General features: G+C 34.3%; 1 protein-coding gene across 1 annotated transcript; it reads right to left on the bottom strand.

Annotated features, from left to right (window-relative positions):
• Window positions 1-23,391: 23,391 nt before the first annotated feature.
• On the bottom strand, window positions 23,392-56,273 carry LOC111044929 (centrosomal and chromosomal factor). The gene is made up of 2 exons (XM_022330197.2): window positions 55,529-56,273; window positions 23,392-26,347 (listed from the first exon to the last, which is right to left on the bottom strand). The coding sequence occupies exon 1, from the start codon at window positions 56,093-56,095 to the stop codon at window positions 55,538-55,540; it is 558 nt and encodes a 185-aa protein (XP_022185889.2). The 5' UTR covers window positions 56,096-56,273; the 3' UTR covers window positions 23,392-26,347; window positions 55,529-55,537.
• Window positions 56,274-72,089: the final 15,816 nt, after the last annotated feature.

Genomic DNA, 72,089 nt, shown 5'->3' with positions numbered 1-72,089 from the left:
GCACTGTCAGCAAACGAGCTGTAAAGTCTAGAAAATGGCCTTCAACAACCAGGTCAGCGATCCCTAGTTTGCGATCCCAAGTTTCTTACCATATTCCAAACGGCATTCTCATTATTTTATGGCTGGAAATGTGGATGCTGTCTTTCTGAATTGAGAAGATCCATTTCCAAAACTCTTCTCGGAAGCTATCAAGCCTTGTTCTACCAACAGCAATAAATGTCAGACATGGCTATCTGGCTGATAAATCGTCAGAATACTAATAAATTCAGTGAATCAGCAAATGTTTAGCATGAAATATTAATATCAATGGGGAGACCCATTAAATATTGTTCCGGAAATTTTGATTGAAGGGGCATACACAATATCCTAATCTGTTCCTATTTACTGAATACAGACAAATTCAGTGAATCAGCAAATGAATCGGCAAATGTTTAGCATGAAATATTAATATCAATGGGTAGACCCATTAAAGATGGGTCCCGGAAATATTGATTGAATTGGGATACACAATAAATAGTCCTATGTACTGAATACAGACGAATTCAGTGAATCAGCAAATTAATCGGCAAATGATTAGCTTGAAATATTAATATCAATGGGGAGTCCCATTATAGATTGTCCCGTAAATATTGATAGAATGGGGATTCACAATAAAGTCCCATTTATATTATAGATTGTCCCAGAAATATTTATAGAATAGGGAGTCCGGGCTTACAAGTTGTTCATAACTGAAGAAAACTTCTATACATAAAATATGGGGAATCACCTGAATTATTAATTGTCAGTAATAGTAATTTGACCAGAACTAGACGTGTCCTACAGGAAATAGAAAAGAGCAAGCGCCCCTGGTGTCAGGCTGATGAAGCTCCTCTTCAGGAGTTAAAAATGCATTCCTCAAGACTCCAAAAAAAGTAAGTGTTTTATCGAATATTTACTAGTAACACAGTGTCAGAACTTCAACAAAGCTATTTAATGGAAAGGGTAATAATAAATGTGATTAAACTTTCATCAGCCCTATTCAAATAAAACTGTATTCTTTTAATTATAATGTAGTAATTCCTCAATTTCAATTCTTATTCAACGAAGTGTAATTAATATAATCATAATTCAAATCTAGAAATCAAAATTGGGATAAATTTTTTTTTTTGTCTTAACAGAATTATTCCACTCAAGTAGGCTACTATAGTAATTCTATGTAATTGAACTCTCAATCAGCCCTATTGTAATAAAGAGTATTTATAGATCTATAACTTAAATCCTGAATTCAAAGTCAGGATACAGTCAATACTTTTTTGTCTTCACAGAATTATTCCACTTAAGTACGTTGTTGTATAGTCTATATGTCTATAAAGTAAGTTATTCAGCTCGATTTTCACAACACATTTTAGTTCAGCTTACATTTTTTCTAACAGGTCAGCATAAAAGACCTCCACTGTGATAAATTATGTTTTTCTTCTTTCTCACTACATTAATTCCCAATGAAACACTAGAATATTATCTAAAAATATCACGGATTTCATGATAGACAATATTCTAGTATTCCATCATGGGTAAATATCACTACATCTCACCAAAATCAGTATCTGACTTCAAATTCTCTTGAAATATATCAATTTGAACCTATAAGTTGGATTCAGAGATGTCCATGTATTCTTCTTGAGAATGACTTTTATTCTACTTGACAGTTGATGTTCTCTTTGATGAGCACCGCTGTACTTTTTCCAAGAATATTCTTTAGATTTTACTCTCGATCTATTTCTATTGGGATGACTTTGTGAGAATTTACAATAAGCTTTCACTCAAATTCTATTGGAAATTTTGTTAACGACTTGGCTGTGGACTAGACACCAGCTATTCCTATTGTAATGGCTACATGAAAATCTACAATGAGCATTCACTCAAATTCTTTTGAAAATGTTGTTAATGACCTGGCTCATGAAAATCTACAACAAGCTTTCATTCGAATTCTAGCCGTGGAACTAATTTGGCAGAAAGTCACTGAACTTTCAAACGCTGAGAGAGTTCCGAATTCAATACACAAAGTCCTGGAAAAGCAGTAATGAATTGGAAATAGTGTGAGACAAAGATCTGGTGTGGCACTATGACGGAATGACAGCAAGACAATGAAAAAGGTGAGCCCTCGAATCTGGGAAACGTATTTACAGACCAATACAAGTTCCTGAACAATATTGAGTCGTATTTCACCAGGAAACAAGTTCACAATAAGAGACGGCTGATGTATGATAAGAGGTGACGGAGAAAGAGAAGGTGGTGTGTGAGGGAGAGAAGAGAAAGAGGAGATGACGGAGAGGGAATGTGTGTGAGGAAGAAAGGTCGAATGGAAGGACAATAGATGAGGGGCAAGGCTCTCAGAAACTACGGTGCGGCTTTACCTTTGAAAAGTTCAAAACATGAGCTGACTTGCATAGAGGGTGAACATGCTGTTCAGACAGTCTTCGGAGCGGAAAATCCTTTTCTATTTCTATGGAGAGGACTCACCCCACACCATACAACTCAACAATGTGCAATTTATTATTAGCATGTCCCAATAGCAGGAACAATGTGACCAGCCCTTCACAAAACTGAGAAGAGAAAGCTGCATGACGAACTAGGAGGCACCTTCTAAAATCAGCGTCTTTTTGTCTATGTGACGACTTGATGCCTTCCAAAAATCTTTGACCATTTCGTCTTTTTGTCTCTGATACTGTCATTGTTCTATGCCAGACTCATTTCTTAGTATGAGAACACTTGTCGGCATATCACTCCTTTGATCATTGCCTGATCAATGCCAGAGAAAAGTTCTTTACAACTTCAAATTCTATTCAATACAGGATAACTCTATGGAAAGATGGGAGAATAGGATCCCGAGAACACTCAGAGACTTATCAGTTGTATTCTCAAGGTAGAAGAATTATGTTAGTGTTTAGTGTTAGAGGATAGAATATGGTATCCTGAGAACACTTACACATTGTTCAAGTTGTATTCTCAAGGTATTAAGAATTTAAAAGAATTCAAATTCAAATTTATTTATTCTTAATGATAATTACAAAGTTTAAAACTTAATAGTTATATATGCAGTAGGTATTATAATTAGTAATCATATAATATATAAGGAGGATCCCTGCAATGTAGAAAAACCTGTGCGCAGAGGCCGAGTGTTGAAGATTTTTACATAATTTTTTAGCAAAAAGATTCTTAGACTGGAGATATACTCGAAGATTTCCATAGTATAACAATGTAAAACTTAAATATTTGATATCATAATGTGGTAGTACGAAAGAAGATATGAGGTTGTGCATAAGAAGAAGACTTGATAGCATGAAGATACAATTATTGAATTGTTTAGTTAGTGTTAGAGGATAGAATAGAATATCAAATACCCCAGGTATTATGAATTTGAAAGAATTATTCAGTGTTTGTGCAAGTGTTAAGTGTTAGAGGATAGAATATGGAATCCTGAGAACACTTATACATTGTTCAAGTTGTATTCTCAAGGTATTATGAATTCAAAGAATTGTTTAGTTAGTGTTAGAGGATAGAATAGAATATCAAATACCCCAGGTATTATGAATTTGAAAGAATTATTCAGTGTTTGTGTACGTGTTTAGTGTTAGAGGATAGAATATGAGATCCTGAGAACACTTATACATTGTTCAAGTTGTATTCTCAAGGTATTAAGAATTTAAAAGAATTGTTTAGTTAGTGTAAGAGGATAGAATAGAATATCAAATACCAAATACCCTAAGCCCAAAGACAACTTCTAGCTGAAAGTTCGAGAGATCAGGAGAAAAGTAGATTTTTAAAGCGAAGAGAATGATAAGTAAGTAATGAGTAATGACATTCATTCAATCAACTCGTGTGAGTACTAAAAATTAATTCAAAGAGCTAAAATTGTTAATTTCAATCAATTACATCCAAGTATATTATGAAGGGAGTTTCAGAACAGAGCATCTCACTATTATGATCCTTGAAAGTGGATGATCTTGAAAACTCCAATTTTCTTCAGGTTCGGGCAGAGAAATTTTATACGATATAATTGACCGAGCGAAGTGAGGTCTAAGATTCAAGTCGACGGTTTGGCATTTCTCTTAATGTTTAAATGTTTCTATGTTTTTATGTTGCGCATTTACGGCGAAACGCGGTAATAGATTTTCCTGAAATTTGACAGGTATGTTCCTTTTTTAATTGCGCGTCGACGTATATACAAGGTTTTTGGAAGTTTAGCATTTCAAGGATAATATGAAAGGAAAAAGGAGCCTCTTTCATACGCCAATATTACCGTAAAAATCAGACTATAGAATTATTAATCATAAATCAGCTGACAAGTGATTACACAGATGTGTGGAGAAGCCAGTCTATTGCTGTATTTCCATAAGGTCTATAGTTTCAATCAGGTACTTGTGGATGAGAATACTTCGTGAGGTCTACTGTTCACAGAACTACTAGTGAATTTATAAGTTTCTTTTATTCTATGGTCAGGTTATACAGGTTGAGTTAAATTTTATTCAGTTACATGCAGTTATTGAATATTCAATTTCTTAAGAGTTTGCTAAACTTATAAAATTTGTTAGCAGAATAGCATAATTCTATCCAGATCTGAATAGGCCTACACCTACCCTATTTTGGAATAAGAATGCAATGTGAGCCAAATATAATTGTGCATTGAATTTCTATTTGCACAATTCAATAGAATATATTCTATCGATAAAAATCATCTACTGACAATAGCTGTAAAGCAATACTTTACACGAACTCATGAATAGAAAAACAGTTGAACAGCCTTTTATATGAATCAACATTGAATGAATGGGGAATTCGCGTTTCCCATGAGTGACTGGCATTAAAAATGGTATCATTGTTTGAAAGCAGAACGTGAGCACTACGCATCATCATTAATAATATAATACAAAATGGAAATTTTATTCGCTGCCTCATGTTGTTTTATTCATACGGAAATAAAACTGCGGCAAACAATGAAATGCAATTAACGCTGGTGTGCTGAATGAGCAACTGAGCAGAGTCGGTATTTCTATAGAACATAGAAAGAGACAGTAAATCGATGAGAGTTATAATGGGTTAGAGAGAAAGAGTAGAAGAAGAGAGACAATGGAAGAGGTAGAATAAAATCGTCGAGTTTATTATTAGACTAGCAGGTAACCCGTGCTGCGCAAGGGTCTGATTAAAAACGTGACAAACTGAAAACTTGGCTTGAAGAATTTAAAATAGGCCTATAGCCATCCTCGGTTAATTAAGATTCTATATGCAAAATTTCAAGTTAATCAGTCCAGTAGTTCAGACGTGATGATATGTCTTCCTGTATTTTCTATCCCCTACGTGTATAAGCCAATATTCTTTCCTTTATTATTGACCGAGCGAAGTGAGGTCTAAGATTCAAGTCGACGACGGTTTGGCATTTCTCTTAATGTTTAAATGTTTTTATGTTTATATGTTGCACATTTACGGCGAAACGCGGTAATAGATTTTCATGAAATTTGACAGGTATGTTCCTTTTTTAATTACGCGTCGACGTATATACAAGGCTTTTGGAAATTTTGCATTTCAAGGATAATAAGGATAATTTGCAATACAAGGAGAAAGGAGTCTCTTTCATACGCCAATATAAGAGTAAAAATCAGACTATAGAATTATTCATCATAAATCAGCTGACAAGTGATTACACAGATGTGTGGAGAAGCCAATCTATTGCTGTATTTCCATAAGGTCTATAGTTTCAATCCGGTACTTGTGGATGAGAATACTGCGTGAGGTCTACTGTTCACAGAACTACTATAATTATAGACTAGCAGGTAACCCGTGCTCCGCAAGGGTCTATTTTAAAACTTGACGTAATGAAATCTTGAAGAATTGAAAATAGGCCTATAACCATCCTCGGTTAATTAAGAATCTATATGCAAAATTTCAAGTTCATCAGTCCAGTAGCTCAGACGTGATGATGCGTCAAACATAATTTTCCTATCCCGTAAGTGTATTCGCCAATTCTTTCCTATATTTTATTATAGACTTGTAGGTAACTCGTCCTCCACAAAGGTCTGATTAAAAACTTGAAAAACTGAAAACTTGACCGTCTGAAAACTTGAAGAATTTAAAATAGACCCACAACCATCCTAGGAAATATATAGCCTATGCAAAATTTCAAGTTAACCAGTTAAGTATTTCAGACGTGATGACGCGAATTTCCTATCCCGTACGTATATAAACCAGTTCTTTACTTTATTATAGTTGTAACATCTTAAATCTGGGTAGATGAAAAGCCCTAACAGAAATAGTAATAGGTCTAAAAATAAAGTAATTGGCTAATATCGCCAAGCAGATAATAATCAAGATAAGATAGCATCAGCTTGTTCTGGCTAAATGGTACAAGAACTTAAAAAGGATTTGAAGAAAGTTTACTACTCATAAATATATTATTTATAAAATATTTGAAGATTGAGGTTATGTAGAAGTATTCACGGGTCGGTGACCTAGAGATCGATCAAACCGAAGAACGTAGAATCTGACCAAAACCCCTTGGCAGAGCTTTATTGCATTCGGATGGTGTGCAATGTGAAAAAACACCCGTCCACGTGGCTAATTATTAGTTAGCATGGAATTAATATTAATATATATAATATTAACTAGCATGCAAAGAGCATAAATAAAAAACCAAATAAAAATAATTTAATGTATTCAGGAAATAAGAGTTACCAGGCGCATGAATACCTAATAAAATTTGCATGCACCAATAGTAAAACGGCAGTTAATAGGCGGCAACTGTAGGCCAGTTTAAAAATATTTATATATTTATATAAATGTACTAGTTTTGTGTAAAAATTTGTGTAATCTATGTTATCAATATGGCTCGAATGCAAAGAAATTATTAATCATATAATCTAAGCAATATTTTGGCATTTTTTGTAAGATCTATTTGAATTTAATGGCGGAGGATTGAGATATTTAAATTTTATGCTAATTTGAAAGTCGGAAAGAGGATCTGAAAAACTTGAGAAGGAAGAACCAGCACTCGCCAGCCAAATGCCACCATAAGAGGACCCCAAATATTTTAGAGCGTATTACCTTACTAATGATTTTGTAAAAGTTAAAGTTAAAGTAAATTATTAAATTTCTTAAAAGACTTCGTGATGCTATTGTGAAGCAGAAGTCATTTTTCATTTTTAATTAAATTTATAACCCCTTGGAGGAGACGATTCCGGCTACCATATTCCCGGACCACATGGAGTTGGATCGACATCGGCGGCCTACAAGAAGATTTTCGACACGTGAGTGATTAAATTTGAATTTAGTGATGGGCGCCCTAGTGCTTCGAAATAATCTGATGATCAAAGCTAGCTCGCCGAAAGGGTTATTATAAATTGAGAAATTAATAAGAGTAATACTTGCGCAAGTAAAAATTAGTATTAAAGGTATTTAATTGAAAGAAAAATATAGATCAATATTTTAGAAATTTCTATTTAATCAAAGAAGTACGAAATCTAGGCTATCAAACGTATGCATACAATATTTAATTTTTGCAATACAATTTGCGATAATTTATCATAGTTCTAATTCACTAGATGAATGGCTCTACCTATTCCGTCAGGTGCCGAATCTTACACCCTGAGATAAAAATATATATTCGATACAAATAAATCTACTAAATACTAGAGATTTTAATATATAGATATATTTGGATTATTAGTGGCTAATTTATCAAGCTGATCTTAGAGCACATATTTATGATTGAATTATCCAAGCAGACAAGTATTAGCAAGTACATGTCACAGCTACATGCCAAGAATGCATATGATTTCAAGATAAAGGCACATGGTAATGATTCGTGCCATAAATCTAGAATATAAAGTTAGCCTGTGATATTTTATTGATTTCAAATATTGTTCTATTTTTATATTATATTTTTTATCGCTCTATATATATTTTTTGCCTCGACTGATCTTTGCATTATTTATGTAATATATGTGTAAAATTTCATGGTGTGCAATTTATTTTATATTCCTCATCTCTATAGTATAAGTATCATTTATATATATATATTATTATTATTGAATTACAAGAGTTATTGGAGAAGCCCATATCTAGGCCTATCAAGATTTTTTAAGCCTGAATACTATTAGAAAACCACGCCCTAATTATATTAAATCTCATGCTTTACCGACTGATGCCAAGCAGGAGGCTAATCGTTATTTTAATATAAAGAATAACGTGACAGAAAGACATGCCGTACCAACGTGGGACTGATGATGAGAGCCAAGCTCATTGAATAATTATTGAAATTAGGTCAATAACCATATTGAAAATTATAGATAACTTATACGAGTTGTGAGGAAAACTGGCGAAGGGAAATTTGTATTACTTTTTGGGGAATCAATAGCTTTAAATAAAGAGAAATTATATGTTTTAAAGAAAATTTTATATTATCATTATTGTAGAAAATATATTTTATAGAGAGAGCTATTATATTTTATAGGCCTAAACTGCTAGTCAGAAATCAATGAATAGTATTATTATATTATAAGAGCTTAAGTAATAAATAGGTTACCTGGCTTGTAATGTCCATAGGCCTATCCTCATTTGTGTCCTTATTAATGCCTTGTTGGCCAAAACTTTCACTTTTTTAACAAACACTTGACACTTAATCCATTTTTAAAATATGAGTCTCTTTTCGTCCACGCAAAGTAAGGTAGCAGACACACTGCAGACGGCGATAGTAGCGGAGATCGACGCTGAGGGGGGCGCGATGGAGTCCAACGCCCAGATATCTTCAATCACCGCCAAGAATCCTGTGAACAGTAATAAACCGTTAAATGTCTCCCAAGAAGCAATAAGAAGGGTTCTAGTAGAGGGGATGATCAAGTCATTTTCTAATAGTTTAGAAAAAACAATGACCATGGTAATGAAGGACTTGAAGGCGGAAATGAAGGAAATGCGGGAATCATTGAAGGATATATCGGTAAGAACGGGTAAGGAGACTGCGGAAAGAATAGATAACCTACCAGCACAAAACACTTCACAAATTCATGAAATAGCTACAAACAGGAACAATAGTCAACTTATTTCCATAAATAAACAACAGAATAGTAAATCTACACAAATAGCTCACCTAAATTCTGATATAAATCAAAACAAAGTACAACTTAATTCATTGGAGACAGCCGTTGGAGAACAGCAATTATTTTCATCTGAATTAAATGCCGAAGTAGTAGATAATGAAACAGAAGCTTCTAGTCATTGGAAACAGGCCCAAGAGAAGTTGGTACAACTTGAAAATCAAATACATCAATTTCCGCACGAGAATATAGAGCCTACTCCCATAGCAACGTTTGATTCACTACACAGTTTCAATGAATTAGGCCGTTTTGACAATACAGACCGCTATCTCCAACCTAAAGAATTTATAGATCAGATAAAACTAGTTCAATCATTAACACCCACCTCTTGGAATTTTTGGCGTCTTCGTTTGACTAGTTTATTGATTGGCGAACCCCTGATGTTCTTTCGGAGTAGAGCCCATGAATTTACATCATTGGATGAGTTTGTAGCTGTCTTCCTGGAACAGTATTGGAGCAGAAGTAAACAGTTGAACGTGCTAGCGGACATTATATCATGCGATTTCAACCCTAACTTAGACGGTGCATGTACCACTTTCGTCACTGCCATACAGTTTAAAAATTCTCAATTGAGCGAGCCCATTAATGAATCGGCATTAGCAAGTATTATTTTAAAGAAGCTACCGTATCAAGTTAGAATGGCACTCGCCACACAACCCATTACTGATTGCAAACAGCTGATAAATCATTTATATGGCATACAGTCTGTGATGGCAATGTCAAACCACCGTTCAGACCAAAGATACACACGGAATCAACACAACTCAAAAAGTAATCAGTATACTAGCCAAAACTATGAACCAGTATCATATGATCACTCTCGATCTACTCCTCAATTTAAACGCTGCTATGATCATAATCAAAATAATTGGAATAGTAGAAGCTTTCAAAATTGTCAAACAAATCATTATCCACAGCAAACCTATAAAAGAAATTATTATTATGGCCGTGATCGATTTAACACAAATAATGATTACACTCAGAATAATTATAATAGAAATTACAAACCGCCACCTCATCAAATAAGTACAAACTACACATTAGAGCATGCAACAGGATTGAATCAACAAAAAACCCGGAACCCAGCACCCAACGACCCGCCACCAGATATACAGAAAACTACAGCTAATAAACCAGGACTATATGATACCCCCGATATAACAAGCACAAGCTCAAATGAAACAAACCAAGAAAAGCAGGATATTTCAACGTCATACACCACATTCAGAAATGATTTACCGAAAATATTATTAGAAGAACAAAAGCCAATTCCAGATAAACCACCACCAAAACCCAGCCGCAAACATCAACCCATATTAAATATCCTGTTCCCTGCCGACGATCCATCACCGCAGGAAGAGCAGCCCGCATATCCAGAGACCGCCACCATGTGTCTGCACGTCACACCCGCGCATCAAGAGTCCGCCACCGCACCCGCGCATCATTCGACCCCACCAAGGCACCCCAATGAACCCAGGATAGAGGACCAAGAGGATGACACCAGGGAGGACGGACTACCGGATAAGAGGAGCGACCACCGCAAGGCCCGGAGACGGAAGCGCCCGAGGACACCGGACGGCCGACATCAGGATGGAGAGGACGGCATGCGGGAGAAGAAGAAGATGCATCGCAAGGCCCGGAGGCGGAAGAAACGGAGGAACCGCGCGCGCCGATGGAGGCCGCATGCACGCTTCAAGAGGCCAAGGAGGACATCGAACCAACACCGAGGAGAACAGGAACAGAGCATGCATCCGCGGCACATTCGTTTTAAGGAAGATGATCAACGATGTGACCGGAATAATACGCCAAAGGAATATGACAGAAACGGAACTGATAGAAATACTATTATGGATTTATGCCGGGAAAATAATGGAGTGGACTACTTATGAGCTATGAATAAGGAAGGTGGTTAAGAAGAGTGAAAGAAATAAGGAATAATGTCAATAAAATGGAAGTACCTGGCTATATGTTGAGAGATTATATTGTTAAAAAGTTGATAAATGTTTGGATATGGTGTGTAATGTTTGTAATAATGGCTGTGATATTAATAAAATACTGTGTTGTAGATATGAGGGAAAATATTGTATTGTTGGTATTGAAAGAATCTAGTATTGATAATTGGAAATTTAATATTATAAAAATGTTTATTGTCTTGAGCCTACTAATTTATAATGAACCGAGATCAAGAATATTAAATGATAATGAAAGGAAGGATGAGTTAAGAGTACAGATTGATTGGAAAAAGAATGGATTAAAAGGAATTATCATAAATGAAGCTTGGAATTATTTAAAAGAATACACGAGATACCAGGGCTTTAAATTCATGAAGATAAATTATCAATTAGGACAGCCTCACCAACGGATAGCAGATAACCTTACCAGCCTACAACATCTACAAACAGAATGCAAGAAGATGCAAGTAAACCACAACAATTCTACATGAAATATCATCAAATTTGAAATAAATATGATAAGAAATCAAGGAAAACATTATTATCAAACCGATTACTAACCTTCCTTATTAATTTTAATCTTGGCATAGGACCGCGTGGCAACAATCCAATGTTTAATTCCTTCCAGCCGTTAGAAGCCTGCAATAAGGAAAAGAACAATTTTTAAATATGTAATTAAATTATATACATCAGATAAAAAAGGACACAAGCGGGGATAATAAAATTAAAATTTGTTAATTACCTTTTTAAGAGAAAAAATTGAGCAGTTAGGTTAGTTATGAAAGTCGATAGCAAATTCTGCTGTAACATGTAACACTATGAATTGTAGAACAGCGAACAGCTGACCAAAGCCACCCAAATCAAATGAATGTAATATCTGTTGAACATATGTTTATAAAAAGAAGTACTGTACCCAAAGAGTTATTTATTATTGTTATTTATTATATTTATTAATGTCGATATATTTATTATATGTTTTTATATTTATTACTTTTAATTATGCCACGTTTGTTACCTGAAAAGATTAAAGTGAATACCAGTTACCAAAACCAAAGAGCCATTAGCAAAAGAAAGTATTGTACCTGATGTATAGAAAATTATTTATATTAAGACCTAAGAAATACTATAAGATATAAGCCCAGAAGTTTATGAATCGAAATTATTGTCTAAAAGGAATCATTTATGAGAATTATGAAATGTGTGTAGTTAAGTTGGCAGCCCTGCAAGCGGCGAATTCAAAAATTACTGTGTTGTAAATGGTGTCAGGAGAGTGCGTTTAGAAGTTTATATTTATGATATTTTTATGTGTGTTGAGGAGGAGAATTTGTTATTGTTTTTGATAAAGGTATAAAGGAGATGCAGCAAATATGACTGCGAAATGTGATAGAAGTAGGAGAGTATAATTTATAATAAAGTATAGTGTATATCAATGTATTGAAGGGTGGGTTTTCATTAAAAACATTGTGATTCTCAAATATTTTGAATTCAAACCCAGGGGCGTGTGTAACATCTTAAATCTGGGTAGATGAAAAGCCCTAACAGAAATAGTAATAGGTCTAAAATAAAGTAATTGGCTAATATCGCCAAGCAGATAATAATCAAGATAAGATAGCATCAGCTTGTTCTGGCTAAATGGTACAAGAACTTAAAAAGGATTTGAAGGAAGTTTACTACTCATAAATATATTATTTATAAAATATTGAAGATTGAGGTTATGTAGATGTATTCACGGATCGGTGACCTAGAGATCGATCAAACCGAAGAACGTAGAATCTGACCAAAACCCCTTGGCAGAGCTTTATTGCATTCGGATGGTGTGCAATGTGAAAAAACACCCGTCCACGTGGCTAATTATTAGTTAGCATGGAATTAATATTAATATATATAATATTAACTAGCATGCAAAGAGCATAAATAAAAAACCAAATAAAAATAATTTAATGTATTCAGGAATAAGAGTTACCAGGCGCATGAATACCTAATAAAATTTGCATGCACCAATAGTAAAACGGCAGTTAATAGGCGGCAACTGTAGGCCAATTCAAAAATATTTATATATATTTATATAAATGTACTAGTTTTGTGTAAAAATTTGTGTAATCTATGTTATCAATATGGCTCGAATGCAAAGAAATTATTAATCATATAATCTAAGCAATATTTTGGCATTTTTTGTAAGATCTATTTGAATTTAATGGCGGAGGATTGAGATATTTAAATTTTATGCTAATTTGAAAGTCGGAAAGAGGATCTGTAAAACTTGAGAAGGAAGAACCAGCACTCGCCAGCCAGATGCCACCATAAGAGGACCCCAAATATTTTAGAGCGTATTACCTTACTAATGATTTTGTAAAAGTTAAAGTTAAAGTAATTATTAAATTTCTTAAAAGACTTCGTGATGCTATTGTGAAGCAGAAGTCATTTTTCATTTTTAATTAAATTATAACCCCTTGGAGGAGACGATTCCGGCTACCATATTCCCGGACCACATGGAGTTGGATCGACATCGGCGGCTTACAAGAAGATTTTCGACACGTGAGTGATTAAATTTGAATTTAGTGATGGGCGCCCTAGTGCTTCGAAATAATCTGATGATCAAAGCTAGCTCGCCGAAAGGGTTATTATAAATTGAGAAATTAATAAGAGTAATACTTGCGCAAGTAAAAATTAGTATTAAAGGTATTTAATTGAAAGAAAAATATAGATCAATATTTTAGAAATTTCTATTTAATCAAAGAAGTACGAAATCTAGGCTATCAAACGTATGCATACAATATTTAATTTTTTGCAATACAATTTGCGATAATTTATCATAGTTCTAATTCACTAGATGAATGGCTCTACCTATTCCGTCAGGTGCCGAATCTTGCACCCTGAGATAAAAATATATATTCGATACAAATAAATCTACTAAATACTAGAGATTTTAATATATAGATATATTTGGATTATTAGTGGCTAATTTATCAAGCTGATCTTAGAGCACATATTTTTGATTGAATTATCCAAGCCGACAAGTATTAGCAAGTACATGTCACAGCTACATGCCAAAGAATGCATATGATTTCAAGATAAAGGCACATGGTAATGATTCGTGCCATAAATCTAGAATATAAAGTTAGCCTGTGATATTTTATTGATTTCAAATATTGTTCTATTTTTATATTATATTTTTTATCGCTCTATATATATTTTTTGCCTCGACTGATCTTTGCATTATTTGTGTAATATATGTGTAAATTTCATGGTGTGCAATTTATTTTATATTCCTCATCTCTATAGTATAAGTATCATTTATATATATATATTTATTATTATTGAATTACAAGAGTTATTGGAGAAGCCCATATCTAGGCCTATCAAGATTTTTTAAGCCTGAATACTATTAGAAAACCACGCCCTAATTATATTAAATCTCATGCTTTACCGACTGATGCCAAGCAGGAGGCTAATCGTTATTTTAATATAAAGAATAACGTGACATAGTATAGATGATTGATATAACGTAGAATAATAATGTAATCCTTAATAGCATATGCGAGGTGGAATGGAATTAATGAAATGTAAAGTAAAATGGTGAACGGTGGAAAAGATAGGATTTTTCTCGTCAAATTGAAAAACTCTATAACTGATGATTGGAAATTATTAGTATCGAATTTAAAAGTTTGAAACAGTTTTTGAATACAGAGGGATAGGATTTCTATTGCCAAATTGAGAAACTTCATAACTGATGATTGGAAATTATTAGTATCAAATTTAAAGGTTTTTAAATACAGAAGGATAGGATGTCTATGGCCAAACTGAAAAACTCTATCAGGAATGATTGGAAATTGTATGTATAAAATTCTTAATTTGCTATGTTTTTGTGAAAAGGAATCAATACATTTCATTTCAAAAAGTTTGAAACAGTAGAATCAGGAACGTGATTAAGTGTATGAAGCAACAACATTACAACAAGAAACATGGAAATGATGTAAAGTAATGACCCAAGAAATTATTAATTATTTGTATGTGATGCATTCACATTAAATGGTAAAATTAGCCTTATAAAAATTTAAGGGCGAAATTAAAATCGTAGACATATCCGTTTCCTTAGAGAAAGGTGTTATTGCAATATTGCCTAAAATGCCAATGCAATGATAAGGGTGACTGAATCTAATTCATAAATGGTTATGGTATATAAATTTGTATCAGAATTGATAATGAATTTGAGAATCGAAACTCGTAACTCAACGAAAAAGTTATTTGGCAAATTGAAAAATAATTGTTGGAAAATTGATTTCAAACGATAAGAGTATTGGAACACGCTTTGAAAGGTCGTCACGTTGGCAATACGAGCGACCTCGTGTGGCTTGAATCGATAGAAGTAATCATATTCTATTATTCCTTTCAATTTTTTTTCTCGTTTTAATTGTTAGAGCTGATGCCAAACACATACAGCACTCCCCCGTGAAATCGTTAATAATAGACTTCGTACCCCGCAACTTGTTATTCTGATTACTGCCTCAACATTATTTCAAACATGGTCCTCACGGAGTAGCCTATCCAAAACATGGCCTATCGAAATGAACAAGGGGATCCTATGCTATTGCAGTAGGGTAGGAACATAACTTTTTGTTTCCTAACATCGTATTCATGTTAGGCTTCTTAAAATTCCAATAATGAATTGAAGAGAACTCTATTGAAATTTATTGAAGTGTATGTGTAGTTGACATATAGTCAAGAATGTGAAAAATTGTTGAATTTAGTATTCTCTATAACCATAGAGAAAAAAATAGCATAAATAGATATCCCATGGTGTAGGGCGTTTATGTCGCAACTTTTACTGTTATCTCAAGCCGATTACTGGCGATTATTGTCGATTTATAATGTTTTGTTGGGGTGAGAGTGTATGAACGGCACAATATGAGAGACTACCAGTGTCACACAGCTTCACGGGAAAGAACTACGTGAACTATCGGCTTGAGATAACAGTAAAAGCTGCGACATAAACGCCCTGTACCATGGGATATCTATTTATGCTATTTTTCTCTATGCTATAACTTAGTTGATTCTTTCCATGAAGTCATACATTTAATATGGAATAAAAATGATTAATTACTGACACAACGCAAAATGAATTCATGTTCATCATGCTTTCCATGTAATATATGATTTCATGTACAGTATGGAGTAGGCCTAAAGTATTAAATTTGGAGACAAGAAGCATTTGGCCCAGCAGCGGTTGATAAACTAGATGGCTATCAATTATTGCTGCAGCTACAACACAGGTCGACAATAAACCGATCATAATCACGATTATTATTAATTCATATGTGTCATATCCATATGTGAAGTTTGTTGTGTATGATCTTTAAAACATGCAATAATTATCAGAATCGATGGAAATAGCTGAGATATTGCAATTATTCAAATGCTAATGAATAAATAATTATTAATTTGAGTTTTCAGTTTACTACATAACTAGAAACTGATATTGGTGTGACCGATACTTATAGTCCAGAATCTGAAATTGCTTGAATAAATAAAAAGTTTTGCCAATACTGCATCAAGTCGTTTTTCATGCAATATGATGGATATCTACCTCATCATCACCTTCACAATATCACAGAAAGTTGATTTATTTTCAGCATTTTTTGTGGATGACAACATTTTCTGACTCGTTGAATGACTCCATAATAATTACCATTGATTCATTATTATTTCAACCTTGGAAATTCAAAATTTTTAAATCATTATTCCTGGACCGAAAATCAAGTGACGAAGCAGTGTGTGATTACATAACCTTAACTTTTGGACAACATTAACATTTTATCAAAATTTTTGGAGAGAAATAGTACAGGCTCAGCCTAGATTTTCCTCCAATGTCATAATTGTATTATGATTATAGTATTTTATACAATAAACAAAAGCAAATGTGAGATAAATATAAAGTAGATTAAATTATGACTGTTTAGAAGACTTACTTTCTTTTGAATTGATCTCTGATTATTGTTATCAATCAGAGATCTATTCAAAAGAAAGTAAGTCTTCTATACAGTCATAATTTAATCTACTTTATATTTATTCTACATTTGTTTTTGTTTATTGTATAAAATACTATTTATTATTGTTATTACTATATATTATTGTTATAAATCAGAGAACAGTCCAGTAATTTGTGATATTCATGAACCACCTCTCATTTCTTATACAAAAACCGACTGGAACGCAAATAATTCCCCAGTCGGTTTTCAAAAGCGATCTAATCAGCGGTTTCCATCCCACGTTCCATTCCATCTCCACACAATAGATTCCTCCCATCCATTTCCAAACTCTACTCATTATTCATTCCATAGTTTTTCAACCAGTTTTCTATTATTAGTTTCCACGGATTTGAAATGGTTGAGGTTTGAAACACGCATGCGTGAAAGATATCTCTGAAAAGGGTTGCTTGCTTTGTGTCGGAGTAATCAGCAGAGCCCGGAGACTAGGGGTCTATAATTTTCTACGATGAGGATACACTCAAACTCCGCCCCAGTGACTATAGACGGAGATAAAATATATATCTTCTCTAGTGGAGGAGGCCTTACCTATTATGCGCTCTCTCTCACACTTGCTCAATATCCTATCTCTCTTGCGGTTAGCGCTACGGGTGCTGTTATTATAATCATTAATACCATCGCTGTAGTATTACACCCGAGAGGCTCTCGGATAGTGGACAGAATAGTCTACGTGCAGAGAAACAACGTAGCGACACGCCTCTCCCTTTCTCAGTCGACAGATGTCAGAGAGAGACGAGGAAAACCATCCAACGTAATGGGAAAACACTAAAAAATATCTCTCTGAATAATGATGTATCCACGAAGATAGAAAAAATCTGTTTTCAACGAATTTCGCGCCATTACGATTGGACCCGCCGCTAAATTACCTGCTGTCTATTATTTATAATGGCTGAGGGGTTGATCTGTCTCGCTGTTGAAAATGCAATTAAAATAAATTTCAAACAATTCTGTGGCTCTCCATCTAATAATAATTATAACCCTGTAATTATTAACGTTGTGGTACAAATGACCTCGAGAGTGATTTATCGTACCTTGCAAGTTATTAAGGAATGCGAATAGCTGTGCTAAAAACGATAATTGACTATTATGGTTTGGTTCCGCAGTGAAAAAGTGTTCTAGTGTTGAGAATGATATCCATAAAGTCATTTTAGTTTGACAATTTCAATGTCGGTTCAATTCATTAACTTCAAGTACACCGTACTTCGTACTTGATATTTCTAAAGCTATTCTCTATTTTCCCGTTATTCAGTTAAACTCCAAGCAGGAACATGATATATCAGAGAAGTTTGTAATATGCTGATCTTTATAATATATTTATTGAAAATTCAAACAATCCTAGTGCTATCGAATACTCTGAAGTATGGCACATCTGCAAAGCTAAGGATAATCCCAAGAACTCTTTTGTCACAGATCAAAATCTATGTTTATCCAGTCTTGCTATTATGAATTTATGATCTACATCAACTTAAAAATACTAGGAGTTCTGTGAACAGTAGACCTCGCGCTCAGTAAGTTACATTGACCTGTTGTTATGTTTTCTCAAAAATTAATAAAAAATTAATAAATAATTTATCATTTAAAACGTCTAAAAAAAATCCTAAATATACATAGAGCTTTCTGTCCTATATCGTACCGTGACGTGTCGTCCCGGAATGTGAGTGTGAGCGCTGTTATCAGGTCTGGCTGCAACTGTCTACAACGTTGATGGAAAGATACATTTTCAAGATGTTCGATGTTTTTGAACGGGTAGTATCATAGTCAACTGTCTACTAACGTTGATGGAAAGATACATTTTCAAGATGTTCGATGTTTTTGAACGGGTAGTATTATAGTCCACTAGACAGGTGATTTATGATGAATAATTCTATAGACTGATTTTTACTCCGATATTGGCGTATGAAGGAGGCTCCTTTTTCCTTTCATATTATCCTTGAAATGCCAAATTTCCAAAAACCTTGTATATACGTCGACGCGCAATTTAAAAAGGAACATACCTGTCAAATTTCATGGAAATCTATTTCCGCGTTTCGCTGTAGATGCGCAACATATAAACATTAAGAGAAATGCCAAACTGCCGACTTGAATCTTAGACCTCACTTCGCTCGGTCAATGAGGTAAGTATTTGCAATCTCTCATGATTTGTTCATTCTTTTTGCTGTACATCCTATAGTAAACATGGGGTGTGCATAATTTTTATAGTACACATTTTCAAGCATTTAGTATATCTTGAGGACTCTCAAAAGAAAAGTAATGAATACCACCTCTTGAATTCATACTAGAGTAGTAATGTATATGCTATTTATAGACATAAAACGTCAGTGGTACAGTTATCATTCATTTTTCCATAGGAGTTCTTGTGAAAAAAACATGAATAAACGAATTAATGAATAAAATAGTAAATGAACTGGGGCACTTGATATGGATCGTGTGGTTGAAATAATGTACATTATTTAAAATCCATTTTTCTCCAGATTAAGGTCAGTGGAACAGAATTATTGCTATTTTATTCCTAAGCTAAGCCACGTGTTTTTTGCAATTTCGTGAAAGTATGAAATTCATATATGTTGGAAATTGAATTCATTCATAGTTGTATAATTAAGTATCATGCATCAAACGATAAGTAGGACAAAGTATAATGAGATCAAGCAGTCACATCTGAATAGAATTTTGGGCTACGATTATCACATTTCATCATATTTTAGAAACTCCATGAATTATTCACAATGATTGGAATCATTGAGAATGGTTCCCAACAGTCAATGTTCTGATCTTAAACTTGAACAGTTCAATTTACTGTTCAATATTAATTTTTTTTTTATTTATTAATAATTTTTACAAAGTAGCACTGATTGGACGAGAAAAACTAAGGATACTCCTTGTACTATTTCTCTCCCAAATTTAGATAATAATTTAAAAGTCCAAAATAGGGTTATGGTTTCACTTTTCTAAAATTTAGTCCATTCTTACTAGAAAACAACGAAAAACTAAGAATTTTAAATTTTGACGGTTGTAAACAGAATAGAAAACATAAATATCACACTCAAATCACCATTAATTGGAACATTTTTGCGTAATTTGACAAAAATTAGAGCCAGAAAAACACAACTCAAGAACAGCTAAAGTTATTTTATTGTTATCCCAATCAAACAATTGAACTTGGGTTCTACAATATTATCTGTCGATTCTACTGTCAATAATTTACTGTACAATATTAGCCTATTATCAATAATTCGAACATTGATTTTTTAAAATATGATGTAATGTGATAATCGTAGTCCCAAATTCTATTTAGGTGTGATTTCTTGATCTCATTATAATTCTAACACAGCACCGATGCCATTCAATGGCCCGGTTGCACAAAAGCTGGTTAAATTTTAACAGTGATTAATTCCACAAAGACCAATCAGAGAAGGCTTTTTTGAAAGGACGGCTTCTCTGATTTGTTCTCGTGGTATTAACCACGATTAAATTTTAACAGCCTTTTGTGCAACTGGGTCTAAGTCTTTTAAAGAATGCAATGAATTACTCTTGTATGAAACTATTTACATCATTTTCTAAAAAAAAATCAAAAATAAATCTGTATCGCCTTCTTCTCTCGTTAGTCATATATATTTCATAACATATTTCTATTCAAAATTGTGCGAAATTAACTATGAAGTGGTATGTATTCAATGAGATAAACCTGCACATTTCTCTAACCTACAAAAAAACATTGTCAACAATGTAGCTGTAGCCAAGTTGCCAAACTGTGCGGAATCGTGTTAAATATTCTCATATTGCAAAATTTTTGGGCAATAGCCTGTTCTTTTCTTTTCCGATCATTGTATTGTTTGTGCTAACCTACATAAATAAATAAATGAATAAGTATTCGTGTTAAATATTCTCATGCAAGCCCATATAACAGGAAAATATCCTATTATATTAAGCGTGCAATTTCTGTATTTATAAATCTGGTTATTTTTATATCTGGTTATTTATGTTTAACGGATCTCGAAAACGGCTCTAACGATTTTCAGGAAATTTGGAATGTAGTAGGTTTATGATATAAAGATTAGATTGCTCTAGGTCTCATCCTGAAACTCACATTAAAAGAACGACATTAAAAGAATAATATTCATCCTTGACTGAAACAGCTGTGGGTAGTAAAAAAGTGAGTATGTGAAAAATCAAAATATCGCATACCCGAAATTCATAAGATGACGTATAGCCAGCTGTGAAATATTAACACGATCATTTTAGAGAATTGTGTTCTGTACATCAATAAATAAAAATAACGAGCAAAGCTCGGTGCCCCGATATTATTATTAAACTCGACAACATAATCGATGATTGTCTCACTGAATTCGCTCAATAAAATATCGGCATATTTCACGTAGGAGTGTCTGAATTAGTAGTCTCAGCCTTCGAAACCAAGGAGCTGTCTGATTGGTCAATGAGTTGATGAGACGCCATTTCACTTCACAGCTCACTGCCAATAGGAAGCGAGCAGCTTGAGCAAGTCATTGTCCAATAAGACTGCTCGTTGAATTTACTTCAGTTTAGCCACTCCCATATCTTTTAGTTAGTTCTGCCTTTCTCCGCTGTGATTATTTTTCTCCAGCATATTCTCCAAAGAAATGATCACAATGTTATTTATTATTGAGTTGCATCATGATATTATGGTTCTCAACCAATCAACATAGCAGACTCCTATGAATTTTCAAAATATAGAATGTAAATACATTCTATACTCACTGCTCTAACTAGACAGGTCGGACAAAATATTGGGCTCAGTAGCTATTGGACAAATAGCTAAATCTGGTCCTTTATAGCCCTGGTATTTTCTAAACAAGAAGCTAAATTTGTTACAAAATATATACTCTTAATTCTTCTGATCATTCTTGGTGTATACGTTTTTTATTTTCAAATTCAAATGTTATTTTCAGAAAGTACATTTTACAATATATATTCCCCTGAAAATTACTCCCCTAATATGGAAGAAGTCCGTGTTTAGAAGAGAAGTTTCCATGACGAATCGCTTCAATAACTTTGTTGTAGTTTAGACATTATAGGCTGATGAAGCTCCTCCTCGGGAATGGAATGCTTCCCTCATTTCTCATCAAAAAGTGTTTTTTTTCCAAATGTACGTTGCAACATAATGTCTAGACTATAACAAAGTTATTTATTTCAACCTGGAAACTGTATCTTTTGCAAACAAGACTGCAAGGTGTCTTGATTTACAAGAGGGTTGCTTTTGAGATAAAGATGGAATATATTCCAAGAAAGAATGCCTCGTGACAATAAACTGAATTGATGTTATTCTTATTTGATAATATTTTTTGAATTTATTAATCTTTGATCTTACTTTGGAAGTTTTTTTTTCAATAAAAAATTCGAATTTGAATTCTTGAATATGTTTGAAACATTGTATTGTTCATTTCTAAGTAATTCAATGATGTGCTGAGCACCAATTAGTTATATCAGTATATAACAGCGGTATACATTTATAAATATAATACACAATCGATTACTATTAACATTACGCTTCGTACGACCATCGATAAACTTAATAAAAATAATTCTCAATATTTTCATCACTAGAACAAACGTTTTCAATACATTCTATGGTGATTTATGTAAAATATCAGTACGGTACACAGTATGGTGTCTCTTAACCAAAATCCCGCCCTAAAATCACTCACCCCAGGAAATCTAAACATGAAAGCACTAATACAAAGCCACAACTAAAAACATCTTCTTTTTTTCTTTCTTTATTTTATTTTACTCCATCCATATAGTACCAACCATCTTAAAACACATCCTACTTAGATTACTATGAAAGAAGATATCCTGGCTTCAGTCCCCCCTGACATTACAAGCATATTAGAATAGAGAATGTGTGCTTCAACACACATTTATAATACGTTGGAAGGTCGAGTATACAAGCTAGTTTGGACGTTGCAAGCCCTCGCTAACTAGGGCCAAACGTCACGAAAGTATTTCAAGTCATACATCACATTTTCAAAAATTGACAATACATGTTGACAACTATTTGCCATTATTAGAAACATTGTTTCCCAGCAATAAATTATCGCAGCCGCGATGGTGTTTCAACTCAGGAAGCCACCAAACAAGATGACTCAACGGTTTTAATAATGTACTTCAGCTAGGAAAAGAGGGATCATTTATCTCTTTCCTGTATAGGGCTACTTGTTAATAAATATATAAAGAAAATAAAAATCTCAGTACCCTTATTTATATAAATATTTTTAAAAAAGGGTACTGAGATTTTTATTTTCTTTATATATTTAGGGATCATTTAATTTCAAATTGCCACCTCAATTACTAGGCTGGCGCACTGGAGAAGTCTAGCGCACTGTCCCAGAACATACAATTCATATCTACTACGAGGGGCTATCAGGGAATACCCTCAAATAACCCTCGGTTATGAAATACCTCCGTAAAGTGAAGCCCTCACTAATTTTTTCTCTTCATATCGTACAATGTAGGATCACATTTTCAAATCTAATTAATGGATGACTTAGACGTTGATTACGATTACAAGTGGTGTCGTACAATTAGTATAGTCAACACAGAGCCATAAATTAGAAATACACAGTCAATTATTATACCCGAGATCATGGATGCCAAATCATCCATTCTAAGGTGTGTACAGACTCATGCGCCAGGAACACGCGGATTCCAAGTTTCATCAGCTGATGCTAAAAAGGAAATACCCTGGTGCAGGAATTACTCATTATGATGTATCTTACTCTTTCTGTACAAATACATATAGATAATACAGATACAAGTATATATCTGTATAAATACAAATCGGACTGTGATCTTACTGTTTCTGTACAAATACAGCTATAATAGGGGTATTCACAATGTTGGAGTTAGCTGGCTAAGTCGAGCTATTCGCTAACTCCAGCTATTTGCTAAGTCTGTGTTAACTCAATGCTATAGTGGTACGTTAGAAAAAAATTAACAGACGATCGAGGTAGCAGATAGCGCAGGTTTGAGTCCGCTATAAGTTAGCTAACTCAGGTTAAAAAAAAAAATTAACAGACGATCGAGGTAGCAGATAGCGCAGGTTTGAGTCTGCTATAAGTTAGCTAACTCAGGTTTTAGCTAGCGCAGGTTTGAGTCCGCTATGAGTTAGCTAACTCTAGCTATCTCTGTTAAAACGGCAGCCAAATGTTTATAATCTTACTTTTTCAAACTAACTTTAAGTTACACAAATTATCCGCTTGGATCGTTACTGCAGTTAGCTAATAGCAGATGGGTTTAGATGGGGCGTTCACAATCCAGAGTTATCAAATAGCACTTTAGCTGGCTAAAACAACATTGTGATTACCCCTAATGAGCATAAAATTAGCTGATGAAAAGTGAAAACGCGTGTTCGTGGCGCATAAGTCTGTACGCACCTTTACAATAGTAGTCTAGTTATTCTCATTTGTATTCTTCTTCTTGCTCAAACATTATTTATTTATTACAATTCCTTTTCATGACGCCTTATAATCCGAATCACTCTACAACTAGTAGACATTTTTTTTATATTTTCGATCGTTAACTATGTACATATTTATACGATTATTATTGTTGTCTTCATTACATATCTAAGGACAGTCTTTGACTCGTTTCCCAGTACAGTTGAATAGAAGTGAAAGGTACGCGTACAATATATAGTGTATGACTAAATTAAACAAAGCAGTCTTTGGTGACACTTTATCATTATCAACTAGATTAGGTTTGAAGATAATTATCATTGAAGCGATGCTGATTGGTCAGGATATCACTATGGTGAGGTCCACGTTATAATGGCAGTGGAGGAAGATAGGATAACAGCGATGCCGATTGCCACTGCCTTCTAATTAGAGAGAATATTCTCCTCCTTCTTTAAAAAGGATAGCTGATACTGGTATATCTGATAAATAGTTTATCCTGTTGCGAATTTTCTGATATCTATAGAGGAAAGATAATACTTGTTAATAAAAATCTTGAAGTACCCTTTTTTAAAAAAACTTTAAATATTTCATAACACATTTTTATGTAAAAAATCAACCTAATACTTGTATATCTGAAAAACTGTTCATTCTTGAAATTTATTTATCTATTTGTGGAAGCAATTACAAATCATATAAATATGAGATTGAGAAGGAACAACAGGTTTGGCTCAAAACTATTCCATTCCAAATTTTTCAATAACATGTCCAAAAAATAGGTTATGTTTCTACAGTGAAAAGTTAATGTTAAGTTATCGTCCAAAAATATATATAAGCTGGAAATTTTGAATTTAGAAGAATTAAAACTAAAATTATGGTTAAATAATGATCAATTATGTTTCATTCTATAGAGAATAACTTATACCGGTATATCCAATGTAATATAAACTGTTAATTTTTGTTTGAAATGATCAATCATGTTTTATTCTATAGAGAATACCTTATACCGGTATTTCTAATGCTAAATAATGTTAAATAATGATCAATGATGTTTTATTCTATAGAGAATAACTTATACCGGTATATCCAATGTAATATAAACTATTATAGAAACAAAATTCTGTTATACAAAAACTGTAATAAGTTTAATTAAAAAAATAAAATAAATTATTAAAAAAATACAAAAACTGTTATACAAAATTCAAAAACATTAACTGTTCATTTTTGTTTGAAATGATCAATCATGTTTTATTCTACACAGGATAGCTGATACAGGTATATCTGATGTAATATTTTAGTGTTAAATCTTGTTTGAAATGATCAGTTGTGTTTTATTCGTCAAGGAAATATATTTTTCAATGTGTTTTTGTAAGAGAAGATTGATTTTTTTGTTGATTAATTGTATTTATGAATAGTGGCAACTTTGTGGAGGTAGGAAAGGGATAGCGCTATCTGCTTTGTCATATGCTAGACAAGGATAGCAACACGAATACTGCCATTATAACGTGGACCTCACAATAGGTCGGTGGAGGAACGTCGCTCAAACGGGACCCCCGTTCGTTAGGTTTGCACGGTGCTACACTTGACTGAGTGATCCCAGGATTTGATGAGTGACTTGCGGCTCTGCTTGCGAAGCACGGGACACCACAGGTAGGACGCTTGCGGGCCGCAGGCGGCGGTGGTGACCCCTGTCGACGCGGTGACACCTGCGGCACCGCGGTGACAGTATGCGGCCGTCCGAGTCGTCTGCTGGTTGATAGGATGCACGCCGGACACCAGTAGGCGGATTTCGTCTAGCACATCTGCAACAAATCAAAATTCAAATGTTATTAACTTCAACTAACAACAACCAACAATATGAATGGATTAATTTAATGCCATTAAAATGTTGAATGAATAGAATAATAATAATAATAATAAAAATATTGAGTGACCTGGCTGGCTCAGGTCTGGTGTCAGAGTTTTCAGGTCGCACCTGATCAATTTCAGTGCCTCTGACATGAGGTGTGATAGTGAAGTATTGTTATTGTGGGGAGTATTGTTTGCCTTCTCTGGATTGTTGACTATGACGAGGACAATATAGTTCACAGTTTTACAAATGTATTGTACATAATGCTTTTATACTATATATTTATAATACATATAACTTTCAACAGCTGTGCTGGTGTTTGAAAAATAATAGAAGCATGAAAAGGAGTTGAAATGTGAATAGGCCGAGTCATAAGGATATTGTGCCTGACCTTTTAAAAGATGATAAAGAAGATAATTTTGAATAAAATTTAGAATTTAGAAATAGGCCGACACATCTAGAAAATACCTGAGTCTATACCTAATTCATGCAGGTGAACGGGCTAGAGTCAAGAAAACTTCAATTAATCTTGCCATGCCTGATTTAATAGGTTTATACTATAGAATAACACTACAGTTTGAAATAATTGAAAAATACAAACAGCTTCAATAAACATTGGCAACTAAAAGCGAACAACAGAAACAACAAATTTCATGTTACTTTGTTGACATTCTTCATCTGATTTGGGGGCAACCAAACAATATCAGTCATAAAATAACAAATTAATTTCAACATGAAAACTACTCAAGAAAGAAAAGCCCGTTGAGCCCAAATTTCGTCGATAGTAACCCATGTACCCCATTTCATAATAATTTTGAATCCCCACTTTTGATTGACATTTTCGAATGAACCTTTGTTTCACTACACTGCACTTTCGTTGGTCTGTACGTTGCTTTATCGTCGGGGTTACAGTACCTTGTTTTTGGCGGTGGACTTTTACATTCATTAATGTATACATGTGTAAATAATGTATATTAATGTATATGTGTAAATAATGTATATGTCTAATTAATGTATTGAATATGAGATGAAAAAAGATGAAAAAATGTGAAAAAAGTGAAAAGAAAAAAGATTTTAAACAAGCCTGATTGTACAAGTACTTTCAGCCAGTCCAAAGCCTGGATGAAGTGTGATGGGAATCTAATGAGAATTCATGCAAACTGAAAAATGCAGAGTGAAGTGGGCACTACAAGAATATTGGCTAAAATAAATAAAATTACATCACTCCACTTCCAATTGATTATTATAAAAGTCTTCAAGTAACCTTTATGAAGTAATAGCTCAGTTTATAAATAGTTGCATTTATAAAGAAAAATCTAATCATCATTATAAAATTTGATTTATTGATGTCATGACTCAAGAAAGAGTTATACATTATACATAACAATATTATTTCCTTCATTTCATGATGTTGAAGAATATAGAGGCTGATGGGAGGAGATAACGGGGGATGTTATTGTTCTAACTTCAAAGAATGACACAATAGAAGATGTGAACCCTCAAAAAAATAATAGCATGAGGAGAAGCAGATAAATTAAAAATAAAAACTAATCTGTAGCCTGAACTTTGAATAATACAATAGAGAAACAATAGCGTAAGTAGATATCCCATGGTATAGGACGTTTATGTCGCAACTTTTACTGTTATCTCAAGCCGATTATTGTCGATTTTTACTATTTTGACCGGGTAAGAGTGTATGAACGGCACAATATGAGAGACTACCAACGTCATGAAGCTTCACAGGGAAGAACTACTTGGACTATCAGCTTGAGATAACAGTAAAAGCTGCGACATAAACGTCCTATACCATGGGATATCTACTTACGCTATTGTTTCTCTGTGGTAATTCCAAAACTTCAACGTTACATGATTGACTAGCAGGTAACCCGTGCTCCGCAAGGATCTATTTTAAAACTTGATATAATGAGATTCACAGGAAAGAACTACTTGGACTATCAGCTCGAGATAACAGTAAAAGTTGCGACATAAACGTCCTATACCATGGGATATCTACTTATGCTATTGTTTCTCTATGATAATACTGAGCGTGATTGATTTTTGAGCGAAATTTCACGATTGCTAGAGGATTTTATCATTTTAATTGGAGGACTGGATTTCAGTTTGAATATAATTTGTGGACTTTCAACCATACTTCGTGCATAACACGAGTGTTTTTACCACAGCAACCTAAAATTCATCACTCTCATTTATGCTGTATTAACAAAATACAGGTACATTCACAATTTCGATTACAAATTCACTCTCACTAATTATGACGGTTATTTAGTCATGAAATGAAAATTGGAATTGATTAGACAAGCTGTGAGTAACGCTCATCCAAAGGCGAAAAATTATATTCATCATGGTGGATGAATGCTGTATAATTTAAAATTATCTTCAATTATGACGCAGGTAGAGGATAGGATGACACGAAATGGTAATGTGAACGGTTATGAATAGCTAAATATGGAGGACGTGACTTCTTGATTTACTATACGCCTTAATTAAATGAAAATCTCAGTGCAAACCAAAATGGAAAACAACGTATCACGGTGACAGGTAGAAGATGCATGTTTGTTTCATATACGAGCAATGAATCTACTATATCTCAACCGAGTATTTATGCATCCTTGATAGTCACCGGCATAGATCATAGCTGATGAATTATTGTGACCTTCAATCACCGCAGATGGAAATTGAGATAAATTTATATTTATTAGAGGCCTTATCATATTACACGTGTGTCTGATATTTCAAAGAAAATGTGAGAATTATCTATTCCAAGTACAACTCTAAATTTCCTCATAATAAATCAATGTATTATGGACATCTTTCAGTTTTATTTGGTCTTGTAAATTGAATATTCTAATACTACTTCTTCATAAGATAATGTATCTATTCCAACACTAAATTCCCTTACAATATATCAATGTGTTATGGACATCTTTCAATTTTATTTGGTCTTCTGAATTAAATATTATATTACTTATTCATAAGATAATGTAGGTATCTATTCCAACTCTAAATTCCCTTATAATATATCACTGTTTTATGGACATTTTCCAGTTCAATTTTGTCTTCTGAATCAAATATTCTACTAGTTATTCATAGGATAATGTAGTTGAATATATAAAAGGTTGGCAATTGAGCGTTTTCAACCGGAAAAACTGTTTCCAAGTCTCTTGTTGAAGTTACAATACTGTATGTAAATGCAATATGTTCACTACAAGCCTGGTTCTGAGAATCATAATATAAGGATAATATTGGAGATAGAGACCTATACAATGTAGTTGAAGATAAAAAAGGTTGGCAATTGAGCGTTTTCAACCGGAAAAACTGTTTCGAAGTTTCTCGTTGAAGTTACAAATAATGTAAATGCAATATGTTCACTACAGGCCTGGTTCTGAGAATCATATAAGAATAATATTGGAGGTAGAGACCTACACTTTGAAAAATCAGATGAAAAACAGTATCTTAATCAATGATTCATAGAAACACCTTGACTTTTTTCAGCGGAGAATTATCTATTACAACCTTTGATTTCAGAAATGAATAATAAAGACTGAAATGTACACATAGAGTGAATCGAAATGTATATATCGAACTCTATATAATAAGCAGGTGGAGTTCAATGCTTAGCTTGATAGCAGCGTATTTAATTGAAGTTTTCAAACAAATTCACATAGATAATTGTAATGGAAATTGAACAACACTTCTTCTAGGGCGATTTGTACCACCTGAGTTTAACGATAATCTGAAACCACGTTCACATCAGAATTGTCAACTGAAATTTCAACAAATTTTGGCAATTCGTAGAAATTTCTTGAAAAGTACAGCGTCATTTAACTTGTATTCTACAGAAAGAATCGATAAATTTTATTGAAGACAAACATTTTCTTAAAAGATCAGAAAAATGTAAATGTGGCTTCAGATTACAGTACATGAAAATATAGTCACATTTAATGTACCTAGAATACATTGATCACATTTATATTTATATCATATATGTAATATCCAGATCTAAAAGTTTAAGGCTGTGCAAAGGCTAAAAATAAACTTCCTACTCGTGATATTTTTCAAAGTTTTTCGATATGTATATAAATGAAATGTATCAAAATGAAAAAGTTTTCTCAGGAAAACATTTTTTTCTGATCATGACTTTCTGAGATATGAGCGCTTGAAGTTTAAATTTTTGGGACAGAGCATTTCGAATTCGGTAAGAGATGAATCCATGAGATTCAGAGGATAGATTCTGGTAAAACAAAAATTTTCTTAGAATATCAATTTTTGAAAAAGTTATTTTTAACGATAAGATATTTTTAGTAAATTGAATAACTATCTGAAAAATTTATATTTTCAGAAAATTTTTGTTTTACCAGATCAACAATACCATGAAGAGTATATCCTCTGAATCTCATGGATTTATCTCTTACCAAATTTGAAATGTTCTGTCCCAAGAATTTAAACTTTAGGCGCTCATATCTCAAAAAGTAATGATCAAGAAAAAATGTTTTCCTGAGAAAACTTTTTCATTTTGATAGCTTGATGATATATAAATATCACGAAATATCACGAGTAGAAAGTTTTATTTCAAGCCTTAAATCAACAGCTTATCAGTTTGAACTAAGATGATGAATACGACCCTTGTCATGTTGAATTCAATGCCTTCAAGTAATATTTCCTATAGGAAAATAATACGGTCTGATGTTAGCACCAAAATTCGAAAGATGTAAAAGGTTCGTCTTTGAGTAACCCGACCTCATGATTCTCAGGCATCATAGATAAAATTTTCGGGTTCAAGGAATTTAAGTATTTCTGGCATTGAGAAGTCATTCCCGAAGCAGAAATAGCAATCGATACCTGCGAAACGTCTTTATTGTCTTTGAAACATGTGTCGTAAGCTGAAAATACAGACAGACGGCAATCATTTGTCAAGAGACCCATTACTGGTTGAAGGTTCGATTTTTTTGGATGATGGCCAGTATTTTTCGACATGTTTCGCGAGTGCGTGGCACTTGGAAAATAAACAGGTGAGTGGATGAAAATAGATAAAGCACTGAAAGGTTCTCTTTTCTGTTGGTGAAGGTTTCTTCCTGCAGCTTGAAGCTACAAAGATTCCATTCTACGAGACGAATTGCTCGTAGTGGACGTGAAACTGTTTGGTCGAAGGTGGAATTTATGGATTTTAAAAGGCACATAAATTTCGAGTCAGGAATGGCACGGACAGCAAAAGCACTGCTTTACCGGTCATTAATTTTTGAAAGCGAGCGTTGCGAGTTGCAGGCACCTCGTGCTCTTCACAATTAACTCTAATCGATCTTATAGGCAGGAAGGCTCACATTTTGCCACATGAGACAGCTCTCTGAATTACGACCTATAAAACTAATGAAACAGCCCATACCAGTATTATTTTGTGAGCTAATTGGAAACAGGAGTGGACTTTGCAACAATAATAGCTTAGAAAATTATGTGCCTAGATCTTGAATGGGACTAGGTTTGCTTGCCTGAAAACTTTATCTAGGTTTACAGTCTACAATCACAGTCTAGGTTTGAATCTGTGCTATAATAGGATCCTATTCATCCCAACTATACTAGTAGTTCTGTGAACAGTAGACCTCACGCAGTATTCTCATCCACAAGTACCAGATGTCAACTGTTTTAAATGTTAACAAACTCAGTTCACGTTTGAATTTGTATTCCATATGATATAATTCATCCAGTTCCGTGATGATCTTTCTATCTGATGAAAATTAATTTTTTAGAATCAAAAAATTATAATTTCTCCAGCATTATTTAGTCCATTTGTTTATTTTTATTCACCTATTAAATTAGTTTTTTCAAATGTGAGAATATTGATACTGATGGGCACGCATAATAATAATACCATTACTGCAAAACAAAATATTGAAACCAAAGACCTTAACGCTGCGATTAGACCAAATTTATTAAAAAAATGTTAATATTTCAATTCTTTTAGATTATATTAGATTAAACATAACTTATCATACACATGATGAACATATTTGTTTGTCAACTTCCGTTCAATCTAATAGAATCTATGAGGATTAAGTTATAACCATTTTGTTGTTAATAACTTTGGTGTAAACCCAGCTTGAAGATGCATACCTCTTTGATGTCTTTGATTGAAACTATAGACCTTATAAGTTACTAATACAGCAATAGACTGGCTTCTCCACATATCTGTGTAATCACTTGTCAGCTGATTTATGATGAATAATTCTATAGTCTGATTTTTACTCTAATATTGGCGTATGGAGGAGGCCCCTTTTTACTTTCCTTGCCCTACTACCATAGGTAAGGAAAGTATTGCTTTCCAAAAAAAATTAAGGTACCCCAATTTCAAGTTTTCTATACGTTTCAAGGTCCCCTGAGTCCAAAAACATGATTTTCGGGTATTGGTCTGTGTGTGTGTATGTGTGTGTGTGTGTATGTCTGTGAACACGATAACTCCATTCCTAATTAACCGATCGACTTGAAATTTTAAACTTAAGGTCCCTATACCATGAGGACCCGACAATAAGAAATTCAATAAAATTCAATTCAAGATGGCGGAAAAAATGGCGGATAATTACTAAAAAAAACATGTTTTTCACGTTTTTCTCGAAAATGGCTCTAACGATTTTCTTTAAATTCATATCATGGATAGCTATTTATAAGCCCTATCAACTAGCATAAGTCTCATTTCTGGGAAAATTTCAGGAGCTCCGTAATATTCTTGAGAAAAATGGCGGAAAATGACTAAATAACCACGTTTTTCACGGTTTTCTCGAAAACGGCTCCAACGATTTTCTTCAAATTTATACCATGGATAGCTATTTTTAAGCCCTATCAACTGGCATAAGTTTCATTTCTGGGAAAATTTCAGGAGCTCCGTAATATTCTTGAGAAAAATGGCGGATAATGACTAAAAATCCATGTTTTTCACCGTTTTCTCGAAAACTGCTCTAACGATTTACTTCAATTCAAGCCATGGGTAGCTATTCATAAGTCCTATCAAATGACATGAGTTTTTTTCCTTGGAAAATTGCAGGAGCTCCGTAATATTCTTGAGAAAAATGGCGGATAATTACTAAAAAACCATGTTTTTCACGATTTTTTCAAAATAACTTGACCGATTTTTTTCAAATTTATACTCTGTATAGTTATTTATCAGCTCTATTAACTGGCATGAGTCTCCTTTCTGGGAAACTAATGGGGGGTCCACCATCCTTGAGAAAGGACTTTGTAACCTCCTTCTCGTGCATGAGGTAGGTAGGTAGAGCAGTTCATAAAAAGAACACATAGTCGAGATATTTCATCTGTAGAACAGCTGTTTTGACGACTTTAAAAAAATGACGACTAAAAAAAATCATTGAATTTCACAATTTGCACAGAGGAAAAAGTACTCTGAAAACAATTATATATACACATATACAAAAGTCTGATCGTAGTTTCGAATATGAGCAAGGAAAGTTGTGTGAGTGTACCACACCAGATTTTTACTTTCCTTGCCCTATTACCATAGGTAAGGAAAGTATTGCTTTCCGAAAAAAATTAAGGTACCCCAATTTTTAAATTACTATACGTTCAAGGTCCTCTGAGTCCAAAAAAGTGGTTTTTGGGTATTGGTCTGTATGTGCGTGTGTTGTGTGTGTGTGTGTGTGTGTGTGTGTGTGTGTGTGGTGTGTGTGTGTGTTTGTATGAGTGTATGTGCGTCTGTGTACACAATATCTCATCTCCCCATTAACGAATGACTTGAAATTTGGAACTAAGGTCCTTTCACTATAAGGATCCGACACGAACAATTTCGATCAAATGCAATTCAAGATGGCGCCTAAAATGGCGAAAATGTTGTCAAAAACAGGGTTTTTCGTGATTTTCTCGGAAACGGCTCCAACAATTTTGATCAAATTCATACCCAAAATAGCCATCGATAAGCTCTATCAACTGCCACAAGTCTCATATCTGTAAAAATTTCAGGTGCTCCGCCCCATCAATGCAGATAGATTCCCAATTATCAGGCTTCAAGTGAAGTAGATTGAGCATGAAAATCTCTACAATTAATGTTCAGTAACAATTTCAACTAAAATTGAAAATAATCTTTAAATTCGAGAAAATGTGATTAATCAATTGCAAATTATTGTTGATTCTATTAAAACATTCACTATGAAGAGTATAAGCACCTCATGTGTGTCTCCAGCGTTATTGCCCTGTCACCAGCTGGCTCAAATCTTTGAATAGTAGACTTGAGATGCGCGGGAACACTCAGGTGATCAATTTTCATAACGGCAAGGAAAGTTGTGTGAGTGCGCCACACCAGATTTTTCCTTTTATATTATCCTTGAAATGCAAAATTTCCAAAACCCTTGTTATACGTCAACGCGCAATCAAAAAAGGAACATACCTGTCAAATTTAATGAAAATCTATTACCGCGTTTCGCCGTAAATGCTCACATTTAAACATTTAAACATTGAGAGAAATGCCAAACCGTCGACTTGAATCTTAGACCTCACTTCGCTCGGTCAAATAAGATTATTGAGATCCTAATAATAAAATATCTCATTTTCCTCATATTCCAGTCTTTAGAATTGATGAGAAATAGTTTTTGCCAATTCTGCCTTGAGCTGTTATTGATGGATAATATCCATCAGTATACCCATTCATTTGAATACACAATTATTCTGATATAGTTCCATTCTCAAGTTTTGGAAAGAATAAATATATAGCCTATAGCCTGTTAAGATATCTTATCAATTTGACCCTGATTGTCATTCATATCCTTGATGCCGATGTTCAAGTCACTAAGACAATAAACAAGGAATGATACTGCTACTGAAATGATTCTGCACAAACTAGATGTAATGTTGCAAATATTGCACTACAGTATGATTGACCTGATACCGTCGGTTACTTGAAACAGTTTTGCCAATTCAGCCCTTGGGCTGTTATTATTGGTGGATATATCCATCATTAAACCCATTCATTTGTATACACAATTATTCTGATATAGTTCTACAGTAGGAGACGATTTTGAAAGGAGACCAATTCATTTGAATACACAATTATTCTGATATAGTTCTACAGTAGAAGGCTCTTATATAAGGCTCAATAAGTACAGTAATTCCTTATCAAATTCTTCAAACATTTAATGATTGTATGATTCTATGTAGCCCATTCATTATAAATTTGATTGATCAGTTGATGTGAACTTATCAATCAAAGTCCCGTGCCTCTTGTGCCCTGCTTTCATCAATCAACAATTTATCAATGATTAGTTCAATAACAATAATTATGCTTATCCCTGATAAATTACTCAAACAATATTCCACTAGCAAAGTTCAGTGCCTTTAATTTATTAACAGTTCATCAATCATTAATGAAGATAATTCAAGGATCAAACTTCAAAGACCACTACACTTTGACAATAAGTTATCTAAATTTCAAATCAAATTCATGACAGTCATCAAGGAAGATAATTCAAGTATAAAACTTCAAAGAATACACTTTGACAATAAATTATCTGAATTTCAAACCAATTGCATTTTGTATCAGTTGGATGTCAGCAGCTTGTTTCATTCTTGATGTTGGATAAAGAGTTTTTTCACCAGAGGAAACCTATACATTATAATAGAATAATGATTGTTTATTATTGTTATTGTTTGTTATTATTGTTATGTTATTGTTTAACATAACAGTTGATACTTCGTTGCAAGTATGCGTCATAGATTAATAAATAATAATGTATAAGAAACAATATATTTCAATGAATGAATGAACAATATAGGGCATGCGTATTTAGTCCTTGCAAAATGCGTGAAACATTTCGATCATCTAAAATCACCATCTCATCCGATTACCATACAAGCAAAAAGGACTCATGTGGGAATCATCCGCAATAAACTGAACATGTTTAAAATAATTTCAAGAACCAAATTTGGTTGCCAATCTTGGGGTTGCAATAAATTTGGGAAGCTTCACGATATAAATGGTATGCGTAATGGTATAGTATGCTTATTTATATTTAGTCCTTGAAAAATGCGTAATACATTTCAACAAACTCATGTGAACATCATCCGCAATAAACTGAACATGTTTAAAATAATTTCAAGAACCAAATTTGGTTGCCAATCTTGGGGTTGCAATAAATTTAGGAAGCTCCACGATATAAATGGTGGGCAGGGGGAGAACAAAGTCCCAAAAATCGAAAGGCTGCTCGTTCGACCAGAACAGCGATTCGTTCTAAACGATTTGCGAGATATGGACAAAGCTGAAAGGGAGAGTGTAAGGTGTGAGATGGAGAAGGAGGGTGCATTTGGAGAGAAAAAAGCGCCATCAATAACACAGCGGTTCAGAAGGCAAACAAAAAGCAAAAGAGAGAGAAAAACCAGATGGCGCCGTGGTGGTTGATGATGACGAAGCAGGAGGGGAAGAGGAGGGAAATATAGGGGAAAAGGAAAGCAAATAGATGAGGAGTGATCGAGAGAATGAGAGTGCAAGATAGGGCTATAAAAATAATAAAGTTCCACTCCAATGGGAACGGTAAAAATAACACGGGTCCGATTCTTATTCCTGAAAACGCTCCGGGCCACTTCCTTGTCCTGCTGTTTTATTTCTCATTATTCTTTCTCTCCGCCTTCCTTCTCCATTCAATTTTCATCCTTCTTCCTCAATACCGGTCTACCAAACACCAAGGTCGTGGTGGGGCTCAACGGATGATTCACATGTAGAATAGTATGTTTATATAGTACTATGTTATATACTATCCTTGTATTCACATCTGGTTTCTGGCAATAAATTACGTTATTAGTTATTAGTGAAGGGAAATCCTATCCATGCATCATCTACTGAATACTAATAGGAAATAATTCGACGGCATTAAAATTCGAAACTCATTCTAAACTTGATTAGATCTTTTCGTTTCCGAGTGAGTTTATCATTCAAATTTTCTGATTACATTATAGAACTTTATCTTTACCACTGTGCAACTCGATGGCTCTTCACAGATTTAGATCAATGATTTAGATTCTACAAAGATTCGATAAGATTACGAATATTAAAAATTATTTATATTTAACAAAGATTGAAAAAATTAAGATTCTACGTCTCACTCGAATACAGTATTGTGATATTCAATCAAATTTAATTATTTAATCTTATGAATGGCATTATATTTTGTATATTTTAATATGGATATTGCTATTTACGAATATTATAATACAGTATTTACGAAAATAGTAATGTAGTGGTAAAGACAGTGAATTACGAAAACAACGAAATCTTTTCAAATTACAATGAATACGACATAAGTATTGAATTTATTGACCGAGCGAAGTGAGGTCTAAGATTCAAGTCGACGGTTTGGCATTTCTCTTAATGTTTAAATGTTTATATGTTGCGCATTACGGCGAAACGCGGTAATAGATTTTTAAGAAATTTGACAGGTATGTTCCTTTTTTAATTGCGCGTCGACGAATAATAATATACAAGGTTATGGAAATTTTGCATTTCAAGGATAATATAAAAGGAAAAAGGAGCCTCCTTCATACGCCAATATTAGAGTAAAAATCAGACTATAGAATTATTCATCATAAATCAGCTGACAAGTGATTACACAGATGTGTGGAGAAGCCAGTCTATTGCTGTATTTCCATAAGGTCTATAGTTTCAATCAGGTACTTGTGGATGAGAATACTGCGTGAGGTCTACTGTTCACAGGACTACTAGTTTCAATAAAATAGCTTTGTCTGTGTTTGTTATTTACTTATATAAGTAATGTTGCTACGAGAGTATATCATTAGCGATTAAATTGTAGCTAATAACATAGATAAATAGAAACAAAGATTCATGATTCTACGAGAATATTATGATTAGGGATTTTGTAGATGGTAACATAGATAAATAAATTGAAACAAGAATAGATGATTCTACGAGAATATATGATCAGGGATTTTGTAGATGGTAACATAGATAAATAATTGAAACAAGAATATATGATTAGGGATTTTGTAGATGGTAACATAGATAAATAAATTGAAACAAGAATATATGATTAGGTATTTTGTAGATGGTAACATAGATAAATAAATTGAAACAAGAATATATGATTCTACAAGAATATATGATTAGGTATTTTGTAGATGGTAACATAGATAAATAAATTGAAACAAGAATATATGATTGGGGATTTTGTAGATGGTAACATAGATAAATAAATTGATACAAGAATATGTCATTGTACGAGAATATATGATTAGGGATTTTGTAGATGGTAGCATAGATAAATAAATTGAAACAAGAATATATGATTAGGGATTTTGTAGATGGTAACACAGAGAAATAGAAAGTAGAATATAGATTCAACGAGAATATAGTTATGATTAGGGATTTTGCAGAGAAATAGGAACTAACTAAAAAAAATAGAAACTTGAGAGTATTATATCGCCTTTGCTGATAATAAATTTCAAATTAAAATTCTTCAATCCATTTATTACTTATCATTCTTCTCATGTTGTATTAGATTTAGCTACTTTATCAGTGTTGAATAATACTGTTGGTTGTTGCCCACTTCAGTTACGTAATCAATTAGCGCAATTAATTATTGTTGTTCAGCCCTTTCACTGACTACTTTTCACGTAGAATGAATAAATGATCACGCATCAAACAGATGAATGTGATAAAAAATTGGAATGAATTTAAAACAAACTTCACGTAATCCTTATAATGTCAAGTAGTAAAGTTCGCTAACACTTGCCTCAAGAAATCAACTGACAATTCGATCCATCAAACTAAAAGTTGACAAGTTGATCACAAAACAACTTCAGGTTTTTATTGGTACAGAATTAATTACGAATGTTTCTTGTTTCATTTCACTCAATACACGGATATGTTTTCAATTGGGTTATGAGAGTAAATAATTGTCATAAATAAATACACCTATCTATCTCAAATTTGACTTGTCGAATGGTTATTTCAATTTGACATTGTCAAGTTAACATTTGAAGTATTTATTATGTTGTTCAGTGAAGGCCATACCACTTCCAACATGCTCGAACCTTGTTCTTAATGTCGACTTTAAAATAAAATCGATCGGTTTTTAGAGTTGATCTACTGATAAGTGCCAAGGTATGGAATAAATTTGATAAAAAGAACGTGAGTTAGTTTTTTAATTATACGCATGAACTAAGGTGTGTTAAGGTATATAACAGTTATTACAATACGTTCCGAGATATTTGTATTGAGAGGCTGTAAAAATTTGACTGGGACACAAGCTGAATTCGATCACATAATATAAACGCCTGAGGTTATCGGTCACGTCTATTTTAGTATAGTGGAGCGGAATTTGGTTCAAGTTAATAACAAAAGTCTAAAGTAGACAAGCAAATGAAATTTGAACGTTGATTATGGAGAAAGTTTAACGTTCTTGACAGCACTCTATTCAATAGAATCTAATTGTTATTAAATTTTCATTAATGAGCGATTAACCTTATTTCCAAGCTATGTAACCTTTAGAATGAACTGCATTCTTGTTTTTAAATTGTTTCATACTGTTGTTTTGAGTTCTACACGATTTCGCATAATTCAAAGAATGTGAAAATTAAAATCTTTCTTCAAAAACAACGACCTAATTTAGTAAGAGCCTCTAGGTATGATTGTAATAAAACCGAGCGAAAATACGCATTTCCATGAGGTAACCTTATCTAAATTTGGGAGAGGAATAGCACAAGGTTACCTTATTTTATCTCTCCCTATCATTTTGATGATCTACTTATTGTATGAATCAATAAAATCAATCAATCGATAACTATTATTGACCGAGCGAAGTGAGGTCTAAGATTCAAGTCGACGGTTTGGCATTTCTCTTAATGTTTAAATGTTTGAATGTTTATATGTTGCGCATTTACGGCGAAACGCGGTAATAGATTTTCATGAAATTTGACAGGTATGTTCCTTTTTAATTGCGCGTCGACGTATATACAAGGTTTTTGGAAATTTTGCATTTCAAGGATAATATAAAAGGAAAAAAGAAGCCTCCTTCAAACGCCAATATTAGAGTAAAAATCAGACTATAGAATTATTCATCATAAATCAGCTGACAAGTGATTACACAGATGTGTGGAGAAGCCAGTCTATTGCTGTATTTCCATAAGGTCTATAGTTTCAATCAGGTACTTGTGGATGAGAATACTGCGTGAGGTCTACTGTTCACAGAACTACTAGTATTATTTGATTATCAATAGCGTGAATGAAATAAACACAACAAACAGTCAAGCTTGTATTTTTTAAGATATAATGTAAAGAGTATGATTGCTAATCATTGAAGATTCACTGAAACTAGGAATTAGTTGAGAGTTTATTATAAAATCGAGAGTACAATTTTCTAATAGGAAAATGAAATACTCAGTTCTCTATATCCAATGACTAATCGTTGTAGAAAAATAATTGAAAGTCGAATCTGTTGTAACAACGTAGGATAAGCTGATATAATACTACTCATGCTATACATTACCCGTAAATGTTTGACTAAATAAAGAGTTTAAAAGATTTAAGAGTTCTAAAGGTTTAAATGGTTACGAGACACCCATCATCTAGTAAAATCTAAAACCTTCAACATTCATAACTAAACATCCGGAATTAAATCTTATTTGCTATACATACATCCTATTATATTAAGGGAGCAATTTCTGTATATCTGGTTATTTTTATATATGGTTATTTTTATATCTGGTTATTTATGTCCAACGGATCTCGAAAACGGCTCTAACGATTTTCACGAAATTTGGAACATAGTAGGTTTATGATATAAAGATTCGATTGCACTAGGTCTCATCCTTGGGAAAACTCGCTGAACGACATTGAAGGATAATTCATCCTTGGCTGAAACAGCTGTGGATAGTAAAAAAGTGAGTGAGCCAGTGAGTATGTGAAAAATCAAAATATCGCATCCCCGAAATTCATAAAATGACGTATAGCCAGCTGTGAAATATAAACACGCTCACTTTAGAGAATTGTGGTCTGTTTATCAATTAATAAAAATAACGAGCGAAGCTCGGTGCCCCGATATTATGTATTATGAAATCAATAGTGTTTACGAGTTTGTGTTTCTTGAATAGTTCCAAATTTCCTAAAATAACTTAATATTATTCGTTAAAAGTGGTAATTGAGTGGAATGTTTCTAATAAATTTAACAATTTAAGCCAACTAAATTCAAAATTTATAGTTTTAATGTTTATTTTGGGCCAAAATTTTATAAAAATTGTACACGTGAAATTCTAACCTTATCTTGGACTTTGTCACCTATAAATTTGGAAGAGAAATAGCACAAGGACTACCTTATTATTTTATCTTTCAATGTTATTACATTAGTGTCATTTGCATTGTAAATAAATAAAATGAATAGAATATTATTGCAAACTCAACAAACTTTGATGTAATTGAGGAGTTCTTGGGAAATCGAATAAATCAATAATAATCCTATCAATTTTAAGCGTTTCATGAAACAGTTTCTTCATCAAAAATGTTTAGTTAAAATTGACAAAAACAATTTAGCAACTAAATTGATTTCTAATCTAATCTTCTATTAATCGAATACAGCAGATGAAATTCCCCAACAAATAGACCATTTGGTGGAGGGAGACCAGAATGCTGACTGGATTTTATCGTGAGTGATGCATGAACATTGTTAATGGATTTGGTCGGTGGGAGAGAGAGTGAGAGAAGGGTATGTTAATGGCAGCAATGAAATGGTTGTAACAGAGAAAGGAAGAGACGCCGTTTTCCACGGCAGCCTGCAAACATAAATCTCAATTTACTAACACGTTTCAGTATTACGAATTCAGTTGAAAGCTGTTGGGAACTGCTCTTTCCAGCTAATTCACAAACCCCTTCTCTCTCACACTCTTTTCCACATCACATCATTCTATCACTCTCTCTCTCAATCTCCGATCTTCACATGCAACCCCACTCCTCTCTCGCTCGCTCTTGGAGACGCTTCAGAACGCGTCCTGGTTATAAAAGTGTGGTTTTAATTTCGTGCGTCGTCTTTTTCAAATCTAGCGTTCCTATTAAAAGATACCGGAACAGCCGTATCTTTCTCCGCATATAATTTCGTAGAAAGCGTAATACTGCATGGGAGGAATTCCGAAGCATGGAGGCTAGCGTAATACTACAACATGGGAGATTCTAAAGTATTTCAGCTGGAGGCTGGGTTGCATTGAAAAGGGGTCTACATGTACAGAAAAGCTAGAGGGAAGATTACAGCCGTAGGATCAATTCCATTCCCTCATGCAGCACACAATTGAATGCGGCACGTATTACAACTCTATTTCTATCCACCACAGAACCTCGAGTAATTGAACTACCCCCAGTATTCCATTATAGATTGAATCTATAGAATCCGACACAATATGACAGAATATTCGTAGATATAGATATATTTTCTATGAAAGGTCCATTATAGATTGAATCTATAGAATCCGACACAATATAACAGAACATTCGTAGATATAAATATATTTTCTATGAAAGGTCATTTAGACTTTCTGTGAAAATTCCATTATAGATTGAATCTATTGAATCTATATATATTTGTAGATATGGACATATCCTCTATGGAAGGTCACTTCATTGTGAAATTTGAATCGAATATCCAATACTTTCACAGATACTGTCAATGTATCATGGAATTGTGAAAAGGACGAGATACACTGTTACTAGATGAATGGGGGTTTTCCGTTAACGAAATATCCAATAAGAGGTAAAGAAGTATCAGGAAATGCTTGGCATTTTCAGATGTCATTCACCTTGGTGAATCGGTTAAACTCAGTTTAAACTGGTGAACTAGACTTTTTCGGTTTAATCGGTTAGCATTCATTCACACCTCAATTTTCATTCCACGAATCTTCTTCTTCTTCTTCATGTACCGTCTCCATGGCGGAGGTTGGCTATCATGATGGCGATTTTTATTTTATTTACAGCTGCTCTGAATAGGTCATTGGATGTACACTGGAACCAATCCCTTAAGTTGCGCAACCAAGATATTCGTCTTCTGCCCACTGATCTCTTGCCTGCTCTTAAAATTTTTCAATTTAAAAGACTCTCTCTTAATTTTTTTCCCATGTTATGATTCCATGAATCAATAAACATTAATTCATTAAATCATTAATTTTCTATTATTCGTGTACCTGTTTCCTGGTACCTTCACAGTTTAACTTTTAAACTTATATCTCAGCTGTGCTTATAAATTTAAGTTTGTTTTTGGTCCTTCAAAATTATTTCTTCAAAATGTAAATATTTACTTTTTTAGTGATAATAATGTGAAATATTTTTTCTATGTTTGGTTTTGAAACTTCTAAATTTTAAATTCTACACCGTGAGAATAATTAAGGACTAAAAATCTTGTGAAGTGAAAAACTACAAGACTTGACCTATTTTGGACTAAGTGTAACCTTATAAAATTGGGAGAGGAATAACACAATGTTACCTCATTTTTTTTCTCCCGATCATTTTGATGATTTAGACTACTTATTGTATGAATCAATAAAGAATTTGAATAGGTAAAATAGTTATCGTATTACTGTTAAATAGCAATAATGATCGGTTAAACTAGGTTTAATCCGTTAGCATTAATTTAAACCTCAGGAAACCAATCAATTTTCTATTATGCGTGTACCTAGCACTATCTACATCACATTATGAAGATACAGATAGCGTGAAATTTATCCCAGAACAGGTTCTATAAAGCATATACTCATGGCCATAGAATAAAACAATCTAAGTATAACTATTGTAAGCTAAGAATAAACAGTCTAGAATAATACAATCATTCATTCATTTGCAAGTTATATTATAGTTTTATTATAGAAGTTTTCTCTGGTATGGCCTACAAGCTTAAACTGCAGTCTCATACAAATAACTGAATAACTAAGTTATTGGAAGATTCTACAAACATTTTTGTCTTATCCCAGGAATAGTATAATAGTGATAGAGACGCAAGATGGTTCATTATCCGTGACAACTCATCACCAATCGGACACAAGGCTCTTATAATAAAAGTTTTCAATTTATTTGAAAGCCGTTTTTTATATTTGTAACATTTTATTGTTTTATTTGTTTCGTAATTCTTTGTAATTTTGTTTTGTCTTGTTTTGTGTTTTTAATAAATTGAAATTGAAAATTTAGTACTGGAATTCTATAATTGCGGCTACGTTTACCGCAGTTGATAAACCTTTCATTACTAAATTAGGCCTCTGCGCTCAGGTTTTCTTAACCTTCCAGGGACCCTCCTTATATAATAAATAATTTACTTATACTACCTGGGCTACTGTATATCTAACTATTATGTTATGTATTTTATACTTTAAGTTTCTAACTTTGTAACCATCATTAAGGATAAATAAATTTGATTTGATTTGAAATTCAACTTTAGCAGTTGAAGGCTTTTAGGCATAATTTGGTCTAATTCAATTGTTAATGAATTCAAGTTGAACGATTTCCACAGAAGCAGTTTAAGCCTTTTAGGCATTATTTGGTCTAATTCATTTGTTAATGAATTCAAATTGAACGATTTCCACAGAAGCAGTGTGAGGTTTTAGGCATAAACTGGTCTAATTCTTTTGTTAACGAATTCAAATTGAACGATTTCCACAGAAGCAGTTTAAGGCTTTTAGGCATAATATGGTCTAATTCAATTGTTAATGAATTCAAATTGAACGATTTCCACAGAAGCAGTTTAAGGCTTTTAGGCATAATTTGGTCTAATTCTTTTGTTAATGAATTCAAATTGAACGATTTCCACAGAAGCAGTTTGAGGTTTTAGGCATAAACTGGTCTAATTCTTTTGTTAACGAATTCAAATTGAACGATTTCTACAGAAGCAGTTTAAGGCTTTTAGGCATAATTTGGTCTAATTCAATTGTTAATTAATTCAAATTGAACGATTTCCACAGAAGCAGTTTAAGGCTTTTAGGCATAAACTGGTCCTGTAAAAGTTGGTGAAATTGTAGTGGGCTGACCCGAAGGTGTGTTGTTGGAAGGAAATGAGATTCAGAGGGTAATTACGTCACACGAAAACAGCCGGCCCCATCTATAAAATTTTCATTGCTAGCAGTATTCTGGATTTTTTATTGCGAACGTAGCATGTTCAGAGAGATAAAGGGGTCTGCTTGTCGATCTTATTAAGCCTTTGATATTTGAAAATTCCGTTTCGGCTGGTTTTATTTGTTATTTCGTCTACTTCTCCGGGCGGAGAGCGTGACTTGTAAGAATTTATGACCGGTGTTCCGGAGTGCCACAAGAATTCTATTTCACGGGAGACAGTCGAGCTTCGATGTTAGTGGACAGTTGTGTATCGGGTTACGCACCAGTCGAGGGAAAAGGCAGACAGCGGAAAAGTTAATTGGATGGAGTCAGCCGATTTCGAGAATCGGCTTGTCACGCGAAACTAAACCGCAGTTCGTGTACTAACGGCACCAACGTCATTGCTTATAAGCTTTGTTCGAGTGCTTTCCAAAAATGACGAGACAAACGTCTAAATAATTGATAACTATGACAGCGGCAGTACACTCAAACTAAAACCAGAGGAAACTGCTTCACTGAGAGAAACAAAGTTGTGCATTTGAAGCAGAGAAAACATATAGTGAGGTCCACGTTATAATGAAAATGTTTGATTAGCAATACAATTGCTATCCTAGTCTATCATTCAACAAAGCGGATAGCGATATCTCTCTCTCGCTTTGGTAGGGAGTTAGTGGGAAGAATACTTCGAATATTCTTTCCAAAGAATGGACATTGATAAGTCCAAAGCTCCGCCAATTTATGTGGATGCATAACAATATTATCTATTCTATCTATAGTTATTACAAATTTTTTTTTCATATTATATACAGCTCAATAATTATTATTTTGTAAATTCATACATAATTTTGCTGTATTGTAAGCTATTGTATATAAGTGTATAAGCCAGTATATATTGTAATCTACATAAATAAAGTACTCAATCAATCAAGTTTTGCTCTGTTGCCAGATCGGCTTTCAACAATGTAGAATTGATAATTAATTAACGAATTATTTCATCTTCATTATGTATTTATGTAAATGAATTATGAGATTATTAAAAAATATAAATTATTGCTTCTTCTTCTTCTTAGGGTGCCTGTCCGTTTCGAACGTTGGCGAACATATTGGCTATGATGACTTTGTTAGTTGCGCTCCGGAACAATTGAATGGAGGTTTTTCCAAATCAGGCTCTCAGGTTGGCCAGCCACGATATTCTTAATTATTCTTGCTTAATTAAATATAACTGATTATTTTAAACGAGAATGAACAGTTAATATTACATCAATAAACCTGTATCTGCTACCGTCTATAGAAGGCATTGACAAGACACAGGTTCGGCAACGTTTTTCTCCTATCTTTCTCCACTGCTATTATAACGTGGACCTCACTATATACTAGATTGTCTATTCTATGGTAAAACCCAGTTATATCTGATAATCTTTACGTGCTTATTCATTGGAAATTCTAGCTTTGGTGAATCATCTTGTATTTCCAACATCAAATCCAAAGAACTCAATAAAACAGGAATGAGGTAAGAGAGTAGATGAAAAAACTTGAACTATTTCCAAATAGCTTGAAACATTCGTAGGTTTCGAATTTTCATGAATCGTACGATACAAATGCAGAGAATAGGTTTCATAAGGTAAAATAGATGATAGAATAGTAAGCACAAACAATTATTCGTTTTGCATGAATATCTATGGATATGAAATAATATACTTACAATAATGAACAATACACAAAAAAAACATTATATCAAACATGACTTTCATTTATTTGACTATGTTTTCACTTGTGAGGAGATTTATGCAATTTTCAACTCAAGGGGTCTCAAACACAGTGCGTCATTGTCATTTAATGATTAAATTTGATAATCCAGTTTTGGTTACTTTCAAAATTTGGCATCAATGATAAAGAATCATTCATGAATAAGACATCATGATTATTGTCATTTAATGATTGAATTTGATAATCCAGTTTTGGTTACTTTGAAAATTTGGCATCAATGATAAAGAATCCTCCGTGAATAAGACAGCATGTTTAATAGAGGGTAATTTAGACTATGTACATTATAGAGCAGCAGCAGCAGCAGCTGCCTATGTTTTCACTATTTAGCCTGGTGATTGTGATTTAAATTACGCAATTTTCAACTTGAAAGCAATGAGTAATAATTGTCATTCCATGATTGAATTTGAATCCAGTATTCGAATCATGATCTGATAATCCAGTTTTGATTTTTGACATCCATTGATAAGTAGCCCCTCATAAGACATGAATAATGAGGGTTAATGTCTATGTACCTTATAGGGTGGGCAATAATCAGTAATCACACTTATGAACCCCTCATAAGTAAGACATGAATAATGAAGGTTAATGTAATACTTATGTATTACTTATGTACTTATACTAATGTAATACCTCATGTCTTACTTATGAGGGGTTCATAAGTAAGATTTTTGATTATTGCCTACCCTATAAGGTACATATACAGGGTTATCATAAAAGAATGGTGCGGTTTCGAACATGGTTTAAATAAAAACCAAATTACTTACAGTTGATGTTGTTTATTCATTTAATTTGTCGTCTCAGGCAGTTTTTTACATAATTGATGAATTTAAATATGTGCGCCTTTAGTTGTTCAACAAAATATCCAAACGATAATCAATTTCTCTCCAAACATTCGCTAACATTTCATTGGTTATGGTTGTCATTGCTTCATTAATCCTGTTTTTAAGTGGTTCAGGTAGATTTTTTCTTGTAAATTTACATCAAAAACATTGTTTATTCACAAGAAATCGCGAGCTGAACCACTTTAAAACAGGATTAAAGAACCAATGACAACCATAATCGAAGAAATGTTATCGAATGCTAAGAGAGAAATTTATTATCGTTTGGACATTTGTCGAGCGACTAAGGGCGCACTTATTGAAAGTTATTAATCATGTAAAAAAACTGTTTCAGAAGACAAATTAGGTGAATAAAAAAACATTAACTGTAAGTAATTTGGTTTTTCTTTAAACAATGTTCGAAACCGCACCATTCTTTTATGATAACCCTGTATATGTACCTTATAGGTTAGGCAATAATCAAAAATCTTACTTATGAACCCCTCATAAGTAAGACATGAATAATGAAGGCTGATGTAGTCTATGTACATTCAGTTAATAATTTATATAAATAAACAATTTTGTTCACTTAATGACTGGACTTAATGACTTACAGGCGGCATGCTTTCATTTTCAACAGTTAACCGTTGAGTACTCCAGTCAGTAAGTGAACAAAACTGTTTATTTACATAAATAATTGACATTTTATTTTCCAAAAACCTCAAATAGTGAGTTAATAGCATATATAGCATATAGCATATATAATAGCATCATAGTTCAGAATGGATCAGTTATAGCAAAGTTCAGTTATAGCATATATAATAGTATCATAGTTCAGAATGGATCAAGAAACTATTGAGTTCTTAAATTCTGGAGCCTTTTCTCGTACTCTAGATCCATTACCCTAGTTCACAAGGAAACATACCAGTACAACTCCTCACTGCTTTTAAAACAATGTTGTAGTGATTGCACCATTACATTGTTCATTGTGACAAATGTGGGAAGTACATTAGTCAAGCACATGCTTAAATGAATGCCAGGCTAGAATGTCATGCCATTTCTACTCCCTTATGACGTCATAGCTACATTGCCACCAATGGCAAACATCAGACACTTAACAATCAACTTATGAATCATGTTTCGGTTCTAATGAAACGCTATGACGAAACTTGCCAGCTGAAATTACAGCGCCTTTTTGAAACCCATCAATTACAATGAGTAAGTTACTGGGAACACAGTAACTAATCATAGTAAGTTACTGGGAACACAGTAACTTACTCATACATTATTGTTTTATTCTATGGCATAGCCTATCCTCTTTGGGCAAGTCCGTTTTTTCAAGACTGGAGTAACAATAATTACTGAACGTAATTCTCTTCATTTAATTGACACGGGTGTGCGTGCCAATTACACAGGAGAGAGACCACAATTTTATAATTAATAACAAACAATCATGCGATATGAGTTGGATAAGACGGTAACGAGGTAATAAAACAGAAGGTAACGTAAATAATTGAACATCGATAATAAAACACGTTAAAAATATGAATGCAATTCTCAATTAAGGTCGATTGTACCGGCATGTAAATTCCCGTAATTGATTCATGGAAAATCCTGAGCCAAGTTGGCTTTCACTTCTCAATAACACAGAACTGTTATCATAGTTGGAATAATTTCAAGCTTCGCTGATAGTAATTATTTTACGGAACCAGCGGAATTTTCTGCCGTTAGTGAAATTTGACCGGTTTGACATTTCTCTTAATGTTTAAATGTTTATATGTTGCGCATTTACGGCGAAACGCGGTAATAGGATTATGTAAGTTATCATTCTAAATGACATTATTGACCGAGCGAAGTGAGGTCTAAGATTCAAGTCGACGGTTTGACATTACCCTAAATGTTTAAATGTTTATATGTTGCGCATTTACGGCGAAACGCGGTGATAGATTTTCATGAAATTTAACAGGTGTGTTCCTTTTTTAATTGCGCGTCGACGTATATACAAGGTTTTGTGGAAATTTTGCATTTCAAGGACAATATAAAAGGAAAAAGGAGCCTCCTTCATACGCCAATATTAGAGTAAAAGTAAGACTATAGAATTATTCATCATAAATCAGCTGACAAGTGATTACACAGATGTGTGGAGAAGCCAGTCTATTGCTGTATTTCCATAAGGTCTATAGTTTCAATCAGGTACTTGTGGATGAGAATACTGCGTGAGGTCTACTGTTCACAGAACTACTAGTAATATCAGTAATCAAACTAAATATCAGCTGATTATAAGAATTGGAAATCACTGAAATATTAGCTTCTTTTTTCTCACACAAAAAAGCCCAGACCGTTCGGTTCGTAATTTCACAACTGAAACCTGTAGTACATAGATTGTTAGAACTGTAAACCTGATTAATTCTGACAAACAATAATAGGATTATTATAATCCGTCCAGGACTCAGTTCCCAATTAAAATGATCCAGTTCTGACTCCAAAGAGCTCTAATTACACATTTGAAATTTGGCAAGTCTTAGAAACGTCTCTGAATCAATGTGAACTGTCAGAGATGCTAATTTGTAACCATTCAAGCTAGAGCATCATGATTTCAGGATTCATTCGTTCAGAGACGACGCGGATATTGCAGAGCGGTGATAAAATTTCGTCGACGCTGGGTGATTACGCGGAGGGCGGTGGATGAGGGTAAGGAGTGTGGGTGACAGATGAGGAGGACAGAAAAGGGTTGGTAGGAAGGACAGAAAGGGTTGGTAGCAAGGACAGAAACGGGATAAAGTGGGTGGCCTGGAGGAAATAGGCGGGGGACGGGAGCGTTATCGATTTGCAGAGTTGAATGTACCCGTACCGTACAAATCCTTCGTACGCGTACGCACAGATGCAGCTACACTGAATCAGCTGACTGAACAGATGTTACCAGCGCGCGTCGTTTCAGGAGCAGCTACTATTTCCGCCCACGAATTCAACATTATATGAGATTGCGCTCTACAATAAGTCAACTGTTAACAATAACTGTATTTCGTCAATGCATTCTGGAATTCCATGACGAGAATACACGTCACCGGTACTGTTTATCGAGAGATGTCAACATGTCAAGTGAGATTCAATTAATTGGGCATCCCACAATTCCTCTGTTTTCAAAAGGTCTGAAGGTGCCTAGAGATTTATGTGCCAGGAACAAGTGCATCTCACTTTTCATAAGTAACTGATGATGCTATTCTTCTTATATACCTGAGGTATATAAATAGAAATACGATATGATAAGTTAGTAACCTAGTCTGATAAGCAAGCTATCAGTAATGCGGACTACTTTATTCTGCAAAATACTGTACAGCCAACTCTGATGAATTATTTGATATGTTAATAGCCTACTCTGGTAAGCTATCACGGACTAAGAAGAGAAATTCTGGCTACATAATTCTGCAAAATACAGCCAACTCTGATAAGTTATGATAACTTATCAGAGTTGGCTGTATTTTGCAGAATTATGTAGCCAGAATTTCTCTTCTTAGTCCGTGATAGCTTACCAGAGTAGGCTATTAACATATCAGATAATTCATCAGAGTTGGCTGTACAGTATTTTGCAGAATAAAGTAGTCCGCATTACTGATTTTAGTCCATGATAGCTTGCTTATCAGACTAGGTTACTAACTTATCATATCGTATTTCTATTTATATACCTCAGGTATATAAGAAGAATAGCATCATCAGTTACTTATGAAAAGTGAGATGCACTTGTTCCTGGCACATAAATCTCTAGGCACCTTCAGACCTTTTGAAAACAGAGGAATTGTGGGATGCCCAATTAATTGAATCTCACTTGACATGTTGACATCTCTCGATAAACAGTACCGGTGACGTGTATTCTCGTCATGGAATTCCAGAATGCATTGACGAAATACAGTTATTGTTAACAGTTGACTTATTGTAGAGCGCAATCTCATATAATGTTGAATTCGAGGGCGGAAATAGTATCTGCTCCTGAAACGACGCGCGCTGGTAACATCTGTTCAGTCAGCTGATTCAGTGTAGCTGCATCTGTGCGTACGCGTACGAAGGATTTGTACGGTACGGGTACATTCAACTCTGCAAATCGATAACGCTCCCGTCCCCCACCTATTTCCTCCAGGCCACCCACTTTATCCCGTTTCTGTCCTTGCTACCAACCCTTTCTGTCCTTCCTACCAACCCTTTCTGTCCTCCTCATCTGTCACCCACACTCCTTACCCTCATCCACCGCCCTCCGCGTAATCACCCAGCGTCGACGAAATTTTATCACCGCTCTGCAATATCCGCGTCGTCTGTGAACGAATGAATCCTGAAATCATGACGCTCTAGGTTGAATGGTTACAAATTAGCATCTCTGACAATTCACATTGATTCAGAGACGTTTCTAAGACTTGCCAAATTTCAAATGTGTAATTAGAGCTCTTTGGAGTCAGAACTGGATCATTTTAATTGGGAACTGAGTCCTGGACGGATTATAATAATCCTATTATTGTTTGTCAGAATTAATCAGGTTTAAAGTTCTAACAATCGATGTACTACAGGTTTCAGTTATAAGAGTACGAACAGAACGGTCTGGCCTTTGTTGTATGAGAAAAAAGAAGCTAATATTTCAGTGATTTCCAATTCTTATAATCAGCTGATATTTAGTTTGATTACTGATATTACTAGTAGTTCTGTGAACAGTAGACCTCACGCAGTATTCTCATCCACAAGTACCTGATTGAAACTATAGACCTTATGGAAATACAGCAATAGACTGGCTTCTCCACACATCTGTGTAATCACTTGTCAGCTGATTTATGATGAATAATTCTATAGTCTTACTTTTACTCTAATATTGGCGTATGAACGAGTCTCGAATTCTGATCAAACTTTTCCCTTCTCTGTAGAGTTTAGAGTTGAAAGTTTAATATTTTTCGTCTTTGAATACCCTACAACTACAGATTCTTATCTGTGCTACAACCTACTATCATAGAAAAAACTTTTATTTAGAACTTCTTCTAAACGTTTTTAGAATTATTCTTTTTTCCTGTGCTACTACATACTGAATTGATACATGTCATATATCAATATTATTGACATTTCCAATTGCTTGATTACTAGTGGACTCTTTTTTCCGATATTCTTTCGAAATTATTGATGGACGTATAGGCTTGTTGCTGTGATTGACAGAGAAAAGAAAAATGATGAGGTTTTCACGCGTGTGATACCCTCCAAACTGAATCAATAGTAAACAAGGAATGAAAATTGAAAAGATGCATCACTTTGAATGAAAAAGACTAAGAAATTGTCAAAAAACCACAGATTTAAATCAGTGGTTTTTTGACAATTTCTTAGTCTTTTTCATTCAATATGAATAATTACCACAATATCAACTTCTCAACTACACAAAAAGATGCATCACTGTTTATAGACAACACATCGTAATATCAAATGCTGCTATCTTTCCTCTATGGTAATATGCAATTCATCTTATGATAGTCATGCTAATCACAATTGGAAAACTATGCGTTGAGTTATATCATCATTCAACATTTATGAGTTAAGATTTGGTATTTCAAACGATCGGAATAAATTACCTTTCAGGATATGTAGCGGTAAATAACCAATGAATCACGCTTCAAAACTTTCCATATCTGTTATAAAATACCGACTTTCTTTTCTTAAGATATCTAATGATATTAATTCAGGCATTACAGATGTGTATCAGGGATTATAGAGTTCCTTACGGATTTCTCTCATTACCGTATGAGTTATCGATCTGCGATAATATTACTAAACACGGGCTACCGGAATATAACTTCCTATGAATGGATGGACAGTTGTGGAAATCAATTCTCGAAGAATACTTTATTCATGGTTGTCTATATAGATGTAATATCTCGGGTAGATTAGATATTATAAACTGCTTTTACCAAAGGGTAGACGTGGTTAAAGAAAGCTAAATTTTTTACTCTATGAAAGTATTGCCTCCATTACATAGACATCACACCTGAGAAAAATTATGCCATTATATATATGACAATTACCCGAACAAAATTTACTTGGCCTGACTTTAGACTTGTTGGCCTGACTTTAGAGGAAGTTGAAAACCGCTCAAATTTTGAGAGAAGATTCGGAAAACGATTTGAGCCACTAAAGACTTCAGTATACTGATAAGGGACATTTTCAAGTGACAAGTTATAATAGTCATTATAAGGTGATTGATGAACGTTTTAACGATCTCTATTATATCTATCAACCTTCATTTATACTGGTTTCTATCGTCGCAAGTTAAAAATAACATGGAGGATCGGTTGAAGAGAAAGTGCTAGTGGTTCTGAAAATCTCTCGATTTATAATAATTTGTGTTTTTATCATACAATTTTACAACATTTCTCACGGTTTTCTCGTTTATCGAACGTGTTCCGTGGCACTGAGCCACATGCTCAGCGTACAGGGAGTAGCTAGGTATTCTCTCGATTTGGAACTAAAACCGAGGTATTCGGTTTTGGAACCGAATATATTTAGAACCCGAGGTATTCTCTCGGGTCTGGAACTAACTATAAAACTTTGGGTAGATTCATCTCCAATATTTATCCCTTCTAATGTATGCTAACAAGTTTAGGGCTCCTATGAACTATGTGCAAGAAATAGGATAGGATTCACACTAGTCACAGAAGTGGTAAGTGGAATTTCTTCATAATGAGATGGATCGAGAGAGATGTAATCTAACTTTTGAAGGCAATGAACTCGATTTGACAAAAACTTAAACTGGGATAGGCCTAATAAGAGGTGAGGATAAACTAGTGGATGATAAACCATAGTTGAACGAATAAGCGATACTTAAGCGGTGGATTTATTCAATACAGATGGGAATGAATTGGAAGCTGAATTTGTTCAAATAAATATAATATTATTATTGAACGAAAAACCCAATTATAAGCTGGTGGATGATAAACCATAGTTGAACGAATGAGCGATACTTAAGCAGTGGATTTATTTAATACAGATGGAAATAAATTGGAAGCTGAATTTGTTCAAATAAATATATTATTATTGAACGAAAATCCTAATTAAATGTTGTAAATCACCCCCGAAGACTTCTGCTACTGCAAATATTGACAACAGGGTAAACAGCTAGATGGAAATTCGATGAGCGCTACTATACAAGAAGTATGTATCTGAGTAGGATATTTTATTTTATATAGTGATGAACTATTTTTCTTTTCAAACTTTATCACCGCATGTTTTTGGGACAGATAGAGATTTGATTTGACTAGGCTATAAAACTATATTTAAACGACACAGTGAAAGAGGTTCTCATATTTTCACAAAGTAGAAGATTTTTATCGACACAAAAAAGGGGTTTTTATATTTTCCTCACAGTAAATGGATCTTCTTCATTCTCTGTGGAGACACCTAACATGATAATTGCCTAATGAACTATAGTTAAGCGACCGACACTTAATATGATAATTACCTGGTAGGTTTATTTTGTCGTCGATAACGGGGCGGTGACTGCAGTGCAGGGGGTGGCAGCAGTCGCCCTGTCGTGACAGGAATGATGCGGTGCAGCTTGGAGGCGGGAGGGATCCATGGGACTGTGTTGGATGCTAGTAGTCCATCTGCCGGCATCCACCATCGAAGGACACAGTTTCGGGGGCGGTGCAACCGCCGCCTGCCGTGGATCCGCGTTGTAGCAGCGCGGGTAATGGGCTGGAGCAGCGGGGGCGGCAAGAGGCGGCGGTTGAGGGGCGGTACGTCCCGCGGGAAGATTGTTGACGAACGGACTCCGCCGCTGACTCTCCGCCCGCCTGTAGTAGCAGGGATGGATCATGAGCAGCGGTTCGCTGCGGGCTCCCGCGGGCGGTTTTGCCGCGTTGGGAAGCTCATACTCCACACTGCAATCCACGTGTAAGGGGCGGCTGTAGTCCTTGTGTTGTGGAGGCGGCGGTTGCTGTTGCACTGCCCCCCTGGACACCAGGCTCCTCGTGTGGGGCGGCACTCTCTCGTACTCTCCATACCCTACAGCCGTGATGGCCGCCATTCTTGGTCGCACCTATCTTCAAATCACAAACTAATATCACACCAATGAAAACTATTATCTTCTGCACACTCTCTCACATTCGCAACACTCAACACAGCACTTTTGATCAACTACAACGGCACTCTCACTTATCACATGTGATCAGCGCGACTGTCTCGCCTCGACTGAAGTTGGATCGCGTCTGCTGCGCTCAGTACCCCCACCAGACTACTAGCGCTCCTCACGGCGCACTCTCGTAACTATCCCCACCAAAACAAGCTCTGGCTCTGTCTAAAGGCAGCGCGAATTCAAGCAAAGAAAGATAAAGTGAAAAGTAATAATGATGCAAGAGAATGTTCAATTCCATGATAATTGACCGAGCGAAGTGAGGTCTAAGATTCAAGTCGACGGTTTGGCATTTCTCTTAATGTTTAAATGTTTATATGTTGCCCATTTACAGCGAAACGCGGTAATAGATTTTCATGAAATTTGACAGGTATGTTCCTTTTTTAATTGCGCGTCGACGTATATACAAGGTTTTTTGAAATTTTGCATTTCAAGGATAATATAAAAGGAAAAAGGAGCCTCCTTCATAGGCCAATATTAGAGTAAAAATCAGACTACAGAATTATTCATCATAAATCAGCTGACAAGTGATTACACAGATGTGTGGAGAAGTCAGTCTATTGCTGTATTTCCATATTTAAGGTCTATAGTTTCAATCAGGTACTTGTGAATGAGAATACTGTGTGAGGTCTACTGTTCACAGAACTACTAGTAGTGAAGAAAGTTATATCCATCTCTTACATCAATGTACTTCAATGAACATTATTATGACGAATACATAAAAATTTTGATAAATTCGGAACTACGGAAAATTTTCAATGATTCCCCCAATTATAATACCAAAATATACATTCAATATATTTATTTATTTATCATACGTTGATACATACGATATCATTCTCAACTATGCATGATTGGGGAATGAAGAACAGGCTTAAAGCCCAAATAAATCATATAACAGTTTCCAGATTCAACACAAGTTTGATAACTTGTGTTTTTATGCCTTGGATTTGATTTTGTATGAATTCCAATTGGTCTTCTTGAAATCTCAGTCTTTTTTAGAATGGACTGAGAAATGGGAAATAAGGAATATTTGGGAAAATATGTGGATTACTATACTTATCATTACTAGCCTATACTTTATAAAATCTGTTGAGTAAGAAATATGTGGAATTTTTTGAAGAAGTATTGGTTTCAACACGAAACTGCAGTCCTTTATAAAAGTCTAATAAATTTGGCAAAAATAAAACTATTATCTTCAATTAATTAGCCTATACCTACTTTGTTATGAATACTATCAGACAACAGAACAGTCATAACTAGGAGTTGTAGATAAATAAATGTTCATTCAAGTGAAACTTGTTCATCAAAATCAAGAACTGTATTATCTCTTAATCACGCAATTTCCAAATTCCAAGCTCATTCTAAACTATTAGTCATGTCTAGTCAAATATGGAAACCACCCAGAGAACAGCGATGCATGAAAGAGATGAAGAAACAACCATTCATTATTCACTTTACTCTGAAAGTCTGAGTCATGCGATTACTCACAGAATTGAGCGAAACACCACAGTTCAGAGGTCGTCCGACATAAATAATGGCAAAAACCAAGACAAAAAAGTGATAATTTGAAGTATGACTAGAGAGTCATGCATCCATGAGGCCTTTTCGATATTAACATGGAAATTCTCAGGCTGTAATGTAAATAATAGCCTACACAGTCAACAGTCTACAGTACCTCCTTCTATCATAGATTGTATAACTTGAAACAACAATTCACGTAATATTTGAGGGATAATACTGAGGACGGTTCGTCAGTGGAACAATGAATTTGTCAAACATTTAAATTCTCACTGTTGATAAGAATATTATGTCATGATATCGGGGGACCGAGCTTCGCTCTTGAGTGTAAAAGCATAGAAAATTTGTAACGAAAGATTGAATTTATAGTTTATATTTATTTATTCATTTTCACAGTCGTACAATTATTTTTACAGTTATATGAGGAGGCACAACAGGATTATGCCCAAAACTGTCCCTTTTCAAATGTATACTACAGTCCAAATCAAAATGTAGGTTAAGCTACTATCACTCATCAAAATAACAATTCATCCACACTTCAAAAAGCAAACACTTCATCAATTATTACAAATACTATGAATTCCATTCAGAGTGATATACTATGTTTGCTACAATATTTGTTAATATACTACCGTTCTACACTAACATCATCTAGTCAATATTTTGGACTTTCTGAAGTCAACATGTTTTCTAAAAAAAGATAAATAAACGAAAATAAGCTTTTATTGTTGAATTTTTCTTCTCGTGTGATCAGCTGGATGATTCCACACATGCAGTCGTTCACTCTCTTCCATTGGTATTGACAGACGACAAAATTTCCAGCTGTTTTTCCAAGGACGTATTTATCCTTCTAATGCCCTTCAGCGAGTTATTCCAGGGTTGAGACCTAGTGCAATCGAATTCCCATATCATAAACCTACTTTCTTCCAAATTTCGTGAGAATCGTTTGAGCTGTTTTCGAGATCCGGTCACATACAAATATATATAATTATATGAACATAAAAACATCTAAACAGAAATTGCTCCTTTAATAGTATAGGATTTGTAACACAGCACGAAATTCCTACTTATTGGGACTATATTGTCATGCTTGATTGATTGGATATAATGCCTATTGATTGGATATAATTAGATTCGATTGTTTTACAGTAAATATGTACTGTGAGAGGTGTGTTGTTATTGGAATGAGTTAATTTGATCAGCGTCACCCCCCCCCCCTAACAATCAAACTATCCACATTCATCTTAACTCACTATTTACAACTCTCTCATAAATTTGTTATTCTCTCCGATTGTACTCTATTAGCATAGAATGATACGTTTGTTCTGCTATTGGTTATTGACTATTGTGAACATTCCGCATTCATTCAGTTTTTATAAATACGTACCAAAACCACCAACACTCTTCAACGTCACACACTGCATTTGGGTGTTTAATCGTTATGGAGCCTGTAAAAGTCAGAGTGGTTTAAGTCAATTTTTTTTTATTTTCGAGTTAATTCCAGTTATGGGTTCTTATCTATTAATCTATTATTAGAAGAGTGGTGTAAGTCATATGGTTCAAGGAACTGTCCAGAGAGAGAAAGAGATTGATTGATTGATTGAGTACTTTATTTATGTAGATTACAATATATACTGGCTTATACACTTATATACAATAGCTTACAATACAGCAAAATTATAGATGAATTTACATAATATAGACTAAGAAAATAATTATTGAACTGTATATGATATGAAAAAGTAATTTGTAATATAATAACTATAGATGATTATATTGTTATGCATCTACATAAATTGGCGGAGCTTTGGACATATCAATGTCCATTCTTCGGAAAGAATATTGAAAATATCCTCCCCACTGACTCTCTACCAAAGAGAGAGAGAGAGAGTGAGAGAGATAGAGTGAGAGAGAGTCTCTACCAGAGAGAGAGAGAGAGAGAGAGACAGTGAGAGAGAAAGTCATATTCATTATAGTGTTCAGAGTGGTGCATGTAATTAACACACCTACAAAAATGCTAATTGATTATTTTCTTGGTCAAATCAATAGTCATTAGTGATAACAATACATGCCTGTGGCCCTGAAAACATTGAATTCTTCACCTTCTCACTTGGGAATTGAGTGAATAGCTTCTACTAAAACCTTTAATTTCTCAGAAAAAGGTTGATATGACTTACAGCACTCTGATTTTCACAGGCTCTATGTAAATGGATAAATGAATATATGAAGTGATGCACATTGTTCATTATACAATATTTATTTAGTGATCAATATTTTGGTGAAAGTACATCATGGAATAGATCAACCTCGTGTTCGGTATTTGGTCAAGTTAGAGGCAAATAATCAATAAACGATATCTTTACTATATATGGTAGAATTCTATCACTATCAGATCAGAAGTTTGACCAACATGTGTTAGAACATGGCTTACTTTATTGACCGAGCGAAGTGAGGTCTAAGATTCAAGTCGACGGTTTGGCATTTCTCTTAATGTTTAAATGTTTAAATGTTTATAATATTTATATGTTTATATGTTGCGCATTTACGGCGAAACGCGGAAATAGATTTTTATGAAATTTGTCAGGTATATTCCTTTTTAAATTGCGCGTCGACGTATATACAAGGTTTTTGGAAATTTTGCATTTCAAGGATAATATAAAAGGAAAAAGGAGCCTCCTTCATACGTCAATATTAGAGTGAAAATCAGATTATAGAATTATTCATCATAAATCAGCTGACAAGTGATTACACAGATGTGTGGAGAAGCCAGTCTATTGCTGTATTTCCATAAGGTCCATAGTTTCAATCAGGTACTTGTGGATGAGAATACTGCGTGAGGTCTACTGTTCACAGAACTACTAGTGAATAGCAAAAATACCACATTTCTTCAAGGTCACTCTACGCTGTATTCGAGTGGTTTAATCGTTATATGTAAATGAATAAATGAATATATGAAGTGATGCACATTGTTCATTACACAATATTTATTTAGTGATCAATATTTTGGTGAAAGTACATCATGGAATTATAGATCAACCTCGTGTTCGGTATTTGGTCAAGTTAGAGGCAAATAATCAATAAACGATATCTTCACTATATATGGTAGAATTCTATCACTATCAGATCAAAAGTTTGACCAACATGTGTTAGAACATGGCTTACTTTATTCAATTCAATTCAATTTTTTTTATTTAACAAATGTACAGATACATTGAATAACGTCATATATGATAAAATAACAAAACACACAAAACAGTCAATAAGAAATTTATCACAATCAAATCTGTAAAAATTCTGTAGTAGAATCATGTATCTGTAGTATATTATCTATAGTAGGCTGTGGTTAGAAGCTTTCCTTAAAAACTGAAATATAGACTAAAAATAGAATCAATATACAATCTCAATTGATTTATGAACTCTGAAATTTTCCATGAGAACTCGTCCTAATTAATATGAAGAATTTGAAGAAGGGGATGTGCTGCTTTGCTCCTATTTGTGCTGTCTTTAGCCAGCTCTTCAAGAACCGATCAGCTGATGCAGTTACGCACCCGCGAGCACGCATGTCACACTCGAAATTAAATCCTTATCACGCCAGAGAACTGGGGGTACAATTATTGATACTCTGTTTCGAATTACAAACCAAACCTCCAAACGGAACAAATAATAAAATCAGGACAAACATGATGGTATAAGTGAAAGATGAAACTGCAGCTGGAGATGTAGAGTATCATATCACAGCTTTGTAGTTTCCTGAATATTACCAGAGAAAAGATACCGTTAAATTACTTGTAATATTTGTCTCAGATGTTGATGTCTGGTGAGTTCACTAGCGATTGATATATTGATTGAATTGATAACAGTGTGACAACCAAGAATAGTAAGTATCTTAAATTACATACACACCCAATTATAAAATTTCTAGGCATCACCAGCAAAAAGAAAAATCTTTGTTTAATACATTGATTTTTTTACAATATCAAGCCGTTTTCATTCAATATGGACATAACCTTCACAATAACGTAGATCACAGAGAAACAATTTCACAGTTGCATTTCTTCAAAATGTCATAAATAAATTTATAAATTGTCAGCAGGCCACAAAGCACAATACAATGTCAACATCTTATATAACAGAAATGGTTTCGAATGTCATTGTATATTTTATTACTAATACCAAGTTATTAATACAATAGTTTTAAAAACGCTTCCTCCTATCCTATTATATATATATTGATTGAATTGATAATAGTGTGACAACCAAGAAAAGTTAGATAAGTGACCTGAGTTTCATTTATTTATTTTAATTATTTATATTCTGCTTTTATATTGTACTTTCTATTTAATGTTGTTAAATCGTCAGTTCAGATAGCTCACCAGAAGATGAAGTATTCTGAGTCGGGTACTTGTGCTGTGTGAATCGTCATTGATACAGTTTGTATTTTATACATTACAGGATTTAACATATTTTTTTTATAGGTTAAACTTGAATCAATATAAATTATTGACTGTAGTTTTCACACTAGTGTTACCTGTATAGATAGTGTACTCTTTCCCCGCGCACGGATCAACAGTCCATGCGGGCAAATAATTATTCCATAATTATTCTATTCTATATTGTACATTGGTTTTATATTGGAAAAAAGAAATTGGATTGAATTGAATTGAATATATTAAGCGAGCAATTTCTGTATTTATGTATCTGGTTATTTATGTTCAACGGATCTCGAAAACGGCTCCAACGATTTTCAAGAGATTTGGAACATAGACTAGGTTTATAATATAAAGATTCGATTGTACTAGGTCTCATCCTTTCGAAAACACGCTGAACGACATTAAAAGGATAATTAACCCTTGGCTGAAACAGCTGTTGAGACTTTTGTCGTCTGTGGATAGCAAAAAAGTGAGTGAGCGAGTGAGTATGTGAAAAATCAAAATATCGCATCCCCGAAATTCATAAGATGACGTATAGCCAGATGTGAAATATAAACACGATCATTTTAAGAGAATTTCTGTTCTGTTTATCAAATAATTAATAAAAATAACGATGTGCTCGATGCCCCGATATTGTATCATGAACTCATCTTACCACAAAATCAATATACACCCATGTGATCTTAAAACAATGATTATTACAAACTATATACTAGTAGTTCTGTGAACAGTAGACCTCACGCAGTATTCTCATCCACAAATACGTGATTGAAACTATAGACCTTATGGAAATACAGCAATAGACTGGCTTCTCCACACATCTGTGTAATCACTTGTCAGCTGATTTATGATGAATAATTCTATAGTCTGATTTTTACTCTAATATTGGCGTATGAAGGAGGCTCCTTTTTCCCTTTATATTATCCTTCAAATGCAAAATTTCCAAAAACCTTGTATATACGTCGACGCGCAATTAAAAAAGGAACATACCTGTCAAATTTCATGAAAACCTATTACCGCGTTTCGCCGTAAATGCGCAACATATAAACATTTAAACATTAAGAGAAATGCCAAACCGTCGACTTGAATCTTAGACCTCACTTCGTTCGGTCAATTACATTAAGCGAGCAATTTCTGTATTTATATATTATCTGGTTATTTATGTTCAACTGATCTCGAAAATGGCTCTAACGATTTTCACGAGATTTGGAACATGGTAGGTTTATGATATAAAAATTCGATTGCAGTAGGTCTCATCCTTTCGAAAACTTGCTGAACGGCATTAAAAGGATAATTCATCCTTGGCTGAAACAGCTTAGACTTTTGTCGTCTGTGGATAGTAAAAAAGTGAAAAATCAAAATATCGCATCCCCGAAATTCATAAGATTGATTGATTGATTGAGTACTTTATTTATGTAGATTTCAATATATACTGGCTTATACACTTATATACAATACAGCAAAATTATAGATGAATTTACATAATATAGACTAAGAAAATAATTATTGAACTGTATATGATATGAAAAAGCAATTTGTAATATAATAACTATAGATAATAATTATATTGTTATGCATCTACATAAATTGGCGGAGCTTTGGACATATCAATGTCCATTCTTCGGAAAGAATATTAAAAATATCCTCCCCACTAACTCTCTACCAAAGATGACGTATAGCCAGATGTGAAATATAAACACGATCATTTTAAGAGAATTTCTGTTCTGTTTATCAATAAATTAATAAAAATAACGAGCGAAGCTCGGTGCCCCGATATTGTATCATGAACTCATCTTACCACAAAATCAATATACACTCATGTGATCTTAAAACAATGTTTATTACAAACTATATATTACGATACACGACATTTTTATCAGTAAAATTAGAAGTGAATGACACAACTGATCATTGATTTTTGTTTACAGTATATATAATATACGGGGAGTCCGATGGTAGCAAGCATTCAAAAGGCACACCAGTGTTTAATGTCAAGTCGGGCCTAGGCCACAAACTCAAGTTCTGTCGTAAATTTGTCAAACTCTTTAAATAACGATGATGATATAGATTTTTGTAATATTCTTCTCCGATTTTGGTTTCAAATTTCAACTCGAACTGTTTGAATAGTTTAGTTAGTCTAGGTTAAGGATAATATTGTACTAACAGAATGCTGCTTGAATGGTTTTCATCAACTGATTCTATTATATGTACTTATTGATGAGTTAACATTCAAATCACCTTCCCACTTCAATTACAATGTGTTTCAACTCATGCATTATTTATTCGCTATAAAGACAGGAATGGCAAGACTGATTGAATTCATCTACGTTACATGGCAATCTACTCCAAACAACAGACTGCTTTTCGTCTTATAGTTCATTTTATAAGATTGCTCCAGATGTTAGCCGATTTAATTTATGTATGACGCGTAGTAGTAACTACAGTAACTATATAACTATATAGTTAACGTACTTTTCAGTATAAACTATACTATTTTGTAATATAGTTACTATAGTGGTAACAACCGTTCTGGCAAACCTGTATTCTGGACTGAACTTGACCAATCCAAGAAAACAGACTGTAAGCTAATATTAGATGAGATGGCCGTTGGGATGTACACAGAATAATAATAACATAGATGATGAATTGGCTTCAGGGTTCCGAAATAGGGGGCTGCAGGTTCGTACAGGAAACTATGCAAACAAAGGGAACCATCTAGGTGGATGCGTGTCATTCGAGTAGAAAGATTAAACAGATCCTGGGAGTAGCACCATATGGGCGATTGCTTCCCTCGGGGAGGTCTAGGATAACGCAACTGATCCATAAATAGGGGAGGATTCAAAGAATGAAAGGAAGAAGGGTGAGAGAGAGAAAACGAGAGAGAAGGAAGCGAGAAAGGGTCAAGGATGGTCAAAGGATGCTTCTTCGATTGAAAGGATGGAGAAAATGCAAAAACATTTCTTGATATCGAAGGGGGAGAAATGAAGAAATTAATTGAATAGTGGCATCCCGGGGGGTGGGACCTCACACCAGGGTTACAAGTTCTATTGATTAGAAAAAGAGAGAACATGAATTGAATATATTAAGCGAGCAATTTCTGTATTTATATATCTGGTTATTTATGTTCAACGGATCTCGAAAATGGCTCCAACGATTTTCAAGAGATTTGAAACATAGGTTTATAATATAAAGGTTCGATTGTACTAGGTCTCATCCTTTCGAAAACACGCTGAACGACATTAAAAGGATAATTAACCCTTGGCTGAAACAGCTGTTGAGACTTTTGTCGTCTGTGGATAGCAAAAAAGTGAGTGAGCGAGTGAGTATGTGAAAAATCAAAATATCGCATCCCCGAAATTCATAAGATGACGTATAGCCAGATGTGATCATTTTTAGAGAATTTCTGTTCTGTTTATCAATAAATAAAAATAACGAGCGAAGCTCGGTGCCCCGATATTGTATCATGAGCTCATCTTACCACAAAATCAATATACACCCATGTGATCTTAAAACAATGATTATTACAAACTATATATTACAATACACGACATTTTTATCAGTAAAATTAGAAGTGAATGACACAACTGATCATTGATTTTTGTTTACAGTATATATAATATACGGGGAGTCCGATGGTAGCAAGCATTCAAAAGGCACACCAGTGTTTAATGTTAAGTCGGGCTTAGGCCACAAACTCAAGTTCTGTCGTAAATTTGTCAAACTCTTTAAATAAGGATGATGATATAGATTTTTGTAATATTCTTCTCCGATTTTGGTTTCAAATTTCAACTCGAACTGTTTGAATAGTTTAGTTAGTCTAGGTTAAGGATAATATTGTACTAACAAAATGCTGCTTGAATGGTTTTCTCCAACTGATTCTATTATATGTACTCATTGATGAGTTAACATTCAAATCACCTTCCAACTTCAATTACAATGTATTTCAACTCATGCATTATTTATTCGCTATAAAGACAGGAATGGCAAGACTGATTGAATTCATCTACGTTACATGGCAATCTACTCCAAACAACAAATATATAGAAGACTGCTTTTCGTCTTATAGTTCATATAAGACTGCTCCAGGTGTTAGCCGATTTAATTTATGTATGACGCGTAGTGGTAACTACAGTAACTATATAACTATATAGTTAACGTATTTTTCAGTATAAACTATACTATTTTGTAATATAGTTACTATATAGTTACTATATAGTTACTATAGTGGTAACAACCGTTCTGGCAAACCTGTATTCTGGACTGAACTTGACCAATCCAAGAAAACAGACTGTAAGCTAATATTAGATGAGATGGCCGTTGGGATGTACACAGAATAATAATAACATAGATGATGAATTGGCTTCAGGGTTCCAAAATAGGGGGCTGCAGGTTCGTACAGGAAACTATGCAAACAAAGGGAACCATCTAGGTGGATGCGTGTCATTCGAGTAGAAAGATTAAACAGATCCTGGGAGTAGCACCATATGGGCGATTGCTTCCCTCGGGGAGGTCTAGGATAACGCAACTGATCCATAAATAGGGGAGGAAAGAATGAAAGGAAGAAGGGTGAGAGAGAGAAAACGAGAGAGAAAGAAGCGAGAAAAGGTCAAGGATGGTCAAAGGATGCTTCTTCGTTTGAAAGGATGGAGAAAATGCAAAAACATTTCTTGATATCGAAGGGGGAGAAATGAAGAAATTAATTGAATAGTGGCATCCCGGGGGTGGGACCTCACACCAAAATCACATGTGTCTCTATGTAACTTGTATTTCGACGAAATAAACTAAGGCATTATGACATACAAATAAAATACGGTAATACGCAAGTGACGTTATAGTCTTGAATATTTCTCGGATTTTTTACTCAGTGACAGACGGTTTTCAAAATCATATTTGGAATACTTGGGCGTGTCGCGTCTCGGCCAATGGCAGTGGAGATCAGCCTTCATTGGTCGACAGACTGACCAATCGTAGGGCTTCACCCATACTATATATTCTGCCACTCAATGTTTAACGGCCAACAGCTAATGACCAATCGTAGAGCTTGCCTTGCAAATACATCTTGGTTTTGACAATATCAAGTCATTCTTCATTCTTTATTCCAATGAGTAGAGTACATTATTAGATAGGATGAGGAAAAATCAGGTTACCCTGGGCTATTCCACTCCCAAATTTGGATAAGGTTACACATAGTACGAAATAGGTCACTTGAATCTTTTTGTGTAGTTGAGAAGTTGATATTGTGGAATTATTCATATTGAATGAAAAAGACTAAGAAATTGTCAAAAAATTACAGATTTATTGATACTTAGAAAGACCGGTTTCGGTTATTACACCATTGTCAATCTCTGATAAACAGAGTAGTAAAATAGTAGTAAGAGTAGTAGCAGATAAACAGAGTTTATCAGAGATTGACAATGGTGTAATAACCGAATCCGGTCTTTCTAAGTATCAATAAATCTATGGTTTTTTGACAATCTCTTCATTCACTTGAATCTCGTAGTTTTTCACTTCACAAAAGTTCTCATTCAATATTTATGTTTTAGCTGTGTTTGTGCAATCTATGACGAAAAATAAATTTAATTTGAATTTGCTACATTTTGTGTGAGTTCTACAAATAATTCTGTTTATATAATTGTGGAACAACAACTTCAGTGTTATCAAATCACTTGTACTTCAAAGGGCTATTACTATCACTCGAACTAGTCTGGATCAACAATCTGATAACATCACAAATAATTCGTAGCACAGTTTCCTACTCTGTACAAATAGAAATGATGATCAAATATCCACCAATAATATCTAAATTCGAATATAATATTCAGTTCTCTGAAATGTATTATTTGTACTTCTCTTACAAAGTCTATCTAAACTGAAGATCTAACTCAACTGACTTCATTAAACAATAGAGAAAGGATAGTATAAAGCTGTGAACACATTTTCGCGCTTCCAACCAGCACCGAGCACGCTCCTCCCTCGTACCGCCCTCGTACCGCCCTCGTACCACCATCGAACCACAGTCGCACCGCCCACGCATCCATCATGAAATTTATGGAAGATGTTAGATCTTCTCACGTTCCCCGGTCGAACGACTCTTGCTCGCCGGTCGATCATCAATCGCTCTGCTGGAGTGACGTTCGGTTGCGGAGCAGAGCGAAAGTCTGTACGCACCTTAAGAATATATCATATGGTATAGTTCTTTTATAATCTATTTCCTCTTCTTAAGCTGCGTACACATATACACGCCTCCAACCCGCACCGAGCACGCTCCGCCCTCGTACCGCCCTCGTTCCTCCATCGCACCGCAGTCGCTCCGCCTCCGCTCTGCAGTCGCAGCCATCATGAGCGTTACGGAAGATGTTAGCTCTTCTCGCGTTCCACTCTTGCTCCCCGGTCGATCATCAATCGCTCTGCTCGAGTGACGTTCGGTTGCGGAGCAGAGCGAAAGTCTGTACGCACCTTTAGGAGTACCTAGCTACTCCTTGTACGCTGAGGATGAGGCTCAGTGCCACGAAACGCGTCCGTCAAACAAGAAAACCGTGAGTAGTGTTGTAAAAGTGTAAGATTAATATTAATTATTTTGAATAATCATTTACAAGACGTTTATAATCCTAATTTCAAACCGATTTTTGTTCCAAGAAAATGAAAATTATAAAGACCAGTGTAACCCCACACATTTACTGTGTGTTCCTATCTATTTAAAAAAAGTCAATCCTTACCAACGTGAATGTTTACAAAAATCTGAATCATTCCTCTGAATCTTCCAAACGTATTGGCAAGCCGAAGAACTAGTCTTTACACACAGACCTCAGGTCCATGTGAAGATCGATCATTCCTGAATTAAAGCACTGTCGGTTCACGACTCTTCCCTGATAAGTTATGAATCTCAATTATGATTAAAATACTAGGATGAAGATTTTTTGCGGACCACTTTGATTTCTATTGATTTAATTTTAATTATTTTGTTTGTGTTTTTTATTGTACAATAGTATATTTCGCACCTAGGGCCGAAAATGAGACTTTTCCGGCTCGAAATCCGTTTTCAAAGAAAAGATTTGAGAAAGAAATCCTTTTTAGAAAAGATTGAGAGCCGGAAAAACATTTTTGCCCATGGTGAGAACGTTATTTTTCGCCTTACAGAAAAATAAACAATATAAATATGAGAATAATTGTTTATTAGGCACTTTCGAAAGCAAAACAGGAAGGTCATAGCTCTAGCAAATCTGAGGTAATCTGAATATCAGGAAATTGTCCAAGTATTTTAATGTTTTATTCTGATTTGTCTAAATAACCTAAAAGATTATGTTCAATTATGTAAGAGGTTGAGTTTATACTTTTATTCTTCCAAATGACAATAAGATGATATTATTATAAATGTTTTGATTCTTGAATAATAAACACAAATAATGTAGTTTTTTGATCAGCTGTTTTAGCACACTTGAAATTTGGCCAATCTGAATGTCAACGTCAACAATGCTTGTTGTCATTGACTTTGGAAGTTTAGGTTAGAAGTTCTATCCTACTCTGAAAATCGAATTTGAATAGTTTATAAAATATATCTTATATGTATTTTATTCATCCAAATAAAATGATAGTATCTTATTGCAGAATACTTATTCAATTCTAGAAGCATAAACTGATTCCGTTTCATAAACCATTTTGTAAACACGTTCACATCAAATCAGAATCAGCTGACTTCAAGGTTATTTTACAGCCCTAGGGCCGTAAAACTTTTACCGGCCTGGTCAGAAAACAATCATTTTCGGCCTCCATATGACGCACGAAAACCAGCTCATTACATCCAAGTGGGGCGAAAAAATATTATCCTTATGTATGAGTTCTCGTAAGAGTCTTGTAAATCATATTATTTGTTTTTATGAGGAATAAATAACTTTTTTGAATTGAATTGAATTGAACCTTCATGATGAATAATCCAAAATCCATATTGTTATTCCAAATACCAGAGAAGGATTATCAAGGGTTCCAAATTGCCTGAAGTTCAGGGAACCACTGATAGATATTACAGAGAAACCACACACAGATACTGAATACACACAGATTACTGCTGATGCTATTAGCAATATACGAATGTGGTTGTATATGGAACGTTGTATATGACTGTGTAGTGCGTTTATATCTAGCTTGGCTAGTGTAAACCACCCACAATAAAGCCATTAGCTTTCCAGCCTCGGGATGGATTAGGCTATCAACGTTCTGGGAGATTAGGACCGCTTTTATTACAGAGTTGGAACGTTTGGCTCCACAGCTGCTGATAAAACTCCACTTGGAAAATCGGAAGAAACGAGCGTCGAGTTATGTCGATGGATCACGCGACGTTCATTTGGTCGACTCGGCGATTCGATTTGGAAAACAGTCCAATTATAAAAAAGCCGTTAAAACGTCAACTATGCTGTGTTTTCAAAGGTTTTCTTTCTCTCATCTGTACAACGCACAGTAATAGTAACAATGTTTATTAGAGACTAGCAGGTACCCGTACTCCGCAAGGGTATAATAAAAAATCTGGTGTGGCGCACTCACACAACTTTCCTTGCCGTTATGAAAATTGATCACCTGACGCTAGTGTTCCCGCGCATCTCAAGTCCACTATTCAAAGATTTGAGCCAGCTGGTGACAGGGCAATAACGCTGGAGACACACATGAGGTCTGCTATCTCTTTATACTGAATGATTTAATAGAATCAACAATAATTTGCAATTGAATAATAACGTTTTCTCGAATTTAAAGCTTATTTGCAATTTTAGGTGAAAATGTTACTGAACATTAATTGTAGAGATTTTCATGCTCAATCTACTCCACTTTGATTTTTTTTGTTTCAATTGTATCTGAAGTCTGATAATTGGGAATCTATCTGCATTGATGGGGCGGAGCTCCTGAAATTTTCACAGATATGGGAGTTGTGGAAGTTGATAGAGCTTATCGATGACTATTTTAGGTATTAGGAATTAGGTACTATTTTAGGAATTTTATCAAAATATTTGGAGCCGTTTCCGAGAAAATCACGAAAAACCCTGTTTTTACAACATTTTCGCCATTTTAGCCGCCATCTTGAATTGCATTTGATCGAAATTGTTCGTGTCGGATCCTTATAGTGGAAGGACCTTAAGTTCAAAATTTCAAGTCATTCCGTTAATTGGGAGATGAGATATCGTGTACACAGACGCACATACACTCATACACACACACACACACACACACACACACACACACACACACACACACACACACACCACACACACACACACACACACACACACACACACACACACACCACACACACACACACACACACACACACACACACACACACACACACACACACACACACACACACACATGCAGACCAATACCCAAAAACCACTTTTTAGGACTCAGGGGACCTTGAAAAGTATAGAGATTTAGAAATTGTGGTACCTTAATTTTTTTCGGAAAGCAATACCTATTCTCCTTACCTATGGTAATAGTGCAAGGAAATTAAAAAACCGTTAAAACGCCAACTATGCTGTATTTTCAAAGGTTTTCTTTCTCTCATCTGTACAACGCACAGTATAGTAACAATGTTTTTTATTAGAGACTAGCAGGTAAGGAAAGAGCTCCGAAAGTGTCTATTCTAAAACCTGACGTAATGTAATTTTGAAGGATTGAAAATAGGCCTATAACCATCCTCGGTAAATTGAGAATCTATATGGAATATTTCAAGTTAATCATTCCAGTAGTTCAGATGTTATGACGAATCATTCATGAATTTCCTATCCCATATATATGCCAATACTTCCCTTTATTATATTACTAGCCGTCAGGATCGCTTCGCTCGCCATATCCGTCTAGCCAGGGGGCTCCGCCCCCTGGACCCCCGACTGGGTCGTCCAAGAATGAGATCAGCAGGCTCGCTTCGCTCGCCTGCATTTTTCATTTGAGCATTT

The sequence above is a fragment of the Nilaparvata lugens genome, chromosome 4 (assembly GCF_014356525.2).
Source record: "Nilaparvata lugens isolate BPH chromosome 4, ASM1435652v1, whole genome shotgun sequence".
Taxonomy (NCBI): domain Eukaryota; kingdom Metazoa; phylum Arthropoda; class Insecta; order Hemiptera; family Delphacidae; genus Nilaparvata; species Nilaparvata lugens.
Note: the sequence above shows the minus strand (reverse complement) of the source record. Positions and strands in the feature narration are given on the sequence as shown.

Coding starts and splice junctions, on each gene's coding strand:
- LOC111044929 (XM_022330197.2), bottom strand. CDS start 56,095: ATGGCGGCCATCACGGCTGTAGGGTATGGAGAGTACGAGAGAGTGCCG.